At 53.6% G+C, this 69,632-nt stretch overlaps 2 protein-coding genes across 2 annotated transcripts; both read left to right on the top strand.

Annotated features, from left to right (window-relative positions):
* Window positions 1-17,307: 17,307 nt before the first annotated feature.
* Window positions 17,308-41,492, top strand: LAPTM5 (lysosomal protein transmembrane 5). Its single transcript, XM_065894989.1, has 9 exons — window positions 17,308-17,394; window positions 32,107-32,200; window positions 32,884-32,960; window positions 34,570-34,704; window positions 35,754-35,876; window positions 37,075-37,170; window positions 39,838-39,930; window positions 41,212-41,243; window positions 41,447-41,492. The coding sequence occupies exons 1-9, from the start codon at window positions 17,308-17,310 to the stop codon at window positions 41,490-41,492; spliced, it is 783 nt and encodes a 260-aa protein (XP_065751061.1).
* An 11,942-nt stretch (window positions 41,493-53,434) lies between these two features.
* Window positions 53,435-61,317, top strand: MATN1 (matrilin 1). The gene is made up of 8 exons (XM_065881156.1): window positions 53,435-53,568; window positions 55,286-55,632; window positions 56,750-56,972; window positions 57,940-58,065; window positions 58,546-58,962; window positions 59,522-59,674; window positions 60,563-60,643; window positions 61,268-61,317. The coding sequence occupies exons 1-8, from the start codon at window positions 53,478-53,480 to the stop codon at window positions 61,315-61,317; spliced, it is 1,488 nt and encodes a 495-aa protein (XP_065737228.1). The 5' UTR covers window positions 53,435-53,477.
* Window positions 61,318-69,632: the final 8,315 nt, after the last annotated feature.

The raw sequence follows: 69,632 nt of genomic DNA, 5'->3' as shown, positions 1-69,632 counted from the left end.
TCTCCCGATGCCCCCATAGGAGTCACAGTGGCCTTGAGGATACAGAGGCCAAGAGGGGTTTAGAGACTTGCCTGGAAACGGGAGCAGTTGGTGACAACTCTGGTGTCAGGCAACCGGGGGCTGAGCTCCTGGATTGGCCACTTAACGCCGTGCGACCTTGAGCAAGCTGCGGAACTTTTGCGCCTCAGTCCCCTCATCTGCAAAGTGGGGATGATACCAGTTCTTCCTTCAGGGGTGTGGAGGGATCGGATGAGAGGCTGCACAGGTGGGTAGGCACTCAGCTGCTTCGTCCATGACCATCAGCAAACCCTGCAGTGGAGCTGGGGGCGGCTCCGGTGTCCGACTCTGGAACCTGGCCTCTTCCAGAGGCCTCAGGCTCCTTCCTCGATGAGGATTCTGAGGACAAGGACATTCCCAAGGCCCAGACCCTTTCCATCCAAGGCTCCTACCTCGTGCTGTATGCCCAAGGGCAGGGGGTCCCTGGAGCTCGCTCTTGGCTCCTCCAGGCCCTCGGTGGGCAGCCCTGGGTCATGGGAAGGGCACAGGATTCAGGATCAGGGGTGTGGCCTCGAGCCCAGGTCCGCCTCTTTCCCTTTGGGTGGTCAGATCGTGGCCTCTGGCCGTGGCTGAGCTCTGAGTGTGCGGGGCATGGTCATCCCGCCTCTTTACCTTTGCCTGTGCTGCTTCTAGCACCAGAAGTGCCTTTCTCGCTCCCCTCCTCTCTCCTGGGCACAGACTGCATCTGCAAGCCCCCTCGAGGCCCATCTCCTTTATCAAGATCCCTGGCTGAGATTCCGCGTCCTCGATCTGCCGCTGCTGCCCCCATTCTCCTCACCTATCCTCCTGCCCATCCACTGCTCGCTCAGTTGCTCCCTTCGGTGTTAATTTGCACTCAGCCCTGTGCCCACCACCTACAAGGAATGGACAAAGCATACTTCCGCTCTTACAGTTTTAGTTTTCTTTCTCTGGCCTCAGTTTCCCCATCTGTCCAATGCTGGAAGGGGTGACACCCTGAGCGTCTGAGGGCTTGGCAGTTGGGTCATCCTTCTCTGGCTATACCGCAACCCCTGGCAATGTGAGGGAGCCCAGAGACAAGGAGATGGCTTCCTTGGGCTTTCAGAATCATCAGGGCCACAGTGATCAGGTGATTCTGGGTGGTCTATCTGGGGGCCTGGACCTTGCAGCCATGAAAAATTACCTTAAGTTTTCCATGGAGAGAAAATCCCAGCCCCGGCCACGTGAGTTATTTTGGGACACCCTGGCTGGTGCTCTCTGCTCTTGTCCAAATAAACTGGCCGCAACCAGTGAGGCCTGGAAGGCCCCGCCCTCTCTTGTTTACGGCCCTGCCAGCCTTCGTGGCTGGTCAGTGGCTGGAATCGACGTATACCCTGGATTCTCTCAGCCCAGGCTGGGTGGAGTGGGCACAGGATCCTAAAATATCCTGACCTCTTAATGGCAATGTGGTCTCTGGGCCGAGCAAGGGCATCCAGAAATGAAGAAAAAGAAAATGAAAACAAACATAAACAATCCCAGTGTCACGCCTCTGTGAGGCTTCCCGAGTGTGACGGGGCATGTGATACAGCCTGACACCAGGAAGAAAACCATTTTCCTGTCAGCTGATCACGAAAACATATGCAGCCCACAGGATGGGGCAAAACAACTGTGTAATTTTTCCACTGGTGCTTCAGCCCTTACAGAGTTGGCTACTGTTGACTGTGCAGGTGTCCAGGGGTCTGTCTTCCTCTTTCCCATCCACCTTGTCCCCTCACCTAGGGGCTTGTACCCTGCTGCTAGCTTTCTATGGGGTCCTGCCCAGAGACTGGTGTTCCCATCTCGCCTGGGAGGGCCAGAGAAGGCCTTGCTGTCCTCCACTGAGCAGGCCTGGGTCTTTGCAAACCTTCTAGCACAGCATCCTCAAGACAAAGCTTTCTCAGGGGTGGGTCATCATATCAGACAGCTTTGGTGACTAGCAGGGCTAAAAAAGTCCCTTGACTCCGCCACCAGCAGTGAGACAGGGAGGGGACAAGCTCCGAGGCAGGGCCTGACCTCCTTGTCTTTCCATGAGGGCAACAGCAGCTTCAGCAGCGACCACTTACTGAGCATCTACTGTGTGGCAGTCACGGTGCCAAGCACTCTGAACAATCTCATTTAATGCCCACGGCAACCCTGTGCAGGAGAGTCTATTCAGAGACACGCTAGCAAACAGGCCCTCTGAAAAATAAAACAAATCACAGTTCGTACCGCCTGGTAGTACCTGCCAATTTCCATGGTGTAAATGCTTCCACCGTGGCTGATGAGGTCGCTGACCGCAGAGTTAGGAACACGCTTGCGCAGTTAGCCACACAAGCCGGTGGGAGCCTGCCCCAAGCATGCCCCTGTTCTATTCTCATTTAACACACTGTAATTAGCAAGCGCAATTTGCAAACTCAGGTGTGAGGAGAGCAGCTTTCTTTCTATTGATAAATTCTGAACTGACCTTAATTTCTATGTGATGCCTTCACCGCATTAAGCTATGGAAACATCGGTCATTCCTGGTCCCCCTGGCCCCTGCCCCAGGGTTGTTGAAGGTCTGAGGGTCTAGGTAGCACTGGGACGCTGTTGGGAGGAGCACATTAGACCCTAGTGTTGTTATCTGCTGGCTTGTCCCTGTTCTTGTCTAGTCCTTGAGGGCACTGCTGAGTCCTCCCTCATTTCTCATCACCATGTCCCTTTGAAGCCACCAGCTCCCTTGGGCCATGTGGATGTCATGCCTGTGCCTCCGTGGGTGCAGGGGAGGATGTTCATTGCACCTGTCCCTCTGAGGGGAGAGCTCTCTGCTCACCGGCCATGGGGTGGGGCTCTGGCTGCCCTGTCCGCCCCCAGGAAAGGCCATGTCCCCAGCTCCTGTGCCAGGCGGGAGCTCCGATCTCACCACATCCCAGCTCTCTCCCTCTGTCTTGGGTCTCCAGAGCATCCGGAGAACTCCCACTCTAGTGGGGGCTCAGGGACCCCCAGCCTCCCAGCTGCCCCCACTGCTTCTTGTGTCTGTCCCCCCGCAGCCCCCAAATCTACCTGGTCTCAAGAGTGGGTGTCTCCGGTTCATCACCTGGGCTTCCACATTTTCTACACTATGGCAGAGTCTGGACTTTTGAAACTCAAAAGCCAGTGAATTTGACTCTTTGTTATCTGCACTCTTCTGGGTTATCCCTGAGGACAGCAGTGTGCCAGGCTGCCCCAAGGTGGGCACCGGGGAGCAGGGGGGCAGGAGTGGGACAGGACACAGAAAATTCTAGGGAAGGAGGCACTGGTGGATATTTCCACATGTTATCCTACCACGTGCTGATAAGGAAACAAATGCAGAAAGGTTCAGTGACCTGCCCCAAGTCATCCAGCAGGTCAGAGACTGAACCCGCTGAACCCAAGTCCCCGCAACTCCCAGACCCACAGAAGGCCATGGGTGAGTGAGGCAGAGCGAGGACGGAACTCAGGGCTCTGGTCTCCGTCTGGTGCTGGCCCCATGGGACCAAGTGCTGCCCAGAATCCTGGGAGGCCTCAGAAGGCCTGAGGGAGGGAGAAACACAAGAAGAAAGGAGCTGCTAGTGCCTGCTGCCCCACTGTGTGACCTCAGGCAGGGCTGTGCCCTCTCTGGATGTCCATTTCTCATTTCATTTGCTGGAAGTGCTATGAAGGAGGTAGAGGCGCTGGCCTCCTTCGAGGCAACACTCTTCTCCTCCTGGCCTTTCCCGGGCATCTTAGCTCGGGACTGAAGGCTGTAGATTCATGAAGTCCTCCTCCCCTCTCTAATTCTCTAATGATCTTGAACATTATAGAAAAGTTGCAGGTCAAGTATGAAAAATCATTTCCCCCCGACCCTTTGAGAGTAAGTTGCTGCTGTGGTGACCCATCCCCCTGAATATTTTAGTGTCTGTTTCCTACCAACAGGGACCTTATCCCCACAAACACGATTCGACCTGGAAATCAGGACACTGATGCTGACACATCTCAAAGGACGTTCTTGAGCCCCACAAGAGGTTGCCTGTGGCCCCAGGAATGTCCTCGCGTTGAGTCGTCCTCACGCTGAGTTGTCTCGTCTCTCCAGTCGCCTTGGGCCTGGAACAGCTAGTTCTTCATTTCCTCATCTATTCTTCACTTTCTTGGCCTTGATGCTGCTGAAGATGGCAGGCCAGCCGCTTTGCAGAGTGCGCCTCATTTGGGGTTTGTTTCCTCGTGGTTAGATTCAAGCTGGGCCTCTTCAGCTGAGCTGTCACAGAAGTGATGCTGGGATTCCCACTACTTCCTGCAGGTGGCACGCACTTGGGATTTGCCCCGTTACTGAGGAAGCCGCTCCGGACCCTCGGCTGGGCTCGGCCTGCAGGCCTCTCCAGAGTCAAGTTACACTTTCCCCTTTGTATCGGAAAAGCATTTTCAGGGTGGTACTTTGAGGCAGTGCAAATTGCTGTTACTCATCACACTTCTAATTCATTTGTTCATTTATTCAAGGCGATAAATGATAATTCCTGTTTTATTCAGTGGGCGATAATGTGTGACTATCCTTTTTCTTCCGATGCTCAAGGGAAGCTGGAGGGGGCCCTTCTTGCTGGCTCTGTGGCTCCAATGACGGCCTCATTGCTCTTTGAGTTCTTCCTTACTTCCTGGCACAGAAAGGGCTTATCTCGTTCTGTCCCTGGCCTGACCCTGGAATCAGCCATTTCTCCAAGGAAGGGCCTCATTTTAAGCTTTCCATGTGATTCCCAAGTGAGGTACAACCAACAGTTATTGTATCATATGTGTGTGTATGGGTGAGTGTTAGATGTGTGTTGAGAGTATATTTATAAGATACATTAAAAAAAAGAAAAGCCCAGACATTTGACTGTGTTTGGGCAAGTTCTTATTTTTAAAAAATACACTAGAAGCTTTAAAAGCTGGGCGGCAGGGTGGAGGTCATGGGAAGGTGCTCTGGGCTTCTTGTGGATTCTTCTTTGCCCCCCGGCCTATGAGGTGTACGTCTGGGTCCCTCCTGTCTTGGCCGGCGTAGCTGGAGCTCAGAGGGGCACAGGCGAGGCTGGGGGTCCCGCCAGAGCAAACACAGCCCCTGCACAGGCCAAAGGAAAGAGCCCTAGGTCAATATTAGCTCGTGCGGAACAGGCCCGAGGAACGCGCGGTTTGTTCCATGTGGCCTCTGGGAGGGAGGGGACGGAGGCTCAGGAGCTCACGGGAGCCCTAGATGTCATAGGTCCAACCTCCTTCTGCGTGGATGGGGACACTGAGGCCTGGAGGTGGCAGGGACTTGCCTTGTGTCACAGTGTGAGTGGTGGGACTGGCCATCAGTGGAACATTCATTTGTGTTTTCCATTCTTTTCCTTTAGGTGCTTCTGATTTCTCCTCTGTGGCTTCTGAGAGGCAGCGGAAGGCAGGTCGGCGAGCACTGGACTGGGATCCTGGATTCTATTCACGATGGGACTCCGGGATGTTACTCTCTCCCTCCCTTTATCTCAAAGACCCCCTTTCCCTGCAAACCGTCATCTCTGCCCTTCTTTGCTTCTGCTCCACGAATTCAGGTCGTCAAACTCAAAAGTCACTGGGGGCCAGGTAGAGAAGGTAGCTGTGTGATGCGAGCAGTTGTGAGGTGGCAGGGCGAGCTGGAAAACACGGGCCCTGCATGACGGCACTCACGGTACAACGAGATGAACACACCAGCCAGTCACAGGAGGCACTGAGAGTTTGCAGGTCCTGTTGATTGTTTTCATGTGTAGCTGCCGGGAGGCAGACAGACAGACTACGTGCTTCCTCTCCTTGTCCTGTTGTCTCCCAGGACCCAGTGGAGAGGGAGGCCTGGCTGGGGCTGTAGCATCCAAAGCGCAGAGGAACATCCCAGGAGGCGCTGCAAAGCTCAGCCGTGAGACGCAGCCGCGAGAAGCAGGGACTGGGCTTACTGGGGCCTGGGAGCGACGTGATCCCTATTCTAGCCTTTGCGTTGGCTAGTCGAGATTTCATCTAAACTCTAGCTGCCGGGATGTGCACATTGACCGCCCACCTCCTGCCTTATCTGTGGGCCCTCGGCCTCCTATCGCCCAACTCCAGCTGCTTCCCCATCCAGCCTCCTACCACGAAGGAGCATCACTGACCGCCAACCACCGTCCACACCCTGAGACAACCTCCCCCCCCCACCGCCAACTCCGGCTCTCAGAGAAGCTGAGAACCAGCTTCTGCTCATCCTAGGCCGGCATCTGAGTTCCAGCTCTACCATGGACTGGCTGTAGGATCCTGGGCAAATTACTCAACTTCTCAAAGCCTCGGTTTTCTCATTTGTGAAATGGAAAGAGTGAGGTCTCACTGGCTCACTGGGTTGTTTTGAGGACTGAAGCAGATAAAGTAAGAGAGTTTGGTACAAAGCAGACACTTCTGTCATCCCCGGCTCCGAGGCTGTATCTGAGACTCAGGTCTCAGCACATCAGGCCTGGCTGGAGGCCTGCCTTCTCCTGGAAGCCTTCCCTGATTTCCACAGCCCAGGCTGAATTCCAAACTCCAGCCTCAAAGAATAAATAGATCAGCAGTTGGAGAGAGATGGGAAGCAGGAAGGGACCTTCTTCGTGAGCACTGAGGACAACCTCCTTTTTCTGAATCTCAGGGAAGAGACAGGACTTGAGCTAAGTTTGCACAGTGACTGAGGGACAGAGCTGGATCTAGAAGTCCCCACTGTTCCTCCTTCTGTAATCTCCCTGCTCTTCCCGTTTAATGTCCTTCCAAGTGATACAACCACCGAATATCCACGAGGGATGTCTCTCTTATTTGGTGAATGGGTAAACCGAGGCACAGAAGAATCTGTCTGGACACAAAGCAAGTAAGACCGGCTTCCAGTACGGTGCTCTTCCCAGCACAATGCTGGCCTCCTGTGATCTGCATCCCTTCCCTTCCAGTCACCCATGCCGGGAGGGGGGAAGCGGTGGACAAACGTTTATGACACCCATTCTGTGTCCATCCTCACCCCTGCCTGGTTGAGCCTCCACTCTAGACTAACACAAAAACAGGATGAACAGACTGTATAATTAGGGCCTGAAAAATGGTACAAATCAGGATACACAAGTAATTCAGAAGAAGGAATGATGTAGAAACAACAGCATAAAAATACTAGAAAAAAAATGGAATATTTTTATAATCAGACACTTAAACAAATGACTATAACTTAAAATAGCAATGAATTCAAGTAGCCTTTAAAAATGGTAAAAAAAAAATCCACAAGTGAATCAAAAGATAAACTGTGTGAAAATACTTACAACTTATATTACTAACAAAAGATTAACTTATGTAATATATAAAGAGCACCTCCAAATCAATAAGAAATAAATCACCAACCAATAGAAAATATGGGCAAAGGATCTGGACAGTTTTATTAGAAGAGGAAATACAAATGGCTCCTAAACATATGAAAATATTGTTAACCTTATTTATAAAATGAATTGAACTGCAATGCGAGCCATTTTTCATCTATCATGTTGATAAAGATCAAAAAGTTTGATAACTCACTGTGTTGGTGAGAATGTGGGAAACAGGCACTCTTTTACATTGCTGATGGGAGTGTATATTGGTACAAACTTTATGAAGAATGATTTGTCAGTATTGATCAAAACTGGCATGCTTGTACCCGTGAACCTAATAATTCCACCTTTCAGAATTTATCTTACATGTGTACTCAAACATGTGAAAGTGATGCATATAGAATGAGACCTACTGCTGTAGTGTTTGTAATTGCAAAAGTTTGGAAACAATCTAATAGCCACTCGTTAAAGGTTATTTAGTTATGAGATATGCAGCTGTAATAAAGAATGGGAACTCTCTTTATGCACTTAAATGCCACAGGCTCCAAACTTATCCTTCAGGGAACACCTGGTGCAGAACGTAAGGTAAGCTACTATTTTTGATAATGAGATGTATATGAATTTGCTTGTACACGTGTAGAAATCTCTGGAAGGAAACACTAGAAACCAGGTCATAGTGTTTCCCCAGGGGAGGTTAATAGGGCAGCTTTTGGACAGGGCTTGGATGGATACTTATTTTTCACTGTATATCTTTTTGGACTTCCCTGGTGGTCCAGTGGCTAAGACTCCGCCCTCCCAATGCAGGGGGCCTGGGTTCAATCCCTGGTCAAGGAACTAGATCCCACATACCACAACTAAGAGTTTGCATGCGGCAACTAAAAAAGATTCTGCATGCCGCAACTAAAGATTCCTCATGCCACAACTAAAGATCCTGCATGCCTCAACGAAGATCCCACACACAGCAACTAAGACCCGGTGGAGCTAAATAAATAAATAAATAAAAAATAAAATTTTATACCATGTGCATGTTACCTATTCAAAAATAAATTTTAAAAAGTGAATGGTAAGGGTATGACTTTACCCATAGGGAGAATGTACTCCCAACAAACCCATTCTCCCCTGGAATCCTCAGTTTCTTAGTCTGTAAAATGGGGACAAGAACAGCACCTTCCCAGAGTGAAAATGAGACTATGCGTGTGAAAGGCCAGCCCTCCAGAGATGCCCTGTGATACTGCCCCTTCAGTTTCCCTGGACCTTATCACTACCCTCTGTCGTCCTGGGAACCCCCCAGGAGGCAGGGCTCAGCCCCCTGCCCTCCTCAGGCCGGAGCACAGGGCCGTGTTGCTTCGCAAAGCACCTGGGGGGTGGGGTGGAAAATGTCAACATCAGATTAGCCCTGATGGGAAATAGCACGCTTCTCCAACCACAAACACCCCCACATTTCCCTCCAGTGTAAGGGGGTTTTGGGGGAATGGGGTGGGGCTGAGGTGGGTGATACCCGTGACACCTTCAGGCCTTGTACACCCAAGGCCTCTTGCCAAGGTATCCTTGTGCGGGGGTGAAGCATGCATCTGCAGGGGCTCCAGCCTCATGGCTGCCCTGCTCTATGGGATCCGGAAGAGCTCTGCCCCATAGAAAGTCTTGGCTTCCCTGGGGAGCTGCAAACAGAGCCCCTGATTAGTGGCTGCCAAAGAATAGACCCTGAAGGCCATAGGGAGCCACTGAAAATTCTTGAGCCAGACAGGGCTTGTTCCGAATCAGCCTTTAAGAAGTGTGATTGGCAAGGGGAAAGGTGATAGGCTGGGGCAGGGATAGATGCCTCAGGTGCCACCTGTCTAGTCCAACGTCCTTATCGTTATCTTAATTTTCATAGTGATTCTGCCAGAAAAGCAGGCCTATTGTTATACCTATTTTACAGATGAGGAAACTGAGAGAGGCAGTGAGACTAGCCCTAGGTCACACAGCTTACCAGGGGCGAAGGTGGGGTATGAACCCAAGTTTGTCCCCCTCCAAGGTCTGCGGATTTCCCCTAAACCTGATGCCTCTCGAACTGAGGGTCCAGCTATTTTTAGACCACCAAAGTCATCTTGATTATGCCTTTTACTAAGAGGTGGTATTGTCACCTGTCCCTGTGATGCTATTAATAATGTTGTGACTATTACTGCCCTCTGCCTTCCCCAGTTGAGTTTTGGCTGGAGTCACTGGGGCTGCCACCTGTGGCCCCAGGCTTGAGGCAGCCCCGACTGGCAGGAGGCCCTCACTTCGACTTCTACGAGTGGTGGCTGGGATCTAGCTGGAGCTCTTTCAAACGGCAGGCCCTTGCAGGCGGGGCCTCTGTCTTGCCCACTGCTCCATCCCCGAGGCCTAGCACTGTACCTGGCACACAGTAGGCAGGCAGTAGAAGCTTGTCAAATGAATACAGGGATGAGGCTGTCACCTGTCAGATTAGCATCTCTGCACTGTCCCCCCAGAGGAGGCGCCGGAACAGACCCAGGTTCCCTGGACCATAAGGCCAGCGTGGATGGGGCTGCAGGGTCTGAACAGGGCATCCTCACAAGCACAGAGCTGGACTTCAGGCACCTGGGCAGATTCTGTGCGAGGAGATGCGACCTTCGAGTCAGGCATGTGTTCTAGGTGGGCTTCTTGTAGTTTGTCCAGTGCTTTTAATGGTTAAATTATATATATATATTCATGTCAATTATGCCTTTTGCTAGGAGGTGGTATTGTTACCCATCCCTGTGATGCCATCTCTCTCTCTCTCTCTCTATAAAATCTATCCATCTATTCATTGATTCTGAATTGGTGGCCCAGACCACCTCCTCTTCAGACACTTGTAGGAGGGCAGAGGGCCCTGAGGTCCAGGTCTGACAGCAGATCTAGCCCTCCAAAAGCCCTCGGGCCAAAGAAACGCCTTCCCTCCTGGGAGAGTGTGTGGTCTGGGCCTGGGCAGCAGCCCCCGGAGGCTGCTCAGCCTGGGGGCCGCTTCTCCTTCTGCCCCAGCCTCTCTCCACAGCTAAGTCCAGTGGGAGGTGGTGGTACTGGGGCCCTGGAGGTGGGGATGGAGAAAGGCAGAGGATTTGGGAGGTGAGAGGGAGGCTGAATCCACAGGGCTTGGTGACTGGGAGGAAGTGAAGGTGAGGGTAAGGTGAGGGGGTGCTGGGCGATGGGGAGGCTGGAGGGTCCACACGCAGAGGGCTTGGTTTGGGGCGTACTGAGTACAAGGTGGATGCAGGGGTACGGGTGGGTGGGGCTGAGGCTCAGAGGCACACCTGGGCAGGGGTTCCCCAGAGCAGGGATGGTGGCCTGGGACGGCAGCAGTGGTGGCCGCAGAGTACAGCCTGGCCCCCTCTGGCCTGGCTTTCCAACATGACCAGGGTCTTGCCCACTGCTGGCAGGGAGAGGCCTTGACCACAATGGGGCTCTTCAGCCGCAGCCGGCCGGGAGCCGACCTTTCAGCAGTTGCTTGAGATTTACTGGAGACTCTGAAAGTGCTGCAGTCAGGAGGCCTGGGCTGACTGACCGGGGGCCTCACAGCTGTTTACCCAATGCCGAGAAGTTCAAGGGCAGCAACAGCCCAGACAGCCTGGAGGGTGTCCAGGCTCTGCGTGCAGCTTCTCAGGGTAAGTAACCTGCCTGGCACTGGGGCCTGGCCGAGGAGGGCCAGGCCTCAGGAGGATGGCTTTGGACCACGCCCTGATGTTACAGACAGGGACACAGAGGTTAGAGTGGGCAAGTGATTATCCCAAAGTGCCACAGCAAGTCTGTTCTCTAGCAGAGACCAGAAGCCAGGGTAGCAGAGGGAGCGGAACAAAGTGATTGAGAATTATCACTTATTGAAGTGAACTTGTTTACTTACTATCTCCCCTACTACACTGTTCACCCCATGAGAGCAGGGACCTTGTCTGTCTTGTCCACTGTTGTGTCCCAGGCACCTAACACAAGCCTGCTGTTGAATGGATGAATCAAGTCAGAATTCCTGGGTAGGGTTTCTTTTTCTCACGGTACAGGATGACCAGAGAAAGGGGGTTCAGGCCTGTTACAGAGGCTTCATGATGCCATCAGAGCCCCAGGCTCTTTCCATCTTTCTCCTCAAGTATCCTTAGTCTTTTGTCCTCATGCTTCCAAAATGCCTGCTGCTCCTCCAGCCATTGTGCCTACATTCCTGGTAGGAATAGGAGAGTTAGGACAACGGGTAGACAGCATGTACTTATAGAGTCTGTCCCTTTTTAATCAGAATAACCATAGTTTTCCTAGAAGTCCCTTAGTAGTGCTTTGGTCAGAACCATAAATATTAGTTCTCAGTCTTTCTTTTTAAAGAAATCTCTTCCAGGGACTTGGCTCTTTGCAGGGCCTATCACTTTTGTTGTTTGGTTGTTGTTGTTTTTATTTGATTAAGTAAAAATCCCCTATCTGGGGGAAATGCCCTAATGAGGTCATTCTTAATGTGGGGTTAATGGCAGGTGTTCAGCTTTGCAGGGACCTGGATCTTTGAGGCTCTTTCCGAGGGTGGGGTTGACAGCTGGGAGAAGGGAAGTGCTGCCGGAAACAGATGCTTCACAGGGATTACCCTCCAGTCCTCATAGCAGCCCTGGACACAGTACGACAGTTCCCACTCTAAAGCCTCAGAGCAAGAAAGAGGCTGGGTGGAGACTAGAGCCAGGAGGGGAGTTGGGGTCCCAGCTCCGGGATCAGCGTTCTTTTCCCCATAGACAGCACCGGTGGCACCCATGATCCAAGATGCTGGTGACTCTTTGGTGAATGCCCAGAGCTGATATTCCGCCAGAGGGCGCTGGCACGGCTCTTCATGCTATTTATAGCTAGCACCCTTTCCAACTGCGGTGCCATCACCCTAGAGCCTCCTACTCCGGAGCCTTGGCTGTCCTGCCCAGGCTGACTCTCTGAGGTCAAGGCCTAGCTCCCTTCCACACAAGTAGGGAGGGGCCCTCAGGTTGCACATGCAGGCCCCAGCCCCTGGTGAGCCTGCTGAGTTGGGGGGCAGGAGAAGGAGAAGGAGGCCTATGTCGTTTCTCATATTTTCCAGGCCTCTGGCCTTGGCCCTGCAGGTCCCAGCTCCAAACCTCAAAGGCAGACGTGAGGTGGTGAGGGCTACCAGGAGGAAATTATAGGCCAGTGGTCTGGCAGGAAGCTTGAGCCTCAGCCTGGGCGAGCCACAGAGGGTACCCAAGACCCCCCCCGGGGAAGAGAGCCCTGGAGTTACCCTTGGCTACACCACTCACATGCTTCCCAAGCAGCTGTCCCTGAGCAGGACCCGATTTCTGGTTCTGCTGTGGCCCAGCTGTGTGTCCTGTGGCAGGCCACTGTCCCCTTGGGCCTGCCAGGTCCACATCAACACCTTTATGCAGCCTTCCTCTCCAGGCTGGGTCTGGGGAAAGCTCAGCTGAGCTACGAGCTGGGAAAGCGCTTAGCTAATAACAGAAATAATCATAACAGCAATCATAATCAAAATAGCTCCCTGTGCTGGGTCTTTGCTGTGAGCCAGATCCTCCAAAGTGCTTTGCCTGGTTCATTGAAAGGACACAAGACTCCCCAACTCTTTTTTTTTTTTTTTAATTATTTATTTATATTTATTTTTGGCTGCGTTGGGTCTTCGTTGTGGTGCACGGGCTTCTCATTGCGGTGGCTTGACTTGTGTAGCACGGGCTCTAGGCGTGTGGGCTTCAGTAATTGTGGCACACGGCCTCAGCAGTTGTAGCTCGCGGGCTCTAGAGTGAGGCTCAGTAGTTGTGGCTCGTGGGCTTAGTTGCTCCGCGGCATGTGAGATCCTCCCGGACCAGGGCTCGAACCCGTGTCTCCTGCATTGGCAGGTGGATTCTTAACCATTGCACCACCAGGGAAGTCCCTCCCCAACTCTGTTTAAATATGAAACCTGATAGAGTCATGGGTTTTATTTTTACGTCCAGGCACGTGGGTGAAGAGGGAAGTTCCAAAGATGTTCTTCTGGCTTCACAAAGAAAACTCACAAGTAATTCTGCCTTTGAGGAAACAGAGGTGTCTGTTAAATATTAATATACCATGGCAGCAAATTATTAAGCAAGACAACCAGCCAGAATTATAGACTTTTTCTGGATTAAGACTTTCTAGGATATGGGAATCATCCCTGAAGTCAGGGAGTCTTAGAAGACTCTTGAAAGAAGTAGAATTTAAGAGGACAGTTTCCTAAGCAGTTTCATCTCTGCGGAGATGTGGAACATTTCATCCTCCTTATTTTGAATAGTTTGGAAGGTCTGAAGTTTTCAAAGCTTCCACCAGTGAACAAAGATAGTTTAAAGACTAGTCTGGAGGAGCTCAAAACTTGTCATTTGTAACGGAAAAGGGCAGAATAGGAGTCAGGGGCATATACAGCATTGCCACCTGCATGTGCATTTTCTTATTTAGTCCTCACAGACGACGAGATGGGTGTTATCATTATCCCCACACTGTGCAGGAGGAAACTGAGGCTCAGAGAAGTCCATGACTTGTCCAAGATCACACAGCAGGAGGTCAAGGGCTGCACTTGTGAAGATGGGGACTGGGGCTTCCATGGAGTGTGCTGAGACTCCAAGGTCAGGGTCTCCCAGGTTCTACTGTGGACTCTGCTGAGTAGCTGTATGAGCTACCTGTTGCTGCTATAACAAATTAGCATAAATGCAGTGGCTTAAAACAACACACATTTATTATCTTACAGTTCTGGAGGTCAGAAGTCCGAAACGGATGTCACTGGGCTAAGATCAAGGGTTGCATTCCTTCTGGATAGGGGCAATCTGTTCCCTTGCCTCTTCCAGCTCCTAGAAACTGCCTGCATTCCTTGGCTTGTGGCCGCTTCCTCCATCTTCAGAGCCAGCAGTGTAGCATCTTGCAGTCTCTGTCTGACTCTGACATTTCTACCTCCCTCTTTCACTAATGGGGTCTCTTTTGATTACATTGGGCCCATGTGGATAATCCAAGATAATCTCAAGATCCCTAACTTAATCATATCTGCCAGTTCCCTTTGCCCTGTAAGGTAACATATATTTGCCGATTCTGGGGATTAGGATGTGACGCTCGGAGGGCCTTTTTTTTTTTGCAGCGCCATGTGGCATGCGGGATCTTAGTTCCCTGACCAGGGATCGAACCTGTGCCCCCTGCAGTGGAAGCTCAGAGTCCTAACTACTGGACCGCCAGGGAGTTCCCGGGACGACCTTTATTCTGCCTACCACGGCGATCTCGGCCAAGGGACCTAGCATCTGGGATAACAGCTATCCTTTCCCTAGGAAGTTAGAGGGGGTGAAAATAAAGAGGGTCAGGCTTCCAGCCCGCAGGGACCAGCGTGCACTGGAGGCTGGCCACCCAGTGAGGAACAGAAGATCCCTCAGAACCCTGGTGCTTCTGGGAGGGAGACAGTGCTTGGGGGATGTCACCTGCCCACAAAGCGGCTGTCCCTTGCAGTCACTGGCCCCTCCCCTCCTAGAGGCGTGCCCCAGGACTCAGCATCAGACAGATCAGAGTTCAAATCCCAGCTCTGCCTCCTCCCAGAAGCCTGGATGTGGTTGAGATGGGGGAGTAGGGTGGGCCGGAAAGGGAGGAAACAAACAAGATGCTGTGCACATGACCTCATTTCATCTTCACTGAGGTGGAGCTTCTGCCTCCATTTTGCGGATGTGGAAAGAACAGCTCAGAGAGATCAAGTGCCGAGTCTGAGGCCACACACCACGGTGGGATTTCCCATGCGCCAGCATTCCCAAACCGGTGACGCCCACACCGCCTCCATGGCTGTCTGCCACATCTGCCTGCCTCCTGGGCTGTGGCTGCCTTGATAGTTTTCTTTAAATCGACTTACTGCTTTTTTAGTTAAATGCACCTGTTTTACCTTTTTTTTCTTGTTCTTTTTCTTTCTTTTTTTGAGGTACGCGGGCCTCTCACCACTGCGGCCTCTCCCGTCGCGGAGCACAGGCTCCGGACGCGCAGGCCCAGCGCCCATGGCCCACGGGCCCAGCCGCTCCGCGGCATGCGGGATCCTCCCGGACCGGGGCACGAACCCGCATCCCCTGCATCGGCAGGCGGACTCTCAAGCACTGCGCCACCAGGGAAGCCCAAATGCACCTGTTTTAAAATGAGACTTTATATTACTCTCCAAATGGAAAATCACAGAATTCATGGGCTAGTTATATATATTTTTATAATGCACATTAAAATGAATTTATCATCATAAAAATGAAAAGTATTCATCCTTTTACCATGTAAAATGATCTCTTCTCCATTAGTAGATTTGGCCCTCTCTCTGGGAACTGGTTTTGGTTTCACACACCTGCTCTGGTTTCACCAAATCATAATACTATTAATGGCTATCGTTTATTACAGTATTAAATTTTCAAATGTCTTCCCAGCACCATTAAATCCAGACTCCTTAGCCTGGCCTCAGGGCTCTACTGGCCTCTGCTGTCCTCATCTCTAGCCAGTCTGGCCTTGCTGCTCCTGGGCAAAACGGGGCTTTTCTTGCTTCATTGGCTACCCAGCTAGGAGGTGCCGGGGTTTGAACCCAGGCACGAGCCTTAGAGCCAAGCTGATAATCACTACACCATACCACCTTTCTACGATGGCTGGTCTCAGCAACGCCTATAACACAGGAAAGACAGGCCTGAAAATGAAGTAGTGACGGGATTGGCTGGGTCACCCAGGAGCCCCAAGCTTGTAGAGCCCCCCTTGGTCTCATTGGCAAAGAGAAAGGCTTGATCAAGTCCTCCAGCCAAGTTTTGTAGGTCCAATAGAGCAACTCCTGCCAAGGGGGAGGAGCTAAGAGACCTTTTATAACCTCTCCTGGTGTAAAAATGATGGGCAGCTGTAGTGACCAATCCTAAATCTGAGATCTCACAAGAGGGTGGGACTTCACGGCAGGTCCTGCTGTGTTCTCCACTGGAAGATTCACATAGTGAGCTCAGTGTCTGGGCAGAGCAGACTTCTTACAGGAATTCTGCAAATGCCTCATATTCCCTTCCTTTATTACACTATGGATGGATAATTTATCATCTGAGAAGGGAGTATAGATCCCAGTGTAGCTTGCTTAATAGTCACGGTAGATTAATTCCAACTTTTCCCAGGAATGAGGTGGGGGGGAAATCCCTGATCGCCTGGGAGCATCAGGGGGCCTTGAGGCTCACAAAGCGGGGCTTGATGGCAGGTCTCCCAGATTGCTGTGATGCATTAATGACCCAGCTGTGGGAAGAGCCTAGCCCAGGGCCTGACACACGTTGATGGACTTGTTTAGTAATTATTCTTGTCCTGGTTTGGACAGAGTTCAGGAAGACATGCTTCTCTCTAGGCTCGGAGTAGAGTGAAGAGAACACCAGCTCCGAGGGGACAGCTTCTAGAACCAGTCAAGCCTTAGTTCAAATCCCCACTCCTCCACGGGCTAACTGTGTAACCTCGGACAAATCACTTCCCCTCTCTGTGCCCCAGTTTCTTCATTTGTAAAGTAGGGATAATAATAGTATCTCTCTCAAAGGGTTGAGGAGAGGATTAAAGGGGTGGTTAGAGGATTAAAGGTGAGAATCCAGGACGATGCTTAGAACATGTAGGAAATACTAGACAATAGCTGTTTTTGTAGCTGGACAGACCTGGGTTTGAATCCTGCCACCAGCACTGACTACTGTGTGATTTGGCTGAATGCCTTGACTTCTCCGGACCTCTGTGTCTGTATCTGGAAATGGGATTGCTAACAGTCCTTGCTTCCAAGTGTGGTGGTGAGCATCCTCTAAGCAAGGCATGGGTGAAACTGCTTAAACTCCAGGCCTGGCAAAGGGCAGGTACCGACGGTGTAAGGGAAGCCCCTCCTGGGAGTGGCAGGGGCCTGCTGCCGTGCTCTGAGGAAAGCTGGGGCCCTTCCCAGCTGCCCCGCCCCAGTTGTGACGCCCTTACCCCTGCCTGTCTGAGGGGCAGGAAGGAAGTGAGGAGGGCGCCCGCAGCTTTCCCTTTTCTGCCCTGTTTCAGGCTCCTGGCTCCTTCCCTGTCAGTGCCTCGGAGGAGGGGAGGCAACACCATGGCCCCCCGTGCGGCCGTCATCCGCCAAACCTGCTGCTGCTTCAACGTTCGCATCGCCACCACTGCCCTGGCCGTCTACCATGTGGTGAGTGTGCAGGCGGCCTGGGACACTGTGTGTGCGTGTGTGTGTGTGAGGGCGGCCCCGATCTATGGAGACCCCTTGAACGGGAGGACTGTTGCTCACCACCTCCTCTTGGAACCCTGGACAAGTCCCTGTCCTGCTCCGGGCCTTGGGCTCCTTCTCTGTCCAAAGCGGGAGAGGGGACCCTGCAGCAGTGGCAGGAGTGGGAGGCGGGGTCCTTGTTCTAAGCAAACGTACCTCACATTCTCTCTGAGGCTCAGTTTCTGCCTCTGTGAAATGGGACCTTTAGCAGCCACAAGTTCATCCAGGTACAAACGGAGCAGCAGATGTGAAAGTGCTTTGGAAGCCAGGAATCTTGAGAGAAATGTGAGCTGGGATCATTGTCAGGAAATGGGGTCAGGTCAGAGGCATGGGGCCTGGGCCACTGGAGGGGATGAGAACTGCGAATCTCCCCTTTGTGCTTCCAGAGGGGAGGGAGGGGGCTGTATCCTCTTAGCTTACATAAGAGCAGGGTGCCTGGCCTGGCCTGAGCGCCTGTGGGCCCAGCTGAGGAGGAACGGGCCCAGAGGTTCCCCTTTGGAGGCTGGTGTGCACAGCCGGCTACGGGGTCTTGTCTCTTATTAACTCAGAGTGACTCTGGGTAAGTCACAGCCCCTGGGGCCAGAGGCTCCCCCTCTGTCTTGGTGGCTGAAGGTTGGGGTCTCTGTTCTGCCCTGTCCAGAACTATCCCGTCAGCCCACAGCTCCAAGCCACACTCAGCTCCCCCAGACCCGGGGACCTTCCTCCCGGGGTGACTCAGGGCCTGTGGTTAACAGTTCTTTATGAGCCTGGAAGGTCTTCCTCAAAATTAGCCTAAATCTGGCACACTGTGGTGGGCCGCTGTAAACTTCTCAGACCTGGCTGCATCTGCTTCCTGCTGCACACAGAGCAGGCAGGAGCCCAATGCTTCGGAGGGCTGGTGCTCTTCAGTGTTCGGTGTACAGCCTCTGGACCCAGACTCCTGTGTGCAAATCTTGGCCTCATCACTTCCTAGCTGTGCAGCCTCAGGCCACTTACTTAACCTCTCTGAATGTCCGTTTCCTCGTCTAAAAAATGGGCACGAGAATAATAATACTTCTCTGTTAGGGTTGTTCTCAGGATCAAGGGAGTAAATATCTACAAGGCACAGAGCAGTGCTTGACAGGTGTTTGAGTGCTTTATTATTAGCAGTGCCTCAGACACGGAGCCTGCTGCCAGCACACCTGTAAGTCAAGCAGTCAGACCCCAGAACACTGACTTTGGGCGGGGCTCAGAGGTTGCTCTGCCTAGCTTCTCCAACGCAAGAGTGCTCCTGAGAGGAGTGAATGGCTCTTGACTGTCCCCAGACCAAGTCCTTAGGGCCTCTTCAAGCTCTGAGATTGTGCAACATTCTTGGAAACACAGTGTAGTAAGCAGGGGTGTCGCCGTGGGAAGCAGGCCCCTGGGTCCCTACCCCTGCTCTGCCTGGCTATGTGACCTTGGACAAGCTGCTCCCAGTTTTTCCTTTATAAGATGATGGACAAGAGGGTATGGACCAGCTCAGAGGTCTCAAACTCCAATGCCTCCAGGGGCCAGGCAGCTCCTGTAAGTGAGCGTAGTGGGGCAGACGGACCTTGCAGTGACCTGGGGAGCCTGTTCTGGGTCTATTCTGGCGGCCGCTCTCTGTTTCCGCTGATTGTTGCCATGGAGGAATGTGGGCCCCAGCAGCCGCTCTTTTGACATTTGGAGAAACAGGAAACAGAGGCTTTTATGTCACAATTTCTGCTGTTTCCATGTTGATGACTGATTTAAGGTAAAAAAGAAATCCCTGTGCAGACCAAGTCAAATCCATTTTCAGGCTGCTGGGACCTGAGTCTGACTTGCAAACCCTGGGTTTTGTAACTCCTGCGGTTTCTTTTTGATCATGCCGTCCGAGGTCCTCACCTGTACACAGTTAAGTGACATCAGTTCCTGCCCAAAGAGCTGGAGAACGTGTGGGCAAGTGATCAAGGAAGGCTTCTTGGAGGAGGTGTCACTGGCAGAGGTGTAGAGTTTGGTTGTGGGGAGTATGGATGGGGGAGGGATAGGTGTGCAGAGGTGTGGAGGCTGAGGACAGTGGCTTGTGCAGGGGACCCTACAGAGACTAACCTGGGGGCTTTAGGTTGGGCAGCAAGAGGTGGGAGGGATTTGGAGGGACAGGCTGGAGGCTGGGCCTTCACTATAGGGCACTATTGATATTTGGGACTGGAGAATTCTTTGTTGTGGGGACTGAACAGTACATTGTAAGATGTTTAGCAGCATCCCAGGACTTTATCTACAAGATGCCAGTAGCACACCGCCAGCTGTGATAACCCCAAATATCTACAGATACTGCAAATGTCTCCTGGGGGTGAAATCACTCCCAGCTGAGAACCACTGTCTTTAATGTGGGTCATGGGGAGCCATGGGATGTTCTAGACCCGAAGGCAGGAGAACAGAAGAAAAGTCTGGAAGCTGTACCGCTGGCCCCGGGAGGTCTTCTCTGGGCTGGGGTTCTTGACTGATTCCAGTGGAGGATCATCCGCCTGCTTCCTCTGTAAGAGGCCTCTGCTCCTTCCCAGAAAGGGCAGGGCCTGGGGGCTTTCTCTGTGGCCTGGCAGTTGGGTGGCAGGTGTGCTGTCAGGGCCTCGAACATCTGGATGGAAAAAGAGAAGCTGCCATCCAGATGTGTTGATCACCCAGATTGGTCGTCGTCTGGAGCCAGTCATGGGCGACGGCCCTGCACACGGAGAGCTATTCGTGGACTGGACCCCTCTGGGGAGGGTTAAATCGGGCTCTTGGCATCCTGAGACAATGCCCCACTTTACTGAGTCATCGGGGCGTTATTACTGGAGGACCTCCGTGTCCAATGGCTGGAGGACCTTCCTCAGCATTTCACTGGGTTTGTGTAGAGGATTCCCTGGTTCACGAACGTTTTCTGACTCCAACTTGCACACACAGAGGAGTTAGAGAACGTTTGTAAATTGGCCTCTTTGGTTCTGGTTTGCCTGGCAACCCAAAGCATGTCTGTCCCAAGTTAATGGCGGGAGATAGGGACCCAGAAGACCTTTTTGCCTAGAAATATCTCCCTCCCTAACCTCTCCTCTCCAAGGCACCTGGAAGTCCATTAAACTTTTGTTGTCTGATAAAAAGCTTAAAGCTGTGGCGATTTCAACCCTGTAGCAACAGGATACACCAAAACAGGGCCAGGAGGAAATGAGACTGATGCTGGCCATGGCTTGTCTCTGGGTTATAGATTGTGAAAGCTCTAATTTTTTGCTACTTTTCCGTATTCTCTGTATTTGGTACAATGAACATGTATTACGTTTTAAAATAAATGTTTTATTTTAGAACAGTTTTGGATTTACAGAAAAATTGTATAGTACAGAGTTCCTGTATACCCCGCATCTGGGCTCCACGATTGTTAGCATCTTATATTAATATGGCACATTTGTCACAATTGATGAGTCAATATTGATATACTATTATTAACTACCGTCCATACTTTATTCAGATTTCTTCAGCTTTTCCCTAATGTCCTTTTTCTCTTCCAGGATCCCACGTTGTATATAGTCATGACACCTCTTTAGATTTCTCTTGGCTGTGAGAGTTTTCAGATTCTCCTTGTTTTTGAAGACCTTGACAGTTTTGAAGAGTACTAGCCACGTATTCTGTCAAATATTCATCAAATGGGACTTGCCTGGTGCTTTTCTCATGGTTAGACTTGGGCAATGTGTTTTGGGAGGATGACCACAGAGGTAAAGAGCCCTTCTCCGCACGTCGTATCAAGGGTGTGTGCTTCCGCGTGTCTTATCGCTTGATGTTGACCTTGATCACCTGGCTGAGGTCGCGTTTGTCAGGCTTCTCTACTGTGCAGTGACTTTCTCTACCGGTGCTCTGGGGTCCGGCCACTTGACTCACAGCTGTGCTGACAACAGGCTCCGCGTCTGAGGCACTGCTAATAATAAAGCACTTAACCTCCATTATTTAAAGGAGCCTCTAGTGAATGCAGATCTGTTCTCAAACATGTCTTTCTTTTTGGTGCCCAGCCCCAGGCCAGCACATGCGCCTGACTCACTCCTGGCCTCTGCCCTCTAGGGATTCCAACCCGCCAAGGAAAAACTGTGATAATGGCGTTGATGGATGACAGTGCTGGCTCTTACGGGGGCACAGATGAGAGGCCTTAGCCCAGCCCTGGGGTGGACGCTGGGGATTCAGCGAGGGCTTTTGGGAGGAGGCCGGAGTGATAAGGATGAGTGGGACTTTGCTTGGGAATGTTGGGGGGAAAGGGCATATGCTTGTGGAGGGAGCAGGGAGCAAAGGCGGGGAGGTAGGAAAGGCCAGGTGATGCTCTGGGAGCATGGAGAAGCTCACAGAGCTGGGGTCAAGGGCAGGATGGTCGTGAGGTGTGGTGGGGGAGGCTACAGAGGTCAGCAGGGTTAAGACTGGACCAAATGCCTGACTTCTTTCAGGCTTCATGGTAGAAGGATGGATCTCTGTTTGACCCAGCTCTCTCATTTAACAGATGAGTGAACAGAGGCCCAGGAGGGTCCCTGACTTGCTCCAGGTCACACAGGGAGGTAGGGGAAGGTCTTGCTCCAAGGCCTCAGCTACCAGCACCCAGGTGTGTGGGATGAGCCAGCAAGTGAACAAATGAATTCTTTACCTGGCCCACGGCCCAGGGGTGGTCTGTCTCTCTGAGAGACCCTTCTGTCACCCAGTCTTCATTTCTTCTTTATGGTCCAGCTCATGGGAAGCCTCCTTCTCCAGGAGGCCCTCCTGCTTGTCCTCCTCAGAATTCCAGTGGCTCTTCTCTCTCTGGGATGGAAAAGATCACAGACCTGTCTCTATCACTCACTCATGATGTGACTTTGAGCAGGCAGGTGCCTTTGCTGTCTGAGCCTCAATTTTCTCTTCTGTTAAATGGGGCCAGTGGTCCCTGTCTCAGGGTGACTGCTTTGAGGTATTGAGCTGATGTGACCCTACTGGAGAGGAGGGCTGGCAGGCGAGTGCCCAGTGTGGGCTGTGGGACGTGACCAGAGGCCACTCCCCTTTTGAGAGCTCATCTGTTTGGGGCCTAAAAATAGGTCCCAACTGTTAGGTCGTCTGTTAGAACCTCTGCCTTCACGCCTGATGCTCCCATGTGGGGTAGAGTGGGAGTCGTGGCCCCTCCCCAGTGCCCTGGCCAAGGGGCCCTGGTGGGAACTCAGTTGTGCTCCCCATCTCTGGGGTGTGCACTCTGCCTTCTAGCTTATAAAATGTTGGAGCCATCGAGAGGACCACTGGGCCCCCTGGGCCAAAGCGGGGTGACACGCAGGGCCTTCTGGGAGCAAAGTTGGTCTCTTCCTGCACCAGGCCTGGTGGGCCAAGTGATGGTGACCGGTCATCTGTGTGAGGTGGGCCAGGACAGGCCAGACCCCAGGCTGGGCCTTATCCCCTCCCTACTTCCTGGTTCTCAGGCCCAAGGGAAGGGAAGGGAAGGGAAATAAGGGGCTTCTGGGAATGGGGGGTAGGGAATGGTGGTTCCAGACATCGGGCATCACCTTGGTCAGAGGGACCTACTGCTGTCAGAGGGCCATAGCTGGGAGAGGCACCAACCTGGGGGAGGGTCCAGGGGCTGGTGCAGGGGCTGGTGCAGGGGCTGGGGCCCCACTCTGGAAGGCAGAGCCTGGGTGGGCTGAGGTTCTGGTCACCACCCTAGTCCAGAGCCTCCCAGGAAGTGAGGCTTTTATTTTGAGCCCAGGGCAGTGGCCTGGAACCAGGACTTCACTCTGAGCTCACTATGAGGCCTGCATTGGTCTCCCAGGGGACCCGCACCCCACCAGGGGAAGGGGAGGGTGCACAGAACCTCTAATGAGGCAGGAAGCTGAGCAGGGAGCTGTACAGAGTGAGGCACTGGCTCCCGCCTTCCACCCCTCAGCCCTGCTGCAGGCCCAGCGTGTCCCTCCCCCTCCCCGAGCCTCAGTTTCCTCCCCTGTCAATTGGGGGCCAATAACTATGACCTGCAAGGTCAGAGACTCAAAGGAAACCAGGTGGGAGACACACCTAGCACCCAGCGAGTGCCCCACACATTGTAGCTACCCCTGGAGCCCCCATTTGACAGAAGAGGAAACTGAGGCTTGGACAGGCCAAGCGACTTTGCAGCCCGGGGTAGATAAAGAACAAGAGCCCGGGTGTCCTGCTCGGGGCCCAGGCTCCCCTGCTGCTGCTCCAGACCGCGGTGGGGGAGGGGCAGGCTTCTTGGCAGCAATGGGGTGGGGTTCAACCGTAATATCCGGCGAGCCTCGTTCTTAGAAACACGGAGCCCACATGCAAAGATGCAGTCTCAATGGCACCTGCAAAACGGGGGGAAAATGGGAATAATAATTGAAGTTGCCTCATAAGGCTGAGGCGAAGACGAATGAATGAGTGTGTGTCAGTGTTCAGAGGACCTGGCCTCTCCTAAACGCTCCAGTAATAGTAACATTTACTGTCACGTGGGGACCTTTGTCCTGAAGGTAAATAAGGAATTGATGTTTTATGGGGATTGTTTGGTGGGTGCAGGGTACTTCTCTAGATACTCAAGAAGTGGAGGAGGATGGGGGTGTGGACCAAGCCTGGAGGCTGACTCTGAGCTCCCAAATGGGTGCCCATAAAGGATGACCACTGCCCCCCCTACCAAGAATGGCAGAAGCCACTGGGATTCACTGGGCCAGAAATTTTGCCCTTAGTGCCTGCTCCTTCAGGGGAAGGCTTGCCATCCTGTCTTCTTTCATGGGGGCAGGTCTGAAAGGTCAAAGGGCAGAGAGCAGAGGACAGGTCTTGCTGGGCTGTCACACGCAGGGCACAGGCAAGGGACAGGGCTCAGAAGATGACACGCTGGCTTTCCTGGACGTGGAGCCAGAGCAAGCTGCTCCCGTCCTGGCACTTCCCACCCTGCAGGGTGATGAACCTTGGCACACGCCATCTGAACTGTGTTCTCTGCCAGCTCCCGGCCTTTGTACAAGCTGTCCCCTCTGCCCTGGGTGCTCCTTCTCCCACCCCTGCTGACCCCAAAGTCATATCCCTGTAAAACCACATGTCCCCCTAGCATCTCCTGCATCCCTCCACTGGCCCAGCCACCCAGAAGCTGCCATTTCCTGGGGGCCTCCTCTGTACCCGGCACATGGTAAGCCCAAGTCACAGTTCCCCAAGAGAAGCTTGCAGTTTCCTAAATGCGTCTCACTCTCTTTTGCTTTCGCCCCTGCTTTTTCCTCTGCCTGGAACACCCTTCCCACTGCCCTTTGGGAGAAATCTTCTTTTAAGACTCACTGCCTCTCAGAAGCCTTCCTGGAGCCCCAACTCCTGGACCCTGAGCTCCCAGCATTTCCCTCCATCCCAGGGCAGCTCCCACCCCCACCTGCTGGGGTCCTGGGGGTCATGTGGTCTGCCCTGGAGGCCCGGAGGCTCATCCAGGGCTTGGCCCAGCCTGATCCATCTCTGTAATCCCCAGGGTCTGACCCGGTGGCAACCAATCTCGATTTTATTTTACTTTTGCAAACCTTTTATTGATGCATAATTTATATAAGTGCATATCTTGGTGACCTTTTTCAAAGTGAACAGCCAGGTAACCTCTACCCAGATTGAGAAATAGGATGGGACCAGCCCCCAAGGGCCCCTGGTGTCCCCACCTCATCACTACGCGGCCCCCACTGACTTCTTCCAACACACGTAGTTCTAGAAGTAGCCAGGGATGTGATTACACAGCATGGGCTCTCTCTTTCTCTCAGCATCGCATTTGTGACCTTCCTCCGCGTGGCCGTGTGTATCCAGCTCATTTCCCCCTTGCTGTATAGTATTTCACTGCATGAATATATCACAATGTATTTGGCCTGTTGTACTCGGGGAGGACATTGGGGTTGTTTCCAGGGTGGGCTATTACAATGGCCACGGGGACCTTGTGGCTTGGAGTCCACACCAAATGCTTCTACTGGTCACTCGATCTTTCTGAATCGTCATCTTTGGTAGCAGACATATGTCACCTCATGTGCTCCTTCCTCACTACAGCTTTGCTAGTGGGTGGAGCCTTCTCTCTGTTCTACAGATGAGGAAACTGAGGCACAGAGGAGTAAAGGGGCCAGGCGGGGTTGTGGGGGGACAATTAATAGTAGGAGGGGGCGGGGATGGGAGGGTGGACAGCAGAGCCGCAGCCTCCAGAGGAACCAGGCTCCCAGGGAGGCGAAGGTTGCCCGGCTGGGGCAGCAGCCGAGCCTTGGCTTTGGCAGGGTGCGGGGGGCGCACATCGTGATGTTTATCTGGGCCAGCTGGGGGGGCGGCTGGGGAGCTAGTGCTGCAGGGGCGGGGGAATGATCCCCACGCAGTCGCCCCCGATAAGCTGTGACAGGAAGTATGGGGTGGGGTTGGGGGAGGGGAGCTTCCTCTTGACGCTGACACATCTGGTTCTTTGCTCCCATCCTCTCGCCAGACAGCCCCAGGGGACCCCCAGGGAAAACAGGGTGGGTGGGTGAGGTAGAGGGGACTGAGCTTCAGGGTGGGGGCAATGCTGCTGCTGCTGAGGACGAAGAGGACGACAGTGATAATAATAATAGTCTGAGTGTCAGGAGCCCCTGAGTGTCAGGAGCCGCCAGAGCTGGAGGATGTAGGGTCAGGGTGGAGCAGCCCTGGAAGGGGAGAGGGGCAGGAAGGGCTGTGCACTTGGGACCGGTTTCCCATTGTGCAAATGGCGTTATCTCTGTTGGGAAGGGTTGAGGACAAGCCCAGGCCGGACTCCTTGTGCCGCTTCGGCCAAGGCACCCACAGTCCCTGTTCTCCTTGGATGTAAGTGGGTAAACAGTCCTGACCTCACAGACTTGTGAGGAGAAGTGGAGTTAACAGACAGGAAAGTGTCCACACACCGGCTGGCACATAGTAAATGCTCACTGAGCGTTGGGTGTCCCTGTAAATTTTATCCCCCGGAAGCTCAGAGGATGGGTTTCTGCCTGCCTGCTTATGAGAGTGTGTGTCCTAAGCCCCCCAGGAGGTCCGAGAGGGTGTGCCCATGTTCTCGGACCGGGAACTGGTGTTTGATCCTCAGAGCCAGGGGATCTGGTGTCACCACCATCCTAACATGCTCTCACCTCTGCCTTCAACGGCAGCAGCAACAGCATGGCCTGACGGTCACTGCAGTTAATTACCACTTCCCAGCAGCCCTGTGGTTACCTCTATCACCAGCACCCCTGCAGCATCCACCGCCACCTCTATTATCACTGCCCAGAGGATCGTAACTGTCACCGGCATGCCAAATGCAGCCACAGGACAGCCAGTTCTGCCTCCCAGCACGTCAGCATCGTCAGTCCCGCCTGAGCCTCATCTCTATTCCGTTCAGCTGTGGCGTCACCACCGTTATGGCCACGGCCATGTTCAGTAGCGCTCTCATCCCTCCACCCTCCCTGATTCTTCCTCTCCTCCTACAACTGCTGCCCCCTTCATTTCAGCTCAGGCTGTTGGTTGCTTCTCAGAGCCACCAGGAAAACAAATAGAAATTCTCCTGGCCTCCCAGCCACTTCCTCCTTCGCTCAGCTTAGGGAAGTTGTGTTTGTTATTGAGAAAGAAGAGTCGGGGAGGGGATGAAAATGAGAACTGAAACCAGGGAGAAGCCAAGGGAAGAGGTGAGAAAGGGGAATGGAGAGTGGAGGTGGCATTGGGCGTGCTGAGCGTGGCCAGGACTGATTCAGTCATGCAGCCCGAGCCCTGGCGTGGCGTCAGGAGGACTGAGGCTGATTCTGACTCTGCAACACGCTTGCTGTGCGGCCTTGGGCTGACTACTGCCTCTCTCTGGGCTTCACTTTCCCACCAGTGACATCCCCTCTTTCAGGGAAGAGGCCTTCCCTGCCCCCGAATTTTGCTGGGCCTGTACTGCTGGCTCTGGGCCTTTACACACGATGATCACTCCGTCTGGAATGCTTTTCTCTCCTCTCTGCCACGGTCAAGCTTTTCCTGTTTGTGAAACCCTCCCTGAGCCTTCCAAACAGCTGTGATCACTCCCTCATCAGGGACTCTGAGTACCCTGCATGTCCCATGTCGTGATTCTAAACACACTGGTCACCTGTTGGGTTCCCCTGGGGACTGTGACACTTGCAGGCCGGGGTCTGTGGTTTTCCCAGACAGGGCCTGGAGGCAGTATGTGCTCAGAGAGTGTTTACTGAATGAAAAAATGAGGGAGCAAGTGTATACCTGGCCAGCAGTGTGCACTGATGGAGCACTTGCTGTATGCCAGGCTTGGTGCTGGCACGTCATTTGACCTGATAGCAGCCCTACGAGGCAGGTCCAGTTATTATCCCCATTTCCCAGATGAGGAGACTGAGGATCATAGAGGTCAGTGGCTTGCTCAAGGCCACAGAGCTGGGGTTGGGGCCCTGGCCACTTGATTCCAGCGCCTGGCTCTTAACCACGTGATCTCACCATGTGGAATTAAGGTACAGTGAGTGAGAAGATGCTATTATGGAGGAAAAGTGGGCGAGTGAATGCCATCTGCCTGGGCACTGTGGGCGGAGAGAAGCCCCGTTCTTGTAGCAGGAGGGCATGAGTCATGGCCCAGGCAGGTCCTCAGAGATCAGGGAGAGGGCAGCTCTGTGTCCAGGTGGAAACCAGGGGCGTGGGGGGAAGGGGAGGGCCAGGTGGCCTGGGAAATCTTGAATCTTGGAGTTCCCTGGCCTCTCCCAGCTTATGCTATAGGTAAGCCAGGCACTTTCTGGAATTACAGACAGCTCTTGGTTGGGGACTTGGGTGGAGCAGTGAGGGCCTTCTGATGAGTGGGGTGTAGCTCTGGGGTGGGAGACCCTGGGCAGCCTAGGTGTGACGTGCTGCAGTTGGCAGGTGTTCAATCATTCCAGTGCGAATAGGGGTAACTCTCCACGTTGATTGGAGGAGGTAAACTGAGACCACGGAGGAGCCAGGACCTGGCCAGGGTTACACAGCCGTGAGGCAGTGGGAGCGGCCTCAAGTTCCAGCTGCTGTCCTCTGAGCTGCGGGTGTCCAAGGATGGGGGTCAGCTGCCAGGGGAGAGTGGACAGATGGGTGGTGAGACCAGGGCTGGGCCCCAGAGCAACCACTCAGCCTTGAGTGGAGCCTGGACCCTGGGAACCCAGGCAACAGGGTTCACATCCCAGCCTGGCCATGTGACACAGGGCGTGTGAATTTTCCTTGCTGAGCCTCTATTCCTCATCTATACCATGGGGAAAATGTTGCCTCTCTTGCAGGGTTTTGGGAGATGGTGGTGCAAGCCTGTGTGTACAGGTCCAAGCACACAGTAGGTGCACAAGAAATGTCAATTCCTCTCCACCCCATCTCCTAGGGAGCTGAGACGCCTATCTTTCTCCTGGATCAGGGACTGGTGTCTTCCATTGAAGGTTAGGGGCCAGCGGAGGGTCTGAGTCGGACTCTGAGGTTGCCCTGCTCTGTGACCTGGGGCTAGTTCCTGCCTTCGGTGAGACTCAGGGTTCTGTCTGGCAAATGGGGACAGAATTATCTCCCTCTCTCTACAGGATGGTTGAGAAGGTGAAATGGAGTAAAGGATGAGGTTGGTTTTAAACACAGGTGGTTTTTGCAAAAGTAGAAATGCTTCTGGTGTCTGCTGCTGCTTCTTGCACAAGCTGTGGGAGGTGGAGGAGACGGCAGAGGGAAGAGGAGGTGGGTGCCCTGCTGACTCTGCTGGGCACCCACATGGGAGTGGGCGAGGAGGGCAGGCCTCAGGCAGAGCTAGGAGGCTGGGAGATGCTGGGAGGACAGTGGAGGGGGGAAGAGAATCAGATCCAGGGCCCACTGGCTTGGGTTTGAATCGCGGCCCTACAGATGATCAGCTGGGAGGCTTTGGACAAATTACTGGACCTTTCTGAGCCTCGCTTTCCTCATCTGTGATATGGGGGTGGGAGCATTAAGAACAGTCTCTTGGCTGGGTTTGGGAGGATCGCTGGGATGGTGTGGGTGGCAAAGCTGGCACGGAGTCGGGATGTACGAATGTCCCTCCTCTTCCTTCCCCTTCCTGGGGTCCCAGGATATTCAGGAGGCGTGGTTGGAGAGGGGCGGCTGGGACGCTAATGGCAGGATTGCAGACGTGGTGGCCGGGCTGTGGGAGATGTTGGGGCCAGAACTGAGGATCTGGGGAGTGGTTTGTGGGTTAGCACTGGTCTGCAAAGTGGGGTGGTGCCCAAGGTGACCACTGGGGCCTCAGAACGACAATATTAGAATTTCTAAATTTGTAAATCATGTTCTTTATTCATTTCTGGATTCTTCTGGTATGTGTGTTTTATGATGTTCATTATAAATCAAGACAGGAGCACATGCATATAATTTGGAAATCAAGAAATAGAGAGCAGTGTGTGCAAAAGGTTTTGCTGACACAGGCACATGATCAAAATATCTGAGCCCTCTGGGGTCGGGGCTAGCAGGGCTCTGAGGTGACTCAAGGAGTGGGGTGTGTGGGAAGGCATCAGGACAGCACTGGGACACTGGGACTCCGGTCTCCACTTTGCCCCCACTTGCTGTGTGTCCTTGGGCGAGCCACCTAACCTCTCTGAGCTTAGAAAACAACTAGAAGGAACTTATAAAATAAGTGGGCAGAGGCTCTCTCCAGTGATTGGACGTTGGGGATGTCTGATTCTGAGCTTCTATCTAGATCTCAGACAATCCTGTACTCTTGGGACTTCAAAAGCCTTCTTGTGCCACGGCTGATGAAAGCTAGTGCCCTTCTAAGCCCAGCTGTGGTGACTCATTTGTGCTCTGCTGGCACACCGCAGGAGCCCCAGAGCTCCCAGTCTTTCAGGGTGCCCTGTTCTGTCCTGGACTGAACTGTCATCTGCCTCCTTTTCTCTCTCCCTCATTACAGGGGAAACTGGGAGAAGAGGGGCTGGAGCTCCAGGCTTTAGGGGATGAGGAAGCCACATTTCTCTCTCCGAGCTGTTTCCTGTGGGTACCAGCCACAGCCCCCGCCATGTCTGCTTTCCGCTCTGAGCTGTTTTCCACTCTCCTGATGAAACAAAGCCTTTCTGGTTCACCCCACACCACGTAGAGGGGGCAGCTAGAGCAAGCTCACTGTCAGCCCCCTGGCACTCTCCTCACGGTACTGCTAGACTGCCCCACGTAAGCTCACACCAGCCAAAAGCAGATTATACTTGCTGAGCACCGGCTGTCAGCCTCCAAGCTCAGTGCTTTGCAAATACAATGCAATTTGTTCCTTATTAAATCCGGTGATTGCCAGTTTCCAGATGAGGGAATTCAGAGAGGTAAAGTGACTTGCCCAAGGTCACATAATGACCTGGATACTAATCCACCTCTGACTGGCTCTGGAGCCCAGTTCCTCATCAGTCTTCTCTGCTGTCCCTTTCTGTCCCCTGAACAAGATGTAATATGGTAGGAAGACAAATCGAAACCTATGTCTGAGCTAAAAAAACCCACACAATCAGCTAGGGGGAAACAGATGGTGGGTGTCTATTTGCTTGTCAGCCGAGCGTCAGTTACTAGTGGAGGGCCGCCTAGAAAGCCAGTGTAAACTTAGGCCATATTAATAGAGGTAGGACATCCACTACAAGGGAGGAGACATCTTGTTGACAGAGTGGGCAGATGGCATCTGGAGAAGTGTGTGTGTATGGTGGGGGGAAAGCCTTGCTGTAAGAACATGGACACACAGAAGATTGTGAGTTCCCCGTGGTTGGAAGCATTTAAGTAGAGGCTGCATGGCACAGAATCCTTGCATTAGAAGATGGAGGGCAGGGGTAAGGTGACCTCCAAGGTTCTTTCAATCTGCAGTTTTGTGGCTGGACTTCAGTTATTGCCAGGGTCATGGCAACACTCATGCCCATTAGATTTGCCCCTTCTCTGTCATTCTTAGCAAGGTGCCCCTGAGGGAATAGGGTTTACTCGTTCATGCATCCATCCCTCCGTCCATCCTTCTGTTCATTTATCTACAACAGCTAGAGCAGTGAACAAGAGAGACACAGTCCTTCCCTACCTAGAACCTATAGTCTAGAGGGAATAATAACAATAATAATAGCACAGATTGAGCGCTTACTATTTGTCAGGTACTCTAAGTGAATTAGCCCATCTTGCCCCACTACAACCTTATGAGACAGGTGTTATTATCTCCATTTTGCCTATGGGGATTGAGGGGCCATGGGGGCTGGGATCCACAGGTCAGTTGCTCCCAGGCCTGTGTTGATGATCCCAAGAACTTGAAGTTCTGTGATGCTCAGATGCTGTGACTAAGATCCCATGATGCTCAGAGTTTGTCATTATAAAAGAGGGTGCAGAGCAGGGGCCCAGTCACTGGTGAGAGCCCTCAGTCTCCCCCACTTCCTCAAGCCTGACCTTCAGAGGTCACAGTTATCACTTTACGGATAACTGGGTGTGGTTCTAAGTGCCCTCTTGGGATGTTCTCATTTACTCCTCCCATCTGCCTCCTTAGGTAGCTATCAGTATTATTCTCATTGTACAGATGGGGAAACTGAGGCACAGAGAGGTCAAGTAACTTGCCCAAGCTCACACAGCTAGGAAGAGGAAGAAGGAGGAACTACGAGCTTGAGCTGTCTATCTGTACGGGCCACACTTTACCTGGGGTGCCGCACTGACCCGCATTCCATCTCCTCCAGGACCCCTCCTCACAGGCCCTGACTGCACGCCTTCGGGGTGGGGGGGTTGGTGGCGGAGCTGTGCGGGCCCCGGCTCACTGATGCTCTGTTCTGTCCCCAGATCATGAGCGTATTGCTGTTCATTGAGCACTCAGTGGAGGTGGCCCACGGTAAGGCCTCCTGCAAGTTCTCGAAGACAGGCTACCTCAGGATCGGTAGGTCCAGGGGAAGCCAGAGTGGGGTGGGGTGGCAGGGGGATGGGCACCGGCTGGGGTGGAGTTGAGGCTCTGCCACTTGTCCTTTTTGATGTCTGCAAATGGAGAAATTCCACTTGTTCACGCTGAAGTCTCCGGGTGTGAGAGCAGATAGGATGGCGCTTTGCAAACCAAATCAGCTTAGAACGGTGACGGCGGGACTCTCCTGCTCGATAGCAGCCCGTCACCCAGAATAAAATCGCAACTCCTCATGGGGGCTCCAGCCCCTGCTGACCTCCCTGGCCACATTCCCACACCTCGTAGCTCCGTCCACGCTCCCCCTCACTCCCCACGCTCCAGCTGCGCTGACCCCACCAAGCTGGGCCCTGTCTTGGGGTCCCTATCTGGACTCCTGGCCACTCGGCCCACAGGCCACCTCCGCAGAGGCCTTCCCCCACCTCATCCTTGTAAAAGCAGACCCCAGGCCTCCTTCCCACCCTGCACCCTGTGTTATACTGTCCTGTGTTACCTGAAATGTTCTGTGTGCCCCTCAAGACTGAGAACTGCAGGAGGGCAGGGCCTGGGCTTTCTGGTTCACTGGCATAGTGCCCACACCAGTGGTTCCCAAAGTATGGTCCTTGGAACCCCAGGTGTGGGTTCCTGGGGGCACTTCCGGGCCCCTCACTGCTCTCTTTGCCTTTCAGCGGAATTGATCTCCAGCTTCCTGCTCATCACCATGCTGTTTATCATCAGCTTGAGCCTGCTGATCGGCGTGGTCAAGGTGAGTGCCTGGTCAGGGAGGGGAAGGGGAGCCAGGATCTGCGGGCTGGCAAGAAGGCCCAGCTGCCCTCCTGGCTCCCTCCTATTCACAGCCACTGTGTGGACAGCACTGGATGCTGGTAGGTGGGAGGTGGGTATTTGGAGGAGGTCCAAACTGCACCCTAGAAATCTTCACACTTACTTTTTGGAAACCCCCCTTTTCACACCAGATCCGTCAGGTTGGAGGCCTCAGTTCCCTGTGAAAATACACCCTCCACGCACGAGGGTGTGCACAGCCGGCTGCGGCCACTGCTGATCATTGACACTTTGGCTGAACTAGCTGGCAACCCACATCCTTTTGAATTGCAAACGGTGGCAGGGAATTTGGTAGAGAAGAAAAGAAGGGTCATTTTGAGGCCTAGGTAGAGGGGAGAAAGCAGTGGGTTTTGAAATCAGTGAGAGGAGCAGAGGGGAGGGTGTAGATGCGTCCAGCTCAGTGCCATCCAGCTAGCGATTGAGGGAGAGGCGGGCTGTGACTCAACCTCCTGCAGAAAGGAACCTGTCTGTCCCTTGGCCCCAGCAGGGCAGGAAGCCAGGGCCCCGCCACATAGCCATGAGAGCAGACCTCGGAAAGAGAATACTTCCTGGACAGACAGTGGTGGACTGGCACTCCCAGGGCCAGCAGGATGGGGTGGAGATTTGGTGCTAGTTTGGAATGTCTCCATTTGCCTGAAATGCCATTGTTCACTCCCTAGCTAACGCTACTCTCTCGGGAGCCCTACACCGCAGGGAGTGATTTCACCTTGGTTCCTGGTGGTCCATGCAGAAACACAAATTGTCCAGCTAGGAAAATGGATCAGGTCATCCCTGAAGCCTCTGAGCTTCAGTCTGGGCTGTTTCGGCTGCCTCCTGAGTGATTTTAGACAACCACGTGAGAAACCACGAAACCACCTTTTCTGTGATTTTTGTCCCCAGCTGTGGGTTCCTGCACATTTATACTGGTCATAGTCGTCACTTGCTTTCAGTTGAAGGAGAGGGACTTCAGCCTCAGCCTCCCAGGGTCCCTTACTATGACTGAACATCCCTGGGGGGGTGGCCTACACAGAGGCAAGACCCACTGTTAAAGCAGCACAAGTTTTTTCACCTCTGGGCCTTGGCTCAGGACAGCCCTTCTGCCACCAATACCCTCCCCTTCCCTCCTGCTTCTTTCCAGCTCTAGCCCTGGTGCCCCCACTTCCAGGAAGTCTTCTCTGATCCCTTCTCATTTGTCAAATGGACACAAAGTCTTTCGTCACTGGGTTCTTAAGAGCGAGTTGAGGCAGACCCTGGTCCTGGAGCCCCCAAGCGCTTATCTCTGTAGATGGGAACTATTCCCGGTTCCTCCTGGGACGCTGAGACTGCTCACCCTGAGGGCCTGGGCCTTACCTTCTCCCCATGCCCAGAGCCTCACTCAGAGGAAGGCATGTGGATCCCCATGGGGTGACCTCAGTCAAGATCCACAGGTGATTCAGGAGAGCACCGAGTTCCCCGGGATGGAAGGGAACTGTGGGCCAGGGGGCCCGTGGAGCCATCAGGCTGCATGGAAGAGCCTTGTGCAAGGGACCCCTGACCACGCCGGGCCTGCCTTTCAGAACCGGGAGAAGTACCTGCTGCCCTTCCTGTCCCTGCAAATCATGGACTTCCTCCTGTGCCTGCTCACCCTGCTGGGCTCTTACATCGAGCTGCCCGCCTACCTCAAGTTTGTCTCCCGGAGCAGAAGCCGGGCGGTGAGTATGTCCCATGTCCCATAGCCGGCCAGCGGGGGAGGTGCAGGAGCCCAGGCCAGCGAGCGTGGGAGCCCCCAGGGCCCTTTCTAGTCGGTGAGCTTGAGCAAGTCCCTGAGCTCTTCCAAGTCACCCCACGCTTCTTCTTATTTTTTTTTAATTTATTTTTGGCTGCGTTGGGTCTTTGTTGCTGCACGTGGGCTTTCTCTAGTTGCGGTGGGGGTGGGCTACTCTTCATTGCGTTGCGCGGGCTTCTCATTGCGGTGGCTCCTCTTGTTGCGGAGCATGGGCTCCAGGCATGCAGGCTCAGTAGTTGTGGCTCGTGGGCTCTAGAGCACAGGCTCAGTAGTTGTGGCGCACGGGCTTAGCTGCTCCGCGGCATGTGGGATCTTCCCGGCCCAGGGCTTGAACCCGTGTCCCCTGCATTGGCAGATGGGTTCTTAACCACTGCACCACCAGGGAAGTCCCTCACCCCACGTTTCTCCCTGTAAAATGTGTCTTGAGATCATGTCTCATCAATATGTCTTATGAGCATTACATGAGGAAAGCGTGCACAGGGTGCTCAGCATGTGGTAAGAACGGAAAAAATGCCAACCACGTGTGAATTTACACCATAGGAACTGGGACATGCCCCGTTTCCCTCCCCAGCCCCTGTTTTGTCCCTCCTTTGTGACCACGTTGAAGAAAGGAAGGTAAGGATGGTGAGCATCCTTGGTGGGAATGCCCGCGACGCCTGGTGCCAATCACAGACGCAGTTCCCCAGAGTTGCTTTTCACACTTCCCCTGACTGTGGTCCTTGAGGAGGCTGAGAAGCTACATTATAAGGCTCTGGGCTGGGAGTCAGGAGACCCTGGTTCTAGTCCTGTGTTTGCACCAGCCTATGGTGTGAACGTCTGAGAAATGGACCTCCATTTCTTTCTGGGTACCATGGACCAGGGAGTCATCGATGTCTCTGGCTGACAGTCTCTCAAGCTGAGGGCCCACTGTGTGCCCCGTGGTACCCGGGCCTCTGGGTTGGGGCTGACTTGCTGGTCTGTCTTCTTCCTCCAAAGGGCCCCTCCAAGGTCCCACTGATGACCCTGCAGCTCTTGGATTTCTGCCTGAGCATTCTGACTCTCTGTAGCTCCTACATGGAAGTGCCCACCTATCTCAACTTCAAGTCCATGAACCACATGGTGAGTCTGGGCTGGGGGTCTGCTCCTATCACTGGCTCTGTGGCCTTGAGCAAGTTGCTTTCCCTCTCTGTGCCTCAGTGCTTAGGTTGGGTTCTCTAAAAGTGGAGCTTGGAGAGGGCTTCTTGTGCGAGTGATTTCCTGAAGGAGAGCTCTCAGGAAGAAACTTGAAAGGAATGAGGGAAGCAAGTTAGACAAAAGGAAGAAGCCAGGCAGACATGTGGCTTTAGAAGTAGTGCTGCTGGATCCCAGAGGGTGCCCTGGAGTATGGACTGCAGCGCAGAAATGGTATTGGTGTTTTCATTGCTGTCTAAGAAATGATCCCCAAACATAGCGATTTAAAACAATAAACAGTTGTTACCTCACATAGTTTCTGAGGATCAGGAATGTGGGAGTGGCTTAGCTGGGCTGTTCAGACTCAGGGTCTATCTTGAGGTTGCACCTGAGATGAGGATGGGGCTGTGGACGCCAAGGGCTTGACTAGGTCTGAAGGATCCACTCCCAGGCTGGCTTACTGGCGTGGCTGTGGGATCTTTGGCTCGGTTCCCCACCGTGTGCGCCTTTGATGAGGTTGCTTGAGCATCCTCATGTCATGGCTGCTGGTTCCCCCCACCCCCCAACCCCCGGTGAATATCTGAGAGAGAGCAAGGAGGAAACGGCCCTGTGGTCTTGGAGATCACACTCGCCTCTGCCACATCCTACTATTTGTGAGAAGTGAGTCTCTAGATCTAGCCCACACTCGAGGGAAGAATGTCAGAGGATGTGTGCACATGTTTGCAAATGCCACAGCAGTTGTCCCACCAGAGCAGGAACCTTCCATCAACCAGTCCTGCTTGTGAGGTGCCCCTAGGGGACGAGGCATACCTCCCAGGTATTTCAGGATTAGGTGGTTCCGTCAACCAAGACTATCCTCCAGAGAAGGACACGGGTGTGGCCCACCAGCTGGGGGATGGGGCAGCAGCCAGATAAGGGTCACCTGGCTGGGCATCAGCTGCATCTGTCTCCCTGGATTTGCCCACCTGTCAGATGAGGCTGATGGTAGGTGGCCTCCTAGGGCCCTTGAAGGGCTGGGCCAGGATAATGGCTGTGCCACTGCACGTTCCTGTGTGCGTGGAGAGCTGGCTTTTATTCCTCGATGTGTGGGTACTGTTAGAGTTCCTTATGGCCAGAGACACTGACGTGGCCCCCACATCTGTTGCAGAATTACCTCCCCAGCCAGGAAGGTATGGCTCACAACCAGTTCATCAAGATGATGTTCATCTTCTCCATCGCCTTCATCACTGTCCTCATCCTGAAGGTGAGCGGCCCCTGCCCCACGGCTCAGGGAGGGGTGGAGAGGCTGAGCTGCCCCGGGCCCACCCGTGCCAGACTGCTAGGAGGCAGGGAAGTGTGTCTTCCACCACCGCCCCCCCGGCTTTTGGCTCCTAACTCTAGCCCTCCCCACACCAGCCCCTGTGCCCACATGTGGGATCTTCGGGGACGCCCCCTTTAGAGCAAGTGGATCTGTGAAGACCCACCTGTGTTCAAGGGTCGGGGACTTAATGTGTGACTCAGAGAGAACTGATCCAGGGGAAGGAGGAGCTATTTTGTCTGGAATTAGATTCAGGAAGTGCTGGGTCTGAATCCCAGCTCTCCCCTCACTAGCTGTGTTGTTGGTTTTCAAGTCACTTCTCTCTGGGTCTTGGGTCTCACCTGTGAAAGAGACACCCTAAGTCTTGCTTTGCCCATGTTAACAGCTTTACGTGATTCAGGCACCAAAATGTAGATGAGCCCTGAGGTCATATTACTAGAGGTTTGGTGATGAGAAGGATGGAGGGGATTGATTTTATTCTTTTCATGGGTAGTCAGGCCAAGAGGATAGAGTCCTGTTTCAGGTCCCAGTTCTTGGAGAAATGGTGACAACAGGAGTGCATTAATAGCAGCACCACAGGACTTCCCTGGTGGCACAGTGGTTAAGAATCCGCCTGCCAATGCAGGGGACACGGGTTCGATACCTGGTCCGGGAAGATCCCACATGCCGCGGAGCCCGTGTGCCACAACTAAGCCCATGCGCCACAACTACTGAGCCTGTGCTTTAGAGCCCACGAGCCACAACTACTGAGCCCACGTGCCACAGCTACTAAAGCCCACGTGCCTAGAGCCTGTGTTCCGCAACAAGAGAAGCCACCACAATGAGAAGCCCGTGCACCGCAACGAAGAGTAGCCCCCTCTCGACGTAACTAGAGAAAAGCCCGTGTGCAGCAATGAAGACCCAACGCAGCCAAAAATAAATTTAAAAATTTATATTAAAAAAAAATAGCAGCACAACAGGAGGGTGAAGAGGCAAGAAAACGCTGCCGTCTTCGGGAGTCAAGGAAACCAGGGCAGTTCAGCTTGGGAAAGAAATGACTCAAGGGGGACCTGATCGCAGCCTCCAAGTACCCAAAGGACTCTCATGGGGATTCTAGAGGCCACAGTGGGGCCCTGTGGCCGGAAGCCACAGGGAGGCTGATGTCGACTCAAGAAAAGGAAGGGCTTTTAAAAGTGTTCTTTTCTGATTGTGAAAGTAACATAGGATCACTGTAGAAATTTAGAAACTACAGATGAGCAGAAAGAAGACGATCAGCCCACCAACCACCGCCACTCGGAGAGCAGCACCTCTGATATCTGGGCGCATTTCCGCCCCCTCTTTTTATGTGGGTGGTGTAGCCAGACATCACTGCCTCCTTACATCCCAGGCCCTGAGCAGTCTCTGCTCTCACCCAGTGCCAAACTGGTAACAACTTCGCTCCTTTTAACCTTTCCTCAAAGGACTGACCGAGCACAAGCGCCTTAGTGATGCACATGAGAACATTCCTGAAGGCTTGTGGGGACCAACGTGGAGGTTTACGTCAGATACTCTGCTAGAGAGAAACTGCCCAAACCCCACCGCACACCTCCATCCCTCCCCACCCCTCTCCTCTTCTTTATCTTCAGCCAGTGGGAGTTCTCTCTGTACCCCGACTCCCAACCCTGCCTCACTGGCTACCCTTCACCTACTTGCTTTGCCCTGGCCCTTCGTACTTCATAATTCATTTTATTTATTTCTGCTCCTTTTAAGTCCCTATCATGGGCTCCATAAAACAAGGGACCTTCTAGATGCCAAGACCTGCTCTCCTTCCTTTGGGGGCAGAGAGAGACTTAATGGCTATTGTTCCTTGAACACACCCCTGGGGACTTCACGCCCCACCCTGGAACCCTTCTCCCCAATTCTTACAACAGTGGCTAAGAGAAAGCCATTGCTCACATTATCTGACAGATATATACATCCATACATACAATTTTTCTGCATTTATAAACATGGGATACTACTGCATACACCGTTGGATAATCTGCTTAAAAAAAACAACATATCGGGCTTCCCTGGTGGTGCAGTGGTTGAGAGTCCGCCTGCCGATGCAGGGGACGCGGGTTTGTGCCCCGGTCCGGGAAGATCCCACATGCCGCGGAGCGGCTGGGCCCGTGAGCCTTGGCCGCTGGACCTGCGCGTCCGGAGCCTGTGCTCCGCAACGGGAGAGGCCACAACAGTGAGAGGCCCGCGTACCGCAAAAACAACAACAACAACAACATATCGTAAGCAGTTTTGAAGACAACATTTCCCACTGTCAGCTCTGTCTCAGGATGGGCGGGGCCCCCTCAGGAGATGGTAAGCTTCAGTCCTCAGGGGCGGAGAAGCAGGACCTGCAGGATTATTGCCAGGGAGGCTGGAGGGTGGTGCAGAGGCCTCTAAAAAGCTCCTTTCTGTGATGAGTCTGTGGGGCAGTGAAAAGGGAAACACCTGGAACACCTGAGACGGGCAGGTGAGGGCCCCTCCAACCAGAAGAGGGGTCTGACCTTTCAGGGTAAGCTGGGGGTCTCCAGGAAGCGCCCAGCAACTGTCCTGGGTCTGCTGGGGTGGTGAGAAGGAGGGTCACAAAGCACAGCCTGACCTGGGCCTTTTTTCTAGGTCTACATGTTCAAGTGTGTGTGGAGATGCTACAGATTCATGAAGTACATGAACTCGGCCGAGGAGAGAAGCAGCTCCAAGATGCTGCAGAAGGTGAGCCTGCTGGGGGGGTCAAGTCCTAGCTCTGCCACTCACTGTATCATTTAGGGCAGGTCTCTCTGCCTTGCTCGGCCTCAGTTTCTCCACTCGTAAGATGAGGGTTGGACCAGAAGAAATGCGAAGATCTCTTTCCACTCTGATTGTCTAGGATTCTATTCATTCATTCATGCATTAAACATTTTATGCTTCTTACTCTTTCCTGGACTCATATCCAACCCTTTGGATGCAGAGAAAACTAAGATGCCACCCTGTCCTGGGGGAGAGTATAGTCCAGAGTGAATCTAGACACAGAGATCCAATTACAACTTGGTGTGAAGCACAGGGGCAATGGGAGCACGGAGGAGGCACCTGGTTTCACCTGGGGTGTCAGGGAAGGCTTCCTGGAGGAGGTGACACTTGATCAAGTCTTAGACTGTCAGCAGGTACAAGTTAGCTGGGAAAGGGGAAGGGGCCTTCCAGGCAGAGGGATTAAGTACGCTTAGAAGCAGCTGATTGGAAAAGTGATGGGAAAAGTGCAGCTGGTTTAAATGACTGGAGGCTCACTTTCCTCAACTGTAAAATGGGGATTGTATTAGTCAAGAATTTTTTGGGTTCCAAGTGTCAGAAACCCAACACTCCCTCACTTATGTAAAAAATAAAATGAATTTATTACCTTATAGAACATGAAAGTCCAATGTAGGTCTGGCTCAGGCACGGCTGAAGCCTGATGTCCAGACATGATCTTATTTTCAGGATGAAAGGCAGCCCTTTCCTCATGGTAGCAAAATGGTTGCCGAAATCCCTAGGCTGTCATCCCACCCTCTCAGCAACCCCAGCAGTAAGAAAGACATCCCAGAAGCATGTCTGATTGGTCCAGCTTGGGTTACAAGCCTATCGCCAAACCAGTGACGATTGCCAGGGGGATGAGATTCTACTTTGAGTGACCACCCCATCAGACATGAGGTCTCATGTCCACTCCCCCAGATCAGGGGGCGGATCAATTCTTCTGAAAGCACATGGACTGAGAATGTTTTCCCCGGGAAAACAGTGTGTTGTTATCAGAACAAGGGGGCTTGATGCGGAACAGGCAGAGGCAAGCCTGTGCATTACAGGAACAGAAACCGTACCTGTCTTACGCATGCCATGCCTAGCACATAGTAAGTGCCCAAGGCATGCTAGCCATCATCATCATCGACATCATTTTGCCAGGGGTGGGGGTTGGAGCCCCTTAACCCCAGGTTGGGGTAGTGGTCCCATCTGGTCAGTTCTCAGCCCTTATCTCTCTGTTTCTCCCAGGTGGTCCTGCCATCCTATGAGGAAGCCGTGTCTCTGCCATACAAGATTCCGGAGGGGGGCCCAGCACCACCCCCATACTCAGAGGCGTGACATTCATCAGGCCCCAGCCCTGGTGCTGGGAGGGGCGGAGCTACCTCGCAATCTGCTTCTTTGCTTAGGTGGCCCCTGTGGCCTGGGTGAACCACCTGGCTGACTTCAGGACAATCCGCTTGTGTCCCGCTCGCTGGCCTGCTTTTCCTGCGGGGCCTGGGAGATGCTCACAACTGGGTCAACCCCTTTAGGCTGAATGATCGGGTCTCAAAAATTCAGTCCAACAGCACTCAGCTTCTCTTGATCAGCTCTGACGTTGGTTTAAACGATTGGTCTTTCTAAAGTCAGTGAGTTTGGTTAAATACCTCTCAACTTGACCAGTTTTACCAAGTGGCTGACAAATCAAAAGCACACCTGTCATTTCAGTGAAAACAATGAAGAGTCCATTGTGTCAGCTTGTAAATAGTTGTCAATTCACAGAGCAGTTCATCAGTTAGTCCTCCCCACCAAATACATACATCCATTTTCTTCCAATAGTTCCTTAAGCAATTATTAAGTCAGCCAACCCTCAGTTAATTTAGAATAGTGATAAAATCCAGTAATAAAAAAATCAACTTAGCCCCCCAAACCATTCAATTCAATCTAGTCCAATAACCGGCTGCCCCCTGTGGTCAATTCAGTACTTGTGAGTCCTGACCCACAGCCCATCCGTTGCCAGATAGGTTGTAGGCCACCCAATTCTGCCCGACACTTGTGGTCAAAGCAGAAATTCGGCGCTGAAATCAGGCAAACCCACTTGTTGGACTAAATCCACAGGTTAGTTCAGTCAAAACAGGCAAACCCTTTGTGGGCACAGTCCCCGCCCGGGGGGTTCGTGTTGGTGGGGCCATAGGGGAGGTTTTGGTCCCTGCACCTCCTCTTTTGCCTGCTTCCCTGGGGGTTGGGATTCCCGAGGTTGCTGACCCAAAGGCGGAGATAAGGCCACAGAGGCGGGTTCTCTGGGGTCTGCGAGGGGGGTGCAGAGGGCGAGGGCTGTGCAAGGGGCTCCCCACCACACCCCTGTGTCATTGCTTTGTGTGACGGAGAAGAAGTTTCAATAAAGCAGCAACACGCTTCTCTCTGGCTGATGGGGTTCCTAAAATATGGTGTATGGCCAGGCCTGGGAACACAACCTCCATGACCTCAACACACACACACACACACACACACACACACACACGACAGTTGATTCAGTCCAGAAACTATCAGAGGCCATGTCCAGCTAGGGAGTGTCATGACCTGGCACTGTTTCTGATCACAAATCATGGGCCCTCTAAGCACCCTGATGTCTCCCTGATAAGGCATGGACTCCACTCACTTGGACAGCACCCACCTGGAGCCAGGTCCTACACTGGGCACTGGGGTGACCACAATAGGTCAGACTAGCCTCCAGTTACCCCCCATCTGGGGAAGGGGAAGACAGATATGTAAATGATTATCATGGCCTGTAATGATTATAACACCGTCACGGGGAAAGTCTGAGGGACCTAGGACGGCCAGAGGAGGCTTCATGGAGGAGGTTTCACCGAGCTGAGTTTGAAGGATGAAGGGGCAGCAGTGAGCAAACTGGGGGAGGATGTTTTGGGCTGAAGTGGCAGGATGTGGAAGTGGGGAGAGGAGCTGGAGAGGTAGCCTAGTGTGGCTGCAAGTGGGGAGGGGAGGAAGAGGAGGCTGCCAGGGTCTGGGGGCCTGGATCACAAAGAGCCTTTGTGTACATCAGGGTTCTTTGGCTGCAAGCCCACCCTGGCTAACTTCAGCCAAGAAGGGCATTTACAGGAAGGAGATGCTTGCAAGTAACAGGAACCTTAGTGAACCAAGTTTATTGAAAACAATGACAACAACAACTGAAGGGTGGTCGTGATGTTTCTTGGCTCACATAAATGAAAAATCCAGGGAATCTGGTCAGGCGTGGCTGGACCCAGGAATCAAATTCTTCAGTCACCTCTTTCTCTCTTTCTCCACCTCTTGCCTTCTTCCTCCTGGGCTGAGCTGCCTGAGAGTGAAGCTGGCAGAGAGCACGAGGCAGTCTGAGTTAGGCTCCATCCCCAGGACCAAATGAGACCTAACAGAGCCTTGAATGCTGTGCCCCGGAGCATGGGCTCATCCTGGGACAGGGGGAGTCTTTGAGGGTTTGGGGGCAGGGGAGTTACAGGATCGGGCTTGGGCTTTAGAAAGGAAGAGACCAAAGTCAGGGACCCATAAGAAGGCTGGTGAAGTCCTCCTGTGGAGGAGAGAAGGGGATTTGAGAGGAATTGTCAACCTTCTGGAGTTGTCAGCTTTTCTTGGGGACAGCAGATTTCTTCATGGGTTTTATCTGCTATTTATCAGATCCCCAAACAACTGACTGATAAAGTGGGGCTCTAATAGAGATGGACAGCGACCTCCCTTTCACACATGAGGTAATTGAGGCCCAGAGACATCAAGTGACTTTCCTGAGGCCACACAGCAGTCAGGGGTTAGACTAAGTGCCTTTTCATTCTACTTTAAGTGGAGGCTAAAAGGGCTGGGGCCACAGTCTGTGTGAGTTCTTGTCTCTCGTGAAGATCCATATGAAGAGGCCCCCCAGAAGCCCCCATCAAATGGGGATTGGGGGCAGAGGTCACAGGAGGAGGGGACTAGCCTTTCCTCCAGACTTGCATCCTCATCAAGAAGATGCCGAGGGGCCATGGCCGTGTGTCCTGAGAACCAGCTGAGGTGATACCCCCATCCTCATTCCCACCCCAACCCTGGCTCGAAGCCAAAGAACGGGCAGAGGTGTATAGTGGAATTGTGTCCTGTGGCCAGGCGGCTGGGAGGGGGCTGGCCCGAGGAACAGGAAATAGCTGTGTTTGGGGAAGTCACGTGGCCCGCGCCAAGCCAAGACAGACCACCATTGCTGGGCAGCCCTCACCACGGCCCTATCAATGCCCCATTTGAGGCTCATGCAGGGGTCCTTTGACGGGGCAGGTCGGACCCACTGAGAGGGCCTGTTTGAACCAGATGCCTGGAAAGGGGCTGGCCCCAGGAAAGAGGGAATTCGTGCAGGCCAGGCAGGTGAGCGCCGTCCGGACGGGCTGTCTCTTGGAGGGAAGGAGAGTCGACAAAATCAAGCCCTTGTGGCTGAGCGGGAGGGCGCACCCCAGTTTCTCAAGGCTGTGATGGTAGCAGGAACGGTCACTGAGTGGGCACTTCAGTGTGTCGTCTGTGTGACTCTCCCATCTGCCCCACGTGCAGGTGCCATGCAAGGAAGCTTCCTGGGGCTCAGGGTGGGCAAGCCACTTGCCCAGAGTCACAATTGGTTAAGGGGCAGAGCTGGGCTTTGACTCCGACAGGCCTGATGGAGCCCGAGCTTCTCCCTCTGGTCCTTCCTGGCCCACCTCAGGCACCTTGCAGGTGAACAGAGTGATGACATGATTCCGAAACTTGAAGAGCCCCTTGAAGATGGGGACCGAGGCATAATTATCATTGAACGTCCCGGCACCGAGGACGTTCTAGGCCTGGCTCTAGAGCCCTACGCTGCTTGCGGTAGAGGAGGCATCCGTTGTGGGTGCAGGACCCAGACAGAAGCTGACAGGGGAAGTGGTCCAGGTGAGGTATGTTGGGGGCACAAACTCGGGCAGTGGACATGGGGCTGGGTAGATTCACGAGGCATTAGGGAAGCAGGACCTGCAGGGCAGAAGTGAGGAAGAGGAGGTTCATGAGACTGGTGCCCAGGTTGGGAGAGTCTTTGTGATGGTGGTGCCTAGCTCTGAGCTGAGGATATAGGATGGGGGACAAAAGAAGATGCACTAAGCTTGCATTTGAGCTACCCTGGGGACCACATGATGGGAGTTACTCAGGAGGCAGCTGTGTCTATAGGTCTGGAGTCAGGAGAGTGAGGAAGGAGGGAGGTTGAGATGTGAGTGCCATCTGTGGACACGTGGGTGGGATGTCATGTGGATGGCGTGTCACCAAGCGGTTGGGTTCACGGAGGCGTTAACCCAATAGCAGGACGTGATACTGGCCCATGGCCTCCCAGGGCACGCCCTCATGTGAAAGCACACGTCTCCTTGCCCTGTCCAGCCTCTGGCTTCCAGCCCGCCTGACTGCTTGTAGGGACTGAAACCAAGACAGCATGTGTGAGGTCTGACGGCCCGTGAGAGAGAGTGGTTCACATACACAGAGGCTGTGGCCTGAAGGGGCCATAAATCTGAAGGACAGCGCAGCTACACTGCAACAGCCCCGCGGGCGGTGGGGATGATACCCACATGGCGGATGAAGAAGACTTGCCCTGGATTTATGGGCAAATTCTCCATTTTGTGAGGTCTCTGCTGACTTTGGGGAGACCAGGGATTCATGTCCAATCAGGCAATAAAATCTCCAATTTGCAATGAAATAGTTTTAAGTCTTAAATACTCAAGTTTTAAGTCCCAGGTTAAAGGAAGCTGGGCCCGGGGGGTGTGAGAACACCTACGCTGGGTGTGAGAAGCTGCTCCTGTGGGTCTCTACGGCCACAGGCCCCTCCCACTGCCCACCTGGATGCTCCCACTGCCCACCTGGATGGGCTGTCTCGGAGCTGGCGCTCATATTCCAGCCTCTCCCCTGGGACTCCTGGAGGAAGCGGGCCTCATTAGCCACAAGGGCGTTTCAATAGGCAGTGGGCTTGGCAGGGAGCGGCCAGCACGAGGGAGCTGGGAGCCGCAGCCTTAAACAAACAGAGTCCATCTGGTAAACAGTTTTGCTGCCATCTCCCCGGCCCAGGTGGTTAAGCAGGACACTGACCTTGCAGCTTCCTCTGTTCCACGTGCCGGGGGGACAGTCCAGGCAGGGAGGCAACCTTGGCAAAGGCCTGGAGACGCGACCACAGGCCAGAGGGTGACTCCAGCCTGGGAGTCTCCCCTCTGATAACTCACAGCTTACAACACCATAATTCTTTCAGCCTTGACCTTGCCAGGGCCAAGTTGCTGAAATTTTACATGTAGGTGGAGCTGAGTTCCTGTCAGAGGGTTTGGGGAAAAGCCAAGGTGTTCTAAGGGGCTTCAGGTGGGACAGTGGAAGGAACAGGAACCTGCCAGGGACATCACCGTGCACCTTCCCAGCTCCTCTGCCCTGAGAGGTGACGGCAGTTGTCGTAGGGAGAGTGTGAGAAGGAAAGATCTAGATGTTCCTGGTTTTGGGTGTCCTTATGGAGGCTGTAGGTGGGACAACCTTGACACTGTAACATCCCTCGGTTGCCCATGGTCACTCTGCGAGTGAGAACAGGGCCAGACTGTGCTCTCAGGTGGTCAGACCCCAGCACCCTCCGTCGCTGAAGGCACTGCAGGCGGAAGGACCTACAGACTCAGTAACCACCAAGCGTAGTTTTGGTGTAATTATCACCTAGTCCTCCCCCTACTGACCCTGAAGCAACTTTTCCTGAACTGAAAAATGCTGTATTTCTTTCTTTCTTCCTTTTTGAGATCCAGTTTTTTATTTTTGATGGTACGCGGGCCTCTCACTGCCGTGGCCTCTCCCGTCGCGGAGCACAGGCTCCAGACGTGCAGGCTCAGTGGCCACGGCTCACGGGCCCAGCCGCTCCACGGCATGTGGGGTCTTCCTGGACCGGGGCACGAACCTGTGTCCCCTGCATCGGCAGGTGGACTCTCAACCACTGCGCCACCAGGGAAGCCCCAAGATCCAGTTTTTATCTTTTTAGATATATGTCTAGAAGTGGCCTTGTTGTAGCATAAAGTTCCAAATCGATTTTTAATTTTTTGAGAAACCGTCATCCTGTTTTACGTAGTGGCTGAAATGATTTACATTTCCCCCAACAGGCAAACAGGGAACAAGGATTCCCTTTTCTCCACGTTCTCACCCATGCTTGTTTTACTTTGTCTTTTTAATGATGGCCATTTTTTTTTTTTTTGCGGTACGCGGGCCTCTCACCGCTGTGGCCTCTCCCGTCGTGGAGCACAGGCTCCGGACGCGCTGGCCCAGCGGCCACGGCCCACGGGCCCAGCCGCTCCGCGGCACGTGGGATCCTCCCGGACGGGGACACGAACCCACGTCCCCTGCATCGGCAGGCGGACTCCCAACCACTGCGCCACCAGGGAAGCCCAATGATGGCCATTTTAACAAGTGTGAGGAGATGTCTTGTGGTTTGATTTGCGTTTCTCTGATAGTGATGTTGAGCATCTTTTCAGGTATCTGTTGGCCATTTGGGTGTCTTCTTTGAAAAAATGTGTATTTACTGCCTCTGTCCATTTTTGAATCAGATTTTTTTTGAAGTAGATCTGATTTACAATATTGTGTTAATATTATTCCCTGTGTTATACGGTAAATCGTTGTTGTTTATCTATTTTATATATAGTCGTGTGTATCTTTTAATCGCATACTCCTAATCCCTCCCCCCGCCCCTTCCCTTCCTCTTTGCTAGTCATAAGTTTGTTTTCTATGACTGTGAGTCTGTTTCTGTCTTTGTAGATTCACTTGTATTATAAAAATGTTGTATTTCCTTGTCAATCCCCCGTCCTCTTCCCTTCCTCCTCTTGTTCTATGCCTATATATACCACCGGGTGGGTAGAATTCTAAGAAGCCTCCAATGACCTATGACCTTGTCTAGTTCTCTCCCCTCGAGTGTGGACAGAGCCTGGGACTCTGATGGGACAGTCACTCCTGGGATTGGGTTATGTTAGCTGGTAAGTTGACTTTGAGAAAGGGAGATTATTCTGGGTGAAACTGACCTGATCAGTTGATCCCTTAAAAGGGACTGGGCTCTTCAGAAAGAGGAGGTTTGGCATGGGAGAGATGTGACGCATGAGAGGCCTTGGGGGAGAGCACATGACAAGGACTGTCGGGTGACCCCTGGTTGCTGAGTGGCCCCTGGGTCACAGCCTGCAAGCGGAGGTGGGGAGGGAGTTCAGTCTGACAACCGCAAGGAAATGAATTCTTCCAACCACCGTGCTAGCTTGAAAGAGGATCCTCAGCTCCAGAAAAGAACAAGGCCCAGCCTTGATTACAGCTTGATTTCAGCCTTGCGAGGCACTGAGCAGAGAACCCAGACTTCTGACCTTCAGGAACCATGAGGGGCTATATTTGTGCTGTGTTTAAGTTGCTAAGTTTGTGGTCATTTGTTACATAGCAATGGAAGAAGAATGTAGCACCCCTTCCCTATTTGGAGGAAATTGTATTTTTCGTCCTTCAACATCTAAGTGACGGCAGCACCGACAATCCTGCACGTCTGAAGTCTTGGTCAGTGTAGATCCAGAGTTTTGAAAGATGAAACAGGTAAGCCAGCCATTGTTTTCACAACCTCAAGTGGTCTTCTCAGGTCTCCAGCGGCTCTGTTTTGAGGCTGAGGGGACAACAGCAGGGATTTCAGGCAACACAAAGGGAAGTTAGGTACCTTAGAAATTGGGAGAGAAAATATATTCTGTTCTGCGAGCCAGAGCATTATATTAAATTCAGAGCTCACAGTTTTAGGAGGGGGAGAGACAGATTGAAATGCCACTGGTAATGGGCTGAAATCCATGTGTTGTAAAGGATGGTTGTAGGATGTGAGGACGTTTTCATTCGGGAAGAATCAGCTTAGTGGGGGTGTGGCCATGATCTTCAGGTCGTTGAACATGGTATACCGGGAGACTGGCTCGCTCTCAGAGCTGGATGGAAAATACTTTGGGAAGCACCAAGCTCCCTGTCCAAGAGGCTGAACACCGTAGGCTGGACAACAGGTTTCCAGAGAGAGACTTTATGTTTCATATGGGAGGTTGGGTGAGATCGGTGGTTTAGTTACATCAGAAGCACCTTAGAAATACAGATTCACTGGGTCTGGGAAGGATCCTGGGAATCTGCATTTTCTTTTGAACCACCTTAACCAAACTATCGACAGTTTGCGGGTAACTGAAGGAAGTATAAAACAGAGTGACTTGCAGATGTATCTGAATGAGGATTCTGTTTAGTGCCCTGCAGATCCTAGCTGCCCTTGGGGTCCTGTAGGGGCACCTCCATTCCTGACCCTCCCCTTCCCCACCTGTTGGGGTCCTGTTATTCCCAACCCCCAGGACGGCCCCAAAGGCATCCTCATCTTGGACCCCAAAGCTTTACCTTCGCTTAGCTTAAGTTCCCCCCAAAGCAGATCCTGAGACATGAACTTGGGTACAGGTTGTTTATTTGGGAGGTGGTCCCAGGAAGTGGAGTGAGCGGGGAAGTGAGGCAGAGAAGGGATAAAAGCCAATAAAAATGTGCAGTGAGAGAAGACGGAGGAGGGAGTGACTCATTCTGTGGCAGAGAAGAGAGGGGGATGGTGGGGGGAGGGAGAGAGACTGGCAACGGCCTGGAAAAGGTGTCAAGAAACAGATTTTGAAGGACCTTAAATGCCCAGCTAAATTTGAATTTTCATCTAGAGGTGATATAAGGGCAACAGAAGCTGTTTTTCCTTGGGAAGCGTGATAGAGCACGTCCTTCTCACTAAACACCCACATCCCACCCCTTGGGGTCATTCCATCCCCAGGTGGAGTCAGGTGATGTGTGCTCCTTTTCTCTCTCTTGTCCATGTGTCTGGAGACAAAGGATGTGGAAATGATGGGTTACCAAGAGAAAGGCAGCTTTGGGGAGGTCCTGTCTAGCGCTGGGCTGTGTCACAGGAGAGAAACAGACCCTTGTGTTGAGCCATTGTGATCCAAGGGCTTGCTTGTTGCAGTAACTTGGCCTATTCTATGCTGATTAATACAAGAAGGCATTGGGAAAGCAGTAAGCACGGATGCGGCACTCAATACCTTTCGTTCTCCACCATCCTCTGACATCTACATTGAGATCCCCACTTTATAGACATAGAACTGAAGAGCAGAAAAGTGAGGGGATTCATCTGATGTCAACACAGCTGGCAGGTGACAGAACGGGGGCTCAAACCCAGCTCTGTCTGATTCCAAAACTTTTTCACTTCATAGGATTCCTCAATGTCTGGCATGAGCACCACTGACAGAAAGCAAGATAATTTCGGTGATACGTGGAAGAAAAAGTTAAGTTTAATTAGTTTTGAATTTATTTGAAGGCATTTTGGAATAAGTATGTAATCGGTACATCAAACCAGTGATTTCACGGCTGTTGTTTGAAATAAGAAAGAGGAGAAATTTTTGTCCAAAAGTGAATTGGTTTAACGTTAGAAAGATTAATTCAAAAAATAGTAAAGGTATATGTGGATCCAGCAAACGGTGAAGATGGTTTGGAAGGTCTAGGGGACAGGCAGCCCTGGACTGCGCTGCATCGAGAGATACCCAGGTTTGCTCTTCAGGAAAAGAACTGAGCTTGGGGCACAGGAGGGGGAGTCCTGTGTGCTTTCTCCTGACCCACACTGTGCCCAGGGGCCTCTCAATGGATCACAAAAGCTCTCTCTTGGATAAAACACTAAAGTCTTTAAGTTTCTGGAAACCCGAGGTGTGTGAAAACAAGGAGAGGGAACAGGGGGAGCCCTTCACGGCTGCCTGTCTGTCTCGGGAGCAGCCTCGATGGAGGCCCCTCAACGTGGTTTTTCTCCTTGGCTAATACCGGGCACACTGTTCCCGATTTTGATTCCTGGGGTAAAATGTTTCACATTTTAAAAACACAAATATTTATTTTCTTTCCTCAATGTATATACTCAACTTCCAGGTCTCCTCCCCACCAAGCCCCCACTCCCACTATGGAATGTTAAAGCTGCCCCTTTGGGGGGAACCCATCTCTGTTCCTGAAAACTTACCTGTAGCATGTTTCTGTGGCTCTGTTAATGAGCAAAGTGACACAGAAAAGGCGCTTCTGTTCCTCTGAGGAGCCCATAGACCTGCCATTCAGAGACAGAGCTGAAAGAGCTGTTTCATGGGCCCAGCTGCTGCCCCGGCCAAGAGGGCTTTGTACCCTGAGCTCTGGACACAGCTCTGTCCACTGGGGAGAGGGGTGGTGGGCTAGGAGACTCCAGCTCACGTTCTGCTCGTCTACCTTCAGCAGGGGAGTGGGGGGCGGGCACTGTGCCTCTCTCGCCATTGGTCACCATCACCAAGCCCAGCCTGACCTTTGATGGTTAACATGGAAATGGACCCAGTTCATCATTACTTCCTTCTTTTAATTCATTTCTTCATTTGCTCACCAGATACCCTGTGATAGTCACCAAGCTGGGTCTGGGGGGTTTACTGGTGATGAGACAGACAAGCCCCCTGCTGGGAGGGAGCTGACATCCTCTGGGGCAAGGGTTTGAGGTGGGGGGTAGATACCACATTCATAACACAATTTGGGGAAGTGATAAGGGCCACAATGACCACACCCTGTGGCATCTCTGGAGAAGAGAATTAGACTTTCAAGTTGCAGAGAAGAAAAGAAATCCATTTCAACTGGTTTTTGGAACTGGGGAGGACTGTGAATTGTGAAAAAATGAAACAAAAATGGGAAAACTCAGAGGGAAATGCTTTTAACTTCCTTGCTCTCTAAATAGGGGCAAAGGGGAATGAGACCTGATTTCTAAGCTTGGCTCTGCCCCTAAACAGGCTGGGTGGCTTCAGGCAAGTCACGAACCCCTCTGGGCCTCAGTTTCCTCATCTGACAAATGGGCCAATATATTTGGATCTGCTGACCTCACCGGTTTTTGGGGGAACAAAGGAGACAGGGTGATAGAGCGAGTGACTGTGCCGTGTCACACGTGGAAGGGGTTGTTATCATCATCACCACTGAAGACTGTGACAATATTTGTTGGATCAGCTGTGCCCGGCAATCACTTTTTAAAAAAGCATCTGTACACTTCCTTTTATTGAGGTATAATTTATACAGAGTGAAGTCACAGGCCTTAAGTATTAGCGATTATAACCCCCAAAAGATGATAATCTTTCAGTCCCCAATCTCCACTTCCGTCCTCTCATCGACTCCTCACATGGTTCCAGTGAGGCAGGCAAGCCAAGAGCTACCATTCCCTTATCATCTTGTATGGCAACAAGCTGAGGCTCGGAGAGGCTAAGTCACCAGCTTCAGGTCACCCAGCTGGTGAGCAGCAGAAGTGAATTTGAACGTGGTTCTCTCAGATGGCCAAGCCCATGCTCTCTCTGCTCTATCCCATCAACTACTGGACCCAGATGCAATGGTGGGGAACTTTCCTGATTATACTCCTTTACTTACAAGCCTTATTTTTGCCTCCTCTGTGCAGACCCTGGGCTGGTCGCAGATGCAGAGGTGAATCAATCAGACACTTATCCACTCATGGATGAAATGGTCAAGGCACGGAAGCACAGGGAGGGGGTCCTAACCCCAGGGGAGCCAGGGGAGAGGTGGGCATGGAGAAGGCCCCTCCATTAAGCTTTACCCGTGCAAGCAGGGTGGCTGAGAATACTGGTTTGGGGCCCTTTCCTGGCACTGACACTGAGCGGCACTTTAGACAAGTTACTTCAAAACTGTTTTTCAGTTCCTCACCTGGGAAGTGGGAGTAATAATATCGGTTGCCTCACAGGGCTGTCAAGAGAATTCAGTGAGATGGTTCACATGAGTCTGCTCTTCCAATCAACCCCTCCCGGCGTTTCCAGATGAGGAATCTGAGGCACAGAGAGGTGAAGTAACCTGCCTACAGTCACACAGGCAGTACAAAGCCAACCCAGGTCACTTGGCTCCTAAGTCTGAGCTTTCAACCACCTTCCCTACCGCCCCCCACATACTAGGGGCTCGGGTACATGTTCGCCCCGATATGACCTTGAAGATGGTTACGCAGAGAGTGTTCGGGAGGAAAGGGCATTATGGGTAGATGGTCCTGCGTATACAAAGGCTTGAGGAGAGCTCAGAATCCAGGCGCGGCTGGAGAGCAGGGCGTGTGTGGAGAGGCAGTGGAGGCCGCCGGGGAGACTGGGGTTGGAACGGTATGGGGGCGAGAAAAGCGCGGCTGCGGGATGAGGGTGCGGGCAGGGCTGGGGAGCGAGGCCACTGGACTCAGGTCTCCCTGGGCTTGGAGTGGCAACTTCGGGCCAGCGCAGGCTCTGGGCCCTGGAGGAGCCACCCTCCACCCACCTGAGATTTCCTGGATTCCAGCTGCAGCTCCTGCAGGCAAAGGAGCCCTTGTGGTCAGAGGGGCCTCCGGAGCCCAGGCCGGGCGGCTCCCTCCCTCCCTGGCACACACACCTCCATTCAGCCCGGCCCCGCCCCCTGAAGGGGGCCGCCCCACGTCAGTGGGGGGCCGTCTGGGCAGGCAGCGAGCTTGATAAGACCTGGCCCCCACTGGTCCCCACCACTGTGCCGATACTGCCTGCACTGCCAGAACCATGAGGGTACTCTGTGGCCCCTGCCTCGTACTCTGCGGCCTGCTGCTGCTGCAGGTCCCACGCGTACCTGGCCTTGCGCTCCTGTCCAGAGGTGAGCGGGCCCATGTGAGGTGGGGGACACTGGGCACCGAGACAGACAGAGGCTAAGTGGGATCCAGGACAGGGAGAGGGGCAGGGAGGCAGGGGTGGCCTGCAGGCTGACCCAGGAGCAGACAGAGATGGTGACAGTCACAAGGGCTAGGGCAGGGTGACCCTGTCTGTTCTTTCCAGGGACATGAGTGGGGTTCTCTGAGCCTCCCTCTGGGCTTTGCAGCTCCCAGGCTGTCCTCAGGGACCACGCAAACTGCAGGGCCCTCGGTCTTCTGCGTCACCAAGGGCAGACGCTACCCAGAGAGCCTGCTGACATCTGGGGCTGCACCAGGCCCAGGGCTGAGTTCACGGCTCTCCAATAAGTGCAGACGTGGGGGTGGCCAAGAAGGGGTTCCCCCTTCCACCAGCCCTTCCAGCAGATTCCCGATTGGCCTCCCCATGGGCTGTACCCCTCTGAGTTTCAGCCTTGGACACAGAATCCTAGAATGCCTAACTCCTCCTGTACAGATGGGGAAAAAGAGGCCAGAGAGGAGAGGACCCATCTAAGACCACAGAGCGAGAAAGCCTCAGCCCCTGGGCTCCTGATCCACTGCCAGTTCCTTCACCCTCTCTGGGTCTCAGTTTACCCATTTGTAGCCTCAGCTAGTGGAGACTGGGGAGCCAGCTGCAAGGTGATTTCTGAGGTCCCTGGAGGACCTCTGATGCCCGGGCCTAGGGCACTGTGGCTGGGGGCTGGGACAGTCCCGCACACCTTGCCTTTCCTGATTCTTCTTCCTGCATCCCTGTTTGGGAGCAGCTCAGACTCAGTGTGGGACGGAGGGGGCTGGCCTTTGTACTAAGTCCCACCAGGCTGCAGGTCCAGGCCGGTGATAACATCAGGCATTAGGCCTATTCTTCCCTCCAGACAGATGAGAAAAGTGAAGCTTCAAAGATGCAATGATCTGCCCAGGGCCACAGAATGGCTGAGCTGGGCTTCGGACCCCTGTCTACCTCACTCGGGCTCTGTGTACCACCCAGAACATGGCGCTGCCTCCCAGGCTGTCTGGGAAGACATCGCTCCTTGGGGGTGTGTCTTGGGGGCCCACTTGGTCAGGCTGCCAAGGTGGCCAGTGGGAGCTCCTGCCTTTTTTCCCGCTCTTGGACACCAGCTGGCAGATCGATGCAAACTGGGTCCGCTTTGCTGATTTGCTTTAATGCTCAGATGAAAGAGGCCATGTTGACAGGTGCTGCGTTGGTCTTCAAGGCCGCGCCCGCCCGAGGGCCCACCCTCAGGGCCCTCCTGCCCAGCCAGGGGAAAGAGCTGCCCCTTGTTGGCGGTAGCCACTCTGGGCTGAAACCTGAGACATGAAGGCTGTCTTCTCCTTTGCTGCCCCCTGAACACCCTGCATGCCAGCCCTGTGCTGGCACCCTACGTGCCTTTTTGCTTGTCCTCAAAGGATCCTGTAAGGAAGGGACCACCTGCTCATTGTACAGAAAGGAAACTGAGGCTCAGAGAGGTGAGGGCGCCATTTGAGCCTCTGTCTTTCCCACGGGCTGAGCAACCTCTGGCAAGTTGCTTGCTCCAGTGTCCCCACGCTGATGATAAGACCCAGCCAGCCTGGTTCATGTCTGGTCTACTCTGCCTGAGGCCTCACGTCCAGACCTAAGTAGCTGCTGGTGTGCCACTCCTTTGTCTTGAGTGTCTCTGGTCCATCCTCCTGACCTTTGCCGCCTCCCAGGGCACCTCTGCCGGACCCGGCCCATAGACCTGGTGTTCGTCATCGACAGCTCACGCAGCGTGCGGCCAGTGGAGTTTGAGAAGGTGAAGGTGTTCCTGTCCCAGGTCATCGAGTCACTGGACGTGGGGCCCAATGCCACCCGCGTGGGCGTGGTCAACTACGCCAGCTCCGTGAAGCAGGAGTTCCCGCTGCGGGCCCACGGTTCCAAGGCCATGCTGCTTCAGGCCGTGCGCCGCATCCAGCCGCTGTCCACAGGCACCATGACGGGCCTGGCCATCCAGTTCGCCATCACCAAGGCCTTAAGCGATGCTGAGGGCGGTCGCCCCAGCTCACCGGACATCAGCAAGGTGGGGACTCACGGGAACATGGCAGCAGGTGACAGTGAAGAGCTAGGTTTTCAGTGCCAGGAGCCTAGGCCTCTGGAGGGGAAGAGATTGTGCAAGGCTGCTCCCCAGGGGCCCCAGAGTAATGATATTAAAAATAATGCTGCCCCTTCCGGGCTTCTTACCATGAATCGTCTCATGTGGGCCTCACTACACCCCCCTTATCCAGATGAAAGAACAGGGTTTCAGGAAGGTGAGCTGTGCCTCATGGAGCTGCATTTCTAACCCAGGCCTGTCAGATCACCAAGACCCAATCCAAGGGGTTGGGCATCTGGGCCAGGGGTGGGGACTCAGGAATCAGAAGCAGACCCAGGTCAGAAGGAGAAAAACAGCTAAGGGGGCTGGATGCCGAGTCTCAGACTCCAGCAGAGCTGTGAGGACCCAACTTCAGGACAGGCTCTGGCAGGGGGTGATGAGGGCCAGGCTCAGCACCAGGGTCCCCTCCTGTTGCCCTTTCTGGGGTGCGGCACACAGGTGCCTTGTGGGAGGGGAAGTGTTTTCCTCTTAGGAAAGGGCAGGTAGTATCTTGGGGAATGGAGGGAGAAAAGGCAGCATCTTCCTTCATTCCTTGGGCATCAATGTGGGAACAGCCTCCTTCCCAGGGCTTACGGGAGAAAATGTCCAGATCGGAGGAAAAACTGCCATTCCGTAGCCTCTGCCTCCCTCTGGTGGCCAAAGGGTAGAACTGTACGGTGTTGAGCGCAGGTTGGGCCTGGCTGTCAGAGGCCCTCGTTTGACAGGGTAGACGAGGCTCTGCCCTCAGGCGGTCATGCCCGAGGGAGGAGACACCCAGAGCCCACAGTCAGATGAGAGAACAGCTCAGCCACGTCTCTCAGTCAGAGAAAACCTGTTGCCTCCTCCGCTCTCCAGGTTCTTTTCCCTAGGCCCAAATCCTGGTGTTGGTGGGGGGCCAGATCTACCTGCTGCCGACTAGCTGTGTGACCTGGGCTAGCCACTCCGCCCTTCTGGGTCAACCTCCTCTTATGTCAACCATCCTAAGGGTTTACTGGAGGGCCAAGCGGCCCACCCAGCGCGGGGAGGGAGGCCGGGTCCTCACACACGCCCCGCGTGTGTATCGCAGGTGGTCATCGTGGTGACGGACGGGAGGCCCCAGGACAGCGTGCGGGACGTGTCTGCGCGGGCCCGGGCCAGTGGCATCGAGCTGTTCGCCATCGGCGTAGGCCGTGTGGACAAGGCCACGCTGCAGCAGATCGCCAGCGAGCCTCAGGACGAGCACGTGGACTACGTGGAGAGCTACAGCGTCATCGAGAAGCTGTCCAAGAAGTTCCAGGAGGCCTTCTGCTGTGCGTGGGGCGGGGGATGGACCAGGCTGGGAGGGTGCTGGGGGAGTGAGGTGTGTGTGTGTGTGTGTGTGTGTGTGTGTACCGGTGTCTGGGCGGGGCCAGAAAAGGGGCGTGGCGTAGAGCGACAGCGTGGGGGCGGGGCCTGGGCTGGGGGTGCCCTATACGGGGGCAGGGACTGAGACAGAGCCAACCTCGGGGTCGGGGCCAGGACTCAGAGCCGCCTGATCTGGGGGCTGTCCCCTGCCTGGGGTTAAGGGAGTTGGGGAAATGCGATACCAAAAAGAAGTCCTTTTCGTGGTAGAGTACTGGCAGGGACCAAGGAGGGGCCAGAAGCCAGTAAGGGGAGGGCCTGAAAAAACCTGTGCTATTTGGACGGGGGTGGGGGTGGGGAGGAGTGTGTGTGTGTGGGGGGGAGCGGGGGGTAGAGGGGGTGGGGGTGTGTGGGGGGTGTGGGGTTTTGGGGTGCCAGAGTCTTCTGTGATGTGGAAGGGTCTGAGGGGCCTGGGCATCGGGCAGGAGAAAGTTCAGAGTCTTTTGCAGAGGAGAGGTGGGTCTTTGGCATGGGGCGGGCCTAGGAAGAGCATGAATCTGACTGTGAGAATTCCATGCACAGTACAATGCTCAATACGTGGTATCTAATAAGTATTCGTTGAGCATCTTCTTTGTGCTGTGTTCACTGCTGCATGTGTTGTTCTAGACACTTGGAATACAAAAGTGAACAAAGGGGATTAAAGGCCCCGCCTCTTTGGCCTCTACATTTTTAGCGGGAAGTTTTAGCTTATTATCCACAATATCACATTCTCCGGGGATGTCAGCACGGCTGCAGTGATTCTGGCCCTGGGCTCAGGGTCTGGGACCCCATCCAGTCGGGGGCCTCAGCTTCCCCGAGCGTGTTGAGGGGCCATCCTTGCCAAGATGTCCGAGGCCCCGTGACCGTGAGATTCTGAGTCTCCTCTTGTCCCCACAGTGGTGTCAGACCTGTGCGCCACAGGCGACCATGACTGCGAGCAGGTGTGCCTCAGCTCCCCGGGCTCCTACACCTGCGCCTGCCGCGAGGGCTTCACCCTGAACAGTGATGGCAAGACCTGCAATGGTCAGTGGGCCGGACACAGGCAAGCCTGGGGAAGGTGGCGGGCAGGGGACGGGGCCTTGGCCCCTCCCCAGGAAGCCCACCTGAGCCTCTCTGTACTTGGCCTCTGGACCAATCTGTAATAGATGCCTTCTAGAGTTTGGTGTCAGCAGAAGTTCTCTTCTCACTACTGTCCCTCCTTCTGTCACAGTGGGTGGTAGGTTTAATATGGTGGAAGGAGTTACATAGTCTTGAGTTCACATCTTGGTGCCACTACTTCTGAGCTGTGTGATTTAACAGCTTTTAGAGCTTCGGGTTTCAATGCTGTAACATGGGGGCCAGGAACTTAGGCTTCACAGAGGAAGTTTTGAGGACCAAATGGGATGACCCTCCGTACAGATCTTGGGTGTGGTGCGTACCCAGCCAGTGGCTGTGATGAATGACTATGAACTTGAGCATCACTCCCCTGCCTTCCTATCCTGCCCCCCACCCCCCACCCCGCAGGCTGCAGCGGTGGAGGTGGCAGTTCAGCTACTGACCTGGTTTTCCTAATTGATGGATCCAAGAGTGTGCGGCCAGAGAACTTTGAGCTGGTGAAGAAGTTCATCAACCAGATTGTGGACACGCTGGATGTGTCGGACAAGCTGGCCCAAGTGGGGCTGGTACAGTACTCAAGCTCTGTGCGCCAGGAGTTCCCTCTGGGCCGCTTCCACACCAAGAAGGACATCAAGGCAGCTGTGCGGAACATGTCCTACATGGAGAAGGGCACCATGACCGGGGCTGCCCTCAAGTACCTCATCGACAATTCCTTCAGTGTGTCCAGCGGGGCCAGGCCTGGTGCCCAGAAGGTGGGCATTGTCTTCACTGATGGTCGGAGCCAGGACTACATTAATGATGCTGCCAAGAAAGCCAAGGACCTTGGTAGGTGCTGTCTGAACCCTGAACACCACCAGTGGCCAGGGGTACACATGGAACAGCTCAACTATAGTTTATCTTATGTCTGTTCTGATGAGTGCCCTAAACCCAGATTCAGTGTGAATGAGGAGGGATTGGTTTGTCCAGCTCTTTTTTATACTAATGAGAAAACTGAGGTCCCAGAAAAGTAAGTGGCTGGCTTGATGGTCCTTTGGTAGGTGAGGCTTGGAACTTTTATAGTTGAATGTTCCCAAGAACATACCAACTGTTGGCAGGCAACCCCACTTTGGGACAAGCCTGAGTTTTATCACCTATTAAATGAGAATAATAATAACCACCAGATGGATGGTTATGAGGGTTACATGAGATTGCAAAGTTCCCAGTACAGTCAGTACAAGTCTGATATATGGTAGAAGCTCAGCAGATGTTGATTTCCTCAACCATTGTACCTGCAATTCCAGCATCTGCCACCAGGAGGTGTCTGCTATTGATTGCCTGGGGATTCCCCGGGAGGCTCAGCTATGGCTGCCTGTCCCCATGCTACTCATCTTGTTCCTCTTGGCAGGCTTTAAGATGTTTGCTGTGGGTGTGGGCAACGCTGTGGAGGATGAGCTGAGGGAAATTGCCTCAGAGCCTGTGGCAGAGCACTATTTCTACACGGCTGACTTCAAGACCATCAACCAGATTGGCAAGAAGTTGCAGAAGAAGATCTGCGTGGGTGAGTGAGGCCAGAAGTTGTGTTGATGGGAGGAGCAGGTGGGGCTCTGGGAGGGGTGTGTGTGTGTGTGTGTGTGTGTGTGTGTGTGTGTGTGTAACCATCCTGGACTGGATGTGGGTGGGGAAGACGGGAGCTGGGGTGGCATCATGAGTTGGCAGAATCAGGAGGAAGGCTGGCCAGTCAGACTTTAACAACCAGCAGCTGTATATTGAATGCTCTTACACATGTGGCACTCTTCTCAGTGCACTCCACATATGAATCATTTAATCCTATTTGGTAGGAATATTGTTATCTCCATTTTACAGACAGGAAAACCAAGGTCAGAGGGGTGGAACCACTTAATAACTGGAGGAGCCAGGATTTGAACCGTGCTTCCTCCCCTGATCCTCCCCGGTGACCTTGCCAGCTGGTTCCCAGTAGTAAAGAGTATGGATTCCAGAGCCAGACACGCCTGGGTTTGCATGTTTGTTGACACTAACTAGCTGTTGGCCATAGGGCAAGTTGTTTTCCTTCTCAAGTTCTTCATTTGTAAAGTGGGGTTAATGACTTCAACCCCAAAGAATCGGGGTGAGGAGTCACCATGATGACCTAGAGGCCCCTGATGACAGTGTCCTTTGCATAGTAGGTGACCAGCATGGGGAAGCTAATATTGGAGTTCTTTATCAGGGCTTTGAGGGAGCAGGAAGACATTCAGGGGTCGTCCCCCCTCCATCATTCCTAGGAGCTCTGTCTTAAGAATTTCACATGTCTCTCTGCCTTCTCGCATCTCCTAGGCCCCACACTCCCCCAAGACACCCTAGTCCTGGCCCTGGGCAGTGACCACCCGCCTTTCTGGCAGGCAACCGCTCACCATCCTCTTTCTCTTTCCCTACTTTCTGTCCACCCCAGAGGAAGACCTGTGTGCCTGCGAGTCCATCGTGAAATTCCGGACCAAAGTAGAGGGGCTGCTGCAGGCCCTGACCAGGAAGCATATCCTTTTCCAGAGGCTGCTGCAGAGAGAGGGAGGGGGAGGGGAGGGGAGGGGAGGGGAGGTCCCTGTCGGGAGAGGAGAAAGCCGTGCCCCTTGTGTGGTGTGATCGGAGCAAGCTCCTCCTTGCCTGCCTCCTGCTGAAGACAGGCTGGATCCTGGCCAGGTAGTCTGGCCCCTGCTTTGATACTGACCCTGCCAAAGCAAAGGCAGGAACCAAGCTCTAGATTGGACACACACAGAGTCCTGGACACACTCAGGAAAACATGGTGCCCAAGGACTTCCATTGCTCAAGCTCTCGGTGACGTGACTACCCACCAGTCTCCACTCAGATGGGGCTGGACCCCTCACAGCTCCCCTGGCTCAGGCAGGACTAGGTGGGGACCCAGCAGGCCTAAAACTACAACTGGACAGGGCTGGGCTTTCCGGGCTCACTGTAACTGCTTGCTTGTTTTTGGAAAGCACCATTCTGAGGGCTGTGGATGGATAAGTTTTGAAATTGGGGGGAACACACGCTATGAGGGGGAAGTGAGAGAAAGTCCTGGAAGGGGGGCCCTGAGTGCAGGTGCCACCCCGTCACTGCCCTGCTCTGGCCAACCTGCACATCTCCTTAACTCCCAGTCCACTGGAAGCTGTGAGTAAGCGGCTGGCCATCCTGGAGAACAGAATCGTCTAAGGCTACCTGTCCCCCACGACCTCTCCATCTCCCTGCCCCCATTGCAGCTCACAGAGCCCAGTGTGTGTCCCCTAGAGCCTGAGTTTCGTCTAGCTTTGCCATTTCAGCGAGGCAGGCTTGGGAAGGGTGGGGCCCTGGGGCGGCACCAGGTCTCTCCCTCTCCCACCCTGCGAGCCTGGGGGGAGTGCGTGTTTGAGTGTGTGTGCAGGGAGCGTGTGCATGTTTGGGAGTGTGCGTGTGAGTGTGCGTGTGTGCGCGCGCCTGAGGCTGGGTGTGTGTCTGAGAGCGTGAGTGAGAACACAGGGGTGAGTGTGGGAGGAACTGCGCTTGCATTTTTTTAATCAAAAGCTTAATATATTCCCATATTTTTTAGTTCACCCTTTCTTGACTGCGAGTGCTGTAATCTCTTTTCTGATTTCTCTATTCCCCTTCAAAAAACCATTAAATGTGACTTAACTTAAGCACTGAATGGGGCCAGTGGCAGTGTGGTTATTTGGGGAACAGGGAGAAGGACCGTGAGGGTGGTGGGTGATGGGGATGGTCGCAGGATGGCAATAGTGGTGGTAACGGGGATGAGGGCCACTGCTCCCAACCTGGCTCACGTTTGTTCTGCCTTTTCAGTTACAAATTCCTTGATGAGGTCTCATTTCATCCTCCCAGCAACCTTACCCAGAACAGACTTGAGTTGTCCCCATTTTACAGATGGGAAAGCTGAGTTCCTGAGTGATAAGATGACTTGCTCGGCAGTGAGTCAGTTGGAAAGACAGGGCTTGAATCCAGGACTGTGTGACATCAAAAGAAAAAGGCACCAGATAGGGGCATCCACCATTCATTCATTCATTCATTCATGCAGACAGCAAACACAGAGCGCGTGCCCTGTGTCAGGCGGTGGGGAGATGGTGGCCTATGGGACAGATACTCTCCCATTTCTTGTTTTTTTTTTTTTTTTTTGCGGTATGCGGGCCTCTCACTGTTGTGGCCTCTCCCGTTGCGGAGTACAGGCTCCGGATGCGCGGGCTCAGAGGCCGTGGCTCACGGGCCCAGCCGCTCCGTCGCATGTGGGATCTTCCTGGACCGGGTACGAACCTGTGTCCCCTGCATTGGCAGGCAGACTCTCAACCACTTGAGAGTCCACTGACGCTTCCCTGTGGCACCAGGGAAGCCCTACTCTCCTGTTTCTTAAGGGACTTCAGTTGAGCAGGGCGCCCTGTCACCCTCAACCCAGCTGGAGGAAAAGAGAGGCGGTTTGGATTGTACCAGGAGCCCTGGGGTGAGTGCGTGTGTGCGTTCACGGTGGGGTTGGTGAGGAGCCTCGGCTGGCCCACCGCCCCCTGCCTGGCCCCTCATCCCCTTGGAGTCTCCTCTGTTGCTTCCTGGTGCGTCAGCAGCCTCGGTCCCACCCCCAACACAGACAGCTGCAGCCCCTGCCTCAGGGACAGCGCAAAGAAAGTCTTTGACCCCCATGTTCCCCTGACCCCGTCCCAGGCCCCTCTGGAGTCTCAATCCCGCGCCTCCCAGAGGGGGATCTTGGCTGACTTTTGGAACCCATTCTGGTTTAATGGAGCATTTTTAGCGTAAGAACTAGATTCCCACTTGACAGCACGTAAAAGGCTTTTATAAGAAGCTCAGACCGTCCTGAAAGATCTTCCTTAGAGGCGGTTCAAGGAGGTAGAATAACACCACCAGCAACACCCAGGAGCCAACCTGGGAGTTGGTAAAACAGCACAACCTCATAAGAGCAACGTAAAAGTTACAGAACCACGCACAGCTTTCATCCAGCCCTTTCTCTGTGCCAGGCCCTGGATGAGGGGTTTTTCTGCTGTCCAGAGAGGCACCTTGTCACAGCCTCTGTGACAATTGCTCAGCCCACACTTCCTGTCTTCTGAGATTATCCCCACTACTGGCCCCCTACCCGACCCTACCCCTCCATGGGGGAGGGGTATCAGGGCCATGTGGGTGCAGGGTAACCCTGCCTCTTGGACTCAGCTGATTGGTTAAAGGAGGTCACATGACCCAAGTTGGGCCAATCAGTGTCTCTCTTCTGGGAATTTGGACCTGAGGACCCTAGGTACCTGGCTGCTGGTGCTGGAGCTGGGAGGTCTCTCTCATCTTCCAGATGTGCTGATGGCTTTCTAGTCCAAGGCTGTTTCAGTGACATTGCTGTGTAACCAACCAGCCCCAAACTTAGTGGCTTGAAACAACCACCTGTTATTGTGCGATTCTATGGTTGACCAGGCTCAGTCAGGTGGTTCTTCTGCTCTGACTGGTGTTGGCTGGGGCTGCAGTGGTCTGGGTCCCAACCAGGCTAGAGTGTGTCCTGCTCACATGACTGCTGCCTTGGTGAAGACACTAGCCAGACTGGGTCCCTGACTTTGTCTCCATCTCTGTCTCTCTCTCCGTGTAGTCTCAGGGCCTTACTTTCTCCATGTGCGGGTCTCCAGCAGGGGAACTGGACTTCTTACATGGCAGCTCAGGGCTTCCAGAAGCTTCTGAGGCCCCAAACTGGCGCTGCATGTCTTTCACCATATTTTGTTGGTCAAAGCAGTTATAGCCCAGCTCAGGTTCAAGGGATGGGAGATAAACTTCACCTCTCCTCCATGAGGGGAGAGTAACAAGGAATTTGTGGCCATCTTTAATGTACCACCTGGGGTCACTCTCTGGTCCCCCTGGGCCTGGCTACATTCCCTGCCTGGCCATGCATGAGACACCCAGGAAACCTCAGCAACGTTAAACACGGTCAAGTCAGTTTCTGTTTCAGGCAATTCAAAAGCACTGACTTGGGGCTTCGCTGGTGGTGCAGTGGTTGAGAGTCTGCCTGCCCATGCAGGGGACACGGGTTCGTGCCCCAGTCCGGGAGGATCCCACATGCCGTAGAGCGGCTGGGCCCGTGAGCCATGGCCGCTGGGCCTGGGCGTCTGGAGCCTGTGCTCCGCAGCGGGAGAGGCTGCAGTGGTGAGAGGCCCGCATACCGCAAAAAAAAAAAAAAAAAAAAAAAAAGCACTTACTTGGCTGTCCCCTTACCTGTATTTTTCCCCACCCATGTGTGGGCTTGGTGTCCTGGTTCTCAGCTTTCAATTCTGGGAAGTGGCTGGAACATCCTGGCTTCTAACTCCTCAGCTGCCTGGTGACTTGGCAGGGCCTTTCACCTGAGTCCCGCAGGCTGCATGCCTGGAAAAAAACTACTGGCCCCGCCCCAAGGGGGGTTGCAGAGGGTGACTGAGGAGCGAATGGGAAGCACTCAGCACAGCGCTCACCCACACTTTGTGTCCAGAGTGGAGCTGGCATCACTGGTGCCATCTGGGGGATGGTTTCCTGGCCTCAGGGAGACACCCACACCTGTCAGTTCCTCAACACCTCCTTTGCTCCCATCTGGTACTGGTGTCCCTCGAGATACTGCAGCCACCTGGCATCCAGTGGCTGTACCACCTGGGACACCTGTTACCTGCTGGGAGGCCACCCCAGAGGGTGTACCACAGCCCCCTGTAAGCCTTCTGCTCCTCAGCAGGGAGCTCAGCTGCCCTGTGTCATGATAACAGGTGCCCATCCCCTGGCCCCTCCAGGAGACCAAGATGAGGACAGCCTTCCCTCTGCTTCGAGCAGCGCCAGCCCGAGTGCCAGGGCTTAGGAGGCACGGCAGGAAGGGTATACAAGCCTGCAGACCTCTGGGGACAGTAGCCAGCTCCACCACGTGGTCACATGGCAAACGTTTGTACCGCACCAATGCCAGGCCCTCTTCTGGGCACTAGAGATGGAGGAGAGAACAAAATAGACCGAGCTCCCTGTGTTCATGGGCTCACATTCCAGCCTCATGTATTTCTTTCTCTGTGAGCCTGGGAAAGTCATCCCACCTCCCTGCTGGCCTTAGTTCTTCATCTGTTAGATGGAGAGATGATCCAGAAACAAGGAGTAACTGAGGAGAAATCTCCAAAAAAGTGTGTGGTGTGCCCTCAAAGATCAAAAGCTGTCGACACTTCTTTGATGAACTCAAAGAAACAAAGGTAGCCAAGTGCCCGGGGGCGCCTGTCTGGCCTAGCAGAGACCAAGCATCAGCCTCGAGTTTCCAGGAAATTTCCCACAGGGAGTTGAGAGCAGAGGGGTGAGCAGCCTTGTCTCTGGAGCCACACAGCCCTGGTATGAGTCCCCTACGGCCCCCTTGCCTTGAACAAACTCCTTCGCCCTCTGACCTCAGCTTCCTCAGCGGTAAAGGGACAACAGCACCCTCCTCGAAGTGGTGATCACCTAGACAGACAGAGGGCGTGGCATGAGTGCGGCCAGCCCCACAGGGCTCCCTGGAGGAGACAGCGGAGAGGGATTTGAAGGGAGCTGGAGGGCTGGATCTGCAGGGGAAATCTGGAAAGTGAGGTGTGTGGGGAGGGAGCTGCAAAGGGGCACGTGGCTGGGGGCGGGGAAGGGAGCCGTGAGTCAGGCTGTGAGGCTCCAGGGACAGTTCTGGTCTGATTCCTCCCTCCTTCCCTATCTTCTTTCCTTCCTTCCATGTCTATTAAGCATCACCAAAGGCCAGAACATACACCAGGCACTAGGGACAAAATGCTTACAGTCTGGTGGGGCAGACAGACAGTGGACAGAAAGCTGCAGTGAGAGCTCGGCTGTGATAACAGAATGGAGGAATTTGGGTGTCGACAAAAAAAAATCAGTAAACAATCCATAATAAGAATAGAAAAGAGTTTTATTTGAGCCAAACTGAGGACTATAGCCCAGAAGACAGCCTCTCAGATTACTCTGTGGAACTGCTCTGGAGAAGCGTGATTTTCAGCACAGTTTTATGTCTTATTAGAACAAAGAACATTAAACAAGTTGGGGATACATTCCTTCAAGGTTTCAAAAAAACAGACCTGCACGTCCACAGCGAGTCAGCGTGGCCTTGGCATCCGGGAAAGGAGTCTTAACATCGAAGGAGGACCGGCACTGGGGTCCCAGGAAGAGAGGCATTTGATCTTTACTTTTCACATGGACATCCTTTACTTCTGGTCAACACGCCCTTTTCTTTAATAATTAAAGCAGGTGTACAATATTTGATAAGCCAGAATGACTTCCCCAAACCCCAATATGTGAAAGTTTGTTTGATCAAGGGTGTGCCGCAGGGGCTTGTAACAGACAGTAATCAAGCCATGCAGAGGTAGGGAGGCATCCTGGAAGGTGGACCTAAGCGTGGATCTGAAGCTGGTTTAAGAGGAAGGTGAAGGGAGGGGGTGGTGGAGAAGAGCATGTCACGTGGAGGGAGCAGCACGTGCAAGGGCCCTGAGGCAGGAATGCATGCGGTCCTCCGAGGGTCTGCATGCAGCTCTATGTGGCAGGGAGCAGCCAGGAGCAGCAAGGAGGTCCAAGACCAGATTGGGCAGGGGCTTCATCTGCCGTGTGATGTGAAGCTGTGGAAGGGTTTTAAGTAAGGAGGTGAAAGGACCAGATTTCCCAATTAGCGATAAGATGCATGTTTCTTCCATAAACCCTTGGATGGAGTGTAAGGCAGGCTGTGAGGAGGCCTCAGCTGGGATGGGCAGGGACCAGACATCCAGGTCACACCCCCGAGGAGGGGATGTGACCTTGAGGCTGGCCCTGCTGGGTCAGGTGTGGGCAGCTGACCCGCCTGTCAGGGTGAGGCAGTGAGACCCGGGCTGGTTCAAACCCTTACTTGCAGGGAGAGTTGAGAAACTACTGAGGGTGGCACTGAGGGCCCCGATGAAGCCGTCCAATGACCCTAGGAGGAAGCATTAGTGTGATGTGTGTTCCATGTGATGGGACTTGTCCGAGTCAGTGGAAGAGCTGATTCCTCAGTTTATCTGATGCCGAGGGCTTTCTCAATAACAGCCCGTACTTAGCTCTGCGGCCGTGATGATGGACGTCAAGCCGGGGGCACGCAGTAGGTGCTCAGCAGACCCTAGTGGCCTCTCTCTCCCCTCCCCCACCCCCAGGCAGTCTGCAGGCTCTCATTCTGGCAGAGGGTGGACCTGGTCTTGGAAGAGCCTGAGGCTGGACCTCGGAAAGCAGAGGGGGCAGGGTTGGACCCCAAAGGTGGGGACTGGTGGGGGCCAGGTAGGGAGTAAGGGCCTAGGGTTGGAGAAGGTGGTGACCACGGAGAATGCACAGAGCCCAGTGCCAGGGAAGGGCCACAGAGTGAAGGCTCGGGGAGGCCACAGCTCACAGGCTAGAACAGGTGGGCCTGAGGCTGCAGTTGGGCCTCCTGTCTGGTCGGGCCCCAGTCCAGGTGGAGCTGAGGTGGTTGGTGATCCGGGGTCTCTGGGGCTGAACCTTAGGGTTTTCCATGAAAGCAACAAACTGAGCGGTGAGTGGGCCCAGGACACAGGCATTTCTGCAGGGGACGGTGGGCGGGGAGGGCTGCTTCCTGTTTCTGGCACTCTTGCCTGAGGGATTCCATGCCAGGAGGGAGAGTAAGACGCAGCTGGCAGGAGAAACAGCATGATTAACCACCCGAAGACCGGACCACAGGCACCATAGGTCAGAATCGGGTGAGTTAGGGCTCCTGGTTGCAAGTGACAGAAACTCCATACCAAGCAGCTTAAGCCTGAGAAGGGAGTTGATGGGATCTGGTGACTGAGGGTGCTGGGGGGATGGCGCTGGGCTCAGGCCTCCGTCTCTCTCCACTCTTGACTCTGGTTTCCACCATGACGGCCTCAGGCCCAGGCTGGTCCTCTCCTCCAGAAGGCCCCACAGCTCCACGCTGACACCCTGTCAACTCTAAGGGTGGGGACATCCCCGTAATTCAGTCCCCTTGGCTCTGATTGGGTCCTGTGCTCATCTTTGAACAATCACTGTGGCCAGGGGGATGAAAGGCTGAGACTGGCCAGGCTTGGGGGCTCTGCCTATCCCTGGGTGATGGGTGGAGCCAGCTGCACGGGATTCTCTAGGTCTGAGAAGACTGGTCAGTGGTTCTCTAGGGGGAGGGGTTGTTAGATGAGCTCTTAAGGGACCACGCCGTCAGTCTCCAAGGAAGGCAGGGGTTGGCATCCTGGGATCTTTCAAACCCAAACTCCTACTGCTGGCTCATCTCAATTCTGCCCACAGCTACTCCAGGTCCCCGTGCCATTCCCCCTTTCCATGTGATTTCCCCGTCTCTCTCTGCTTTAAGTTTGATTAACAGAAGGTTATAAACAAGTCCCCGAAAGAAGGAAAACTGCATCTCCCCCAGGGCAGCTGCAGTCTTTTGGCAGACGGCAAGTTACCGTGTAACCGAGATTTTTGTTTTTTTAATTTTTGTATAGATAAACAGGACTAAACTAATTAGGATTTTTTTTTCTTTCTTTCTTTCCTCAGGTCTTGGAGGACAATGGGAGTCTCTTGGCCCCTAAGTGAATTGGTTACCAGGTTTCAATAAAGGGGTTTGTCTTTGTAATTACAGTTTATTAATGGATTTACAAGGGAGGGAAGATGGCAAAGTCCGCTCAGGGGTTTGTTTTGCATTTCTCCTCTTTTAATTACATGATTTTGTCCTGAACCAACGCGCTGTGAAATATGGCAGGGGGTGGGGAAGTCCCAGCACCCCATCTGTTCCAGATGCAATTGCAGTTAATACAGGAGGAGGCAGGAGATGCTCAGAGGCCTCCTGCTACTGGAGCGTGGCTCCCTCCTCTCAGAGCTGCTGCGTGGTGGGGTGGGGGGAGAGGGGGAGGGGAGGGGGCTTGGCCACCATCAGGGTATGTTGACCTGGGGAGGGCACAGCTCTGCCCACGGGGGCATGGCAGGCTTTGCATGTTTGGGGTCAGAGTCAGATTTAGTTCACCCACTGAGTTACCTTTTTTTGATCATCCATTAGGTGCTTGGTATGATAATATACACACGATTCCTAATTCAAACTTCTTAGTGATCTTTTTAATATCAATACGTTTTTTTTTTCACGAATGGGGAAATCAAGGTTGCCAGATATAAAGCATCACCCAGCCGGTAAGTGGCAGGGCTGGGATTTGAACTCTGGAATCTCCAGCTCCAAAGTTAGGGCTTTTCCAGGACCTTCCCTCTCTGAGGTTCAGGCTCACTAGGATGAAAGGGGGTTCTAGTCCTTTCTCCACACTGCAGGTTAACTGGCTTTCCTGCCTTGTCTTCAGTCCATTCTGCATCCTGATACCAGAGTGATGGTCCTACAGTGCACATCTAATCAGGTTACACTCCCACTCAAGAACCTTCTCTGGCTCCCTACTATCTCCAAGATAAAATTCAAAGTAGTTGAACATTCTAGGTGCTGTATGGTCTGCTTGTTGCTCAGACTTGTTGGACAACAAATTTCCTACTATTCCCACTCACCCTTTGCTGCTACGTGGGTGACCTTGTTTCCCCACTCGTGA

This window comes from Phocoena phocoena, chromosome 1 (assembly GCF_963924675.1).
Source record: "Phocoena phocoena chromosome 1, mPhoPho1.1, whole genome shotgun sequence".
Taxonomy (NCBI): Eukaryota; Metazoa; Chordata; class Mammalia; order Artiodactyla; family Phocoenidae; genus Phocoena; species Phocoena phocoena.
This window is presented reverse-complemented; position numbering and strand designations above follow the sequence as displayed.

Coding starts and splice junctions, on each gene's coding strand:
- MATN1 (XM_065881156.1), top strand. CDS start 53,478: ATGAGGGTACTCTGTGGCCCCTGCCTCGTACTCTGCGGCCTGCTGCTG. Junction 56,973..57,939: donor GTTCCAGGAGGCCTTCTGCT/GTGCGTGGGGCG, acceptor TTGTCCCCACAG/TGGTGTCAGACCTGTGCGCC. Junction 58,963..59,521: donor CAAGAAAGCCAAGGACCTTG/GTAGGTGCTGTC, acceptor TCCTCTTGGCAG/GCTTTAAGATGTTTGCTGTG.
- LAPTM5 (XM_065894989.1), top strand. CDS start 17,308: ATGGCCCCCCGTGCGGCCGTCATCCGCCAAACCTGCTGCTGCTTCAAC. Junction 17,395..32,106: donor CCCTGGCCGTCTACCATGTG/GTGAGTGTGCAG, acceptor TTCTGTCCCCAG/ATCATGAGCGTATTGCTGTT. Junction 39,931..41,211: donor GCTCCAAGATGCTGCAGAAG/GTGAGCCTGCTG, acceptor TGTTTCTCCCAG/GTGGTCCTGCCATCCTATGA.